General features: G+C 43.8%; 4 protein-coding genes and 1 non-coding gene across 7 annotated transcripts; 4 read left to right on the plus strand and 1 right to left on the minus strand.

Moving 5' to 3' along the window:
• Positions 1-20193: 20193 nt before the first annotated feature.
• LOC111590592 (uncharacterized) lies at positions 20194-21312 on the plus strand. The gene is made up of 4 exons (XM_035963768.1): positions 20194-20578; positions 20667-20740; positions 20817-20875; positions 21065-21312. Coding segments are annotated over exons 1-4 (510 nt in total). The 5' UTR covers positions 20194-20203; the 3' UTR covers positions 21067-21312.
• Positions 21313-24576: 3264 nt separating this feature from the next.
• Positions 24577-28183, plus strand: LOC542722 (superoxide dismutase 4). 2 transcript variants are annotated; one of them, XM_008650839.4, is made up of 8 exons: positions 24577-24921; positions 26249-26336; positions 26431-26532; positions 26638-26733; positions 26920-26951; positions 27030-27105; positions 27747-27800; positions 27907-28177. In XM_008650839.4, the coding sequence occupies exons 2-8, from the start codon at positions 26261-26263 to the stop codon at positions 27927-27929; spliced, it is 459 nt and encodes a 152-aa protein (XP_008649061.1). In that variant the 5' UTR covers positions 24577-24921; positions 26249-26260; the 3' UTR covers positions 27930-28177. The 2 variants fall into 2 exon arrangements, with proteins under 2 accessions (XP_008649061.1, NP_001105704.2); NM_001112234.2 differs by having other exon boundaries at positions 24615-24828; positions 27907-28183.
• A 529-nt stretch (positions 28184-28712) lies between these two features.
• On the minus strand, positions 28713-28784 carry TRNAP-UGG (transfer RNA proline (anticodon UGG)). The gene has a single exon. It is a non-coding gene; the product is annotated as a tRNA-Pro (tRNA).
• A 3997-nt stretch (positions 28785-32781) lies between these two features.
• LOC103634922 (endoribonuclease Dicer homolog 1) lies at positions 32782-34073 on the plus strand. The gene has a single exon (XM_008657496.4). The coding sequence runs from the start codon at positions 33210-33212 to the stop codon at positions 33729-33731; it is 522 nt and encodes a 173-aa protein (XP_008655718.1). The 5' UTR covers positions 32782-33209; the 3' UTR covers positions 33732-34073.
• An 8506-nt stretch (positions 34074-42579) lies between these two features.
• Positions 42580-44891, plus strand: LOC100282564 (nascent polypeptide-associated complex alpha subunit-like protein). Of its 2 annotated transcripts, none has more exons than XM_008678267.4 (4): positions 42580-42882; positions 43240-43321; positions 44087-44211; positions 44290-44891. In XM_008678267.4, the coding sequence occupies exons 1-4, from the start codon at positions 42811-42813 to the stop codon at positions 44626-44628; spliced, it is 618 nt and encodes a 205-aa protein (XP_008676489.1). In that variant the 5' UTR covers positions 42580-42810; the 3' UTR covers positions 44629-44891. The 2 variants fall into 2 exon arrangements, with proteins under 2 accessions (XP_008676489.1, NP_001148944.1); NM_001155472.2 differs by having other exon boundaries at positions 42708-42882; positions 44090-44211.
• Positions 44892-71250: the final 26359 nt, after the last annotated feature.

The raw sequence follows: 71250 nt of genomic DNA on the forward strand, positions 1-71250 counted from the left end.
CATTGGCTTCCAAAAGGGAGACAATGTCAAACTTAATGCCCCTCCTAAAAAATTGTCTAACTTTGTTAAGGGCAAGGCTCCCATGGCTCAGGATAACGAGGGTTACATTTTGTACCCTGCCGATTATCCCGAGCACAAGATTAGGAGAATTCACTATATGAAGTTTCACTCTGGCTCTAACCATGCTTTTATGTATAAGAGTGAGACATCTAGTTCTAGGCAATCAACCCGTGCTAAATTGCCTAAGAAGAAAACTCCTATTGCATCAAATGAAACTAGTATTTCATTTAAAACATTTGATGCATCTTATGTTTTAACTAACAAATCCGGCAAGATAGTTGCCAAATATATTGGGGGCAAACACAAGGGATCAAAGACTTGTGTTTGGGTACCCAAAGTTCTTGTATCTAATGTCAAAGGACCCAAAACCATTTGGGTACCTAAAATCAAGAACTAAATTTGTTTTGTAGGTTTATGCATCCGGGGGCTCAAGTTGGATCATCGACAGCGGGTGCACAAACCATATGACAGGGGAGAAGAAGATGTTCTCCTCCTACGAGAAAAACCAAGATCCCCAACGAGCTATCACATTCGGGGATGGAAATCAAGATTTGGTCAAAGGATTGGGTAAAATTGTTATATCTCCTGACCATTCCATTTCCAATGTTTTTCTTGTAGATTTTTTAGACTACAACTTCCTTTCAGTTTCGCAATTATGTAAAATGGGTTACAACTGTCTTTTTACGGATATAGGTGTTAATGTCTTTAGAAGAAGTGATGATTCAGTTGCATTTAAGGGAGTGTTAGAGGGTCAGCTATACTTAGTAGATTTTGATAGAGCTGAACTCGACACTTGCTTAATTGCTACGACTAACATGGGCTGGCTCTGGCATCGCCGACTAGCACATGTTGGAATGAAGAATCTTCACAAGCTTCTAAAGGGAGAACACATTTTGGGACTAACAAATGTTCATTTTGAGAAAGACATGATTTGTAGCGCATGTCAGGCAGGGAAGCAAGTTGGTGTTCATCATCCGCACAAAAACATCATGACGACTGACAGGCCACTCGAGCTCCTACACATGGACCTATTCGGCCCGATAGCTTACATAAGCATCGACGAGAGTAAGTACTGTCTAGTTATTGTGGATGATTATTCTCGCTTCACTTGGGTATTCTTTTTGCAGGAAAAATCTCACACCCAAGAAACTTTGAAAGGATTCTTGAGACGGGCTCAAAATGAGTTCGGCTTGAGGATCAAGAAGATAAGAAGCGACAACGGGACAGAGTTCAAGAACTCTCAAATCGAAGGCTTCCTTGAGGAGGAGGGCATCAAGCATGAGTTCTCTTCTCCCTACACCCCACAACAAAATGGTGTAGTGGAGAGGAAGAATAGAACTCTATTGGACATGGCAAGGACCATGCTTGATGAGTACAAGACTTCAGATCGGTTTTGGGCCGAGGCGGTCAACACCGCTTGCTACGCCATCAACCGGTTGTATCTACACCGAATCCTCAAGAAGACATCGTATGAACTCCTAACCGGTAAAAAGCCAAATATTTCATATTTTAGAGTCTTTGGTAGCAAATGCTTTATTCTGGTTAAAAGAGGTAGAAAATCCAAATTTGCTCCTAAGGCTGTAAAAGGCTTTTTACTAGGTTATGATTCAAACACAAGGGCATATAGAGTCTTTAACAAGTCCTCTGGACTAGTTGAAGTTTCTTGTGACATTGTGTTTGATGAGACTAACGGCTCTCAAGTAGAGCAAGTTGATCTTGATGAGCTAGATAATGAAGAGGCTCCGTGCGTCGCGCTAAGGAACATGTCCATTGGGGATGTGTGTCCTAAGGAATCTGAAGAGCCTCCAAATACAAAAGATCAACAATCTTCCTCCATGCAAGCATCTCCACCAACTCAAGATGAGGATGAGGTTCAAGATGATGAAGGAGAAGATCAAGAAGATGAGCCACCTCAAGAGGAGAGCAATGATCAAGGGGGAGATGCCCATGATCAAGATGAGGAAGATGAACAAGTTCCAAAACCGCCACACCCAAGAGTCCACCAAGCAATTCAACGAGATCACCCCGTGAACACCATCCTCGGCGATATTCAAAAGGGGGTAACTACTCGATCTCGTGTTGCTCATTTTTGTGAACATTACTCTTTTGTTTCCTCTATTGAGCCACACAAGGTAGAGGAAGCACTTCAAGGTTCGTATTGGGTGGTGGTGATGCAAGAGGAGCTCAACAACTTCACTAGGAATGAGGTATGGCATTTAGTTCCACGTCCTAATCAAAATGTTGTAGGAACCAAGTGGTTCTTCCGCAACAAGCAAGATGAGCATGGTGTGGTGACAAGGAACAAAGCCCGACTTGTGGCCAAGGGATATTCACAAGTCGAAGGTTTGGATTTCGGTGAAACCTATGCACCCGTAGCTAGGCTAGAATCAATTCGCATTTTACTTGCCTATGCTACTTACCATGGCTTCAAGCTTTACCAAATGGACGTGAAGAGTGCCTTCCTCAATGGACCAATCAAGGAGGAGGTCTATGTTGAGCAACCTCCCGGCTTTGAAGATAGTGAGTATCCTAACCATGTATATAAACTCTCTAAGGCGCTTTATGGGCTCAAGCAAGCCCCAAGAGCATGGTATGAATGCCTAAGAGACTTTCTTATCACTAATGGCTTCAAAGTCGGAAAGACCGATCCTACTCTATTTACTAAAACACTTGCAAATGATTTGTTTGTATGCCAAATTTATGTTGATGATATTATATTTGGGTCTACTAACGAATCTACATGTGAGGAATTTAGTAGGATCATGACACAGAAATTCGAGATGTCTATGATGGGGGAGTTGAAGTACTTCTTAGGATTTCAAGTGAAGCAACTCCAAAAGGGCACCTTTATTAGCCAAACAAAGTATATTCAAGACATTCTAAACAAGTTTGGGATGAAGGATGCCAAGCCCATCAAGACACCCATGGGAACCAATAGGCATCTCGACCTCGACACGGGAGGTAAATCCGTAGATCAAAAGGTATACCGGTCGATGATAGGTTCTTTACTCTACTTATGTGTATCTCGACCGGACATTATGCTTTCCGTATGCATGTGTGCAAGATTCCAAGCCGATCCTAAGGAAGCTCACCTTAGGGCCATAAAACGAATCTTGAGATATTTAGTTTATACTCCTAAGTTTGGCCTTTGGTACCCTAGGGGATCCACATTTGATTTAATTGGTTATTCGGATGCCGATTGGGCAGGGTGTAAAATTAATAGAAAGAGCACATCGGGGACTTGCCAATTCTTGGGAAGGTCTCTGGTGTCTTGGGCTTCAAAGAAGCAAAATTCCGTAGCTCTTTCTACCGCCGAAGCCGAGTATATTGCCGTAGGCCATTGTTGCGTGCAATTGCTTTGGATGAGGCAAACCCTTAGGGACTATGGTTACAAATTAACCAAAGTTCCTCTTCTATGTGATAATGAGAGTGCAATCCGCATGGCGGATAATCCCGTTGAACATAGCCGCACTAAACACATAGCCATTCGGTATCATTTTCTAAGGGATCACCAACAAAAGGGGGATATCGAGATTGCATATATTAACACCAAAGAACAATTAGCCGATATCTTTACCAAGCCACTAGATGAACAAACATTTAACAAACTTAGGCATGAGCTAAATATTCTTGATTCTCGGAATTTCTTTTGATGTTTTGCACACATAGCTCATTAATATACCTTTGATCATATCTCTTTTATATGCTATTACTAATGTGTTTTCAAGTGTATTTCAAACCAAGTCATAGATTGAAAGTAAATTGGAGTCTTCGGTGAAGACAAAGGCTTCCACTCCACTGAATCAAATTACTCACCCTTCGCCGTCGCTCCACGCAACTCTCCAACTTTGGTATAATCTTCACTCTTATGTTATTTACCATAGGGAGAGAAAGTAAAAGGGCTTATATTTCACTCAAGTATCCATTTTTGGCGATTCATGCCAAAGGGGGAGAAAGTATTAGCCCAAAGCAAAAGGACCGCACCACCACCAATTTTCAAAAATTTGAGTTAAGAAAAGATTTTTCAATTGGTGATTTTTCAATCGGTATCTTATTTTTGATAGAATTTCAAATTGGTACGACCCTTTCAAAACTAATATCTAAAACCCTCTTGAACACTAAGAGGAGGATTTGATTGAGGGGGAGTTTTGTTTAGTCAAAGGAAAAGCATTTGAAACAGGGGGAGAAAATTTCAAATCTTGAAAATGCTTCTCAAAATCTTACCCATTTACCTTTGACCATTTGCAAAAGGACTTTGAAAAGAATTTACAAAAGAATTTGCAAAAATAAAACATGTGTGGTGCAAGCGTGGTCCAAAATGTTGAAAAATGAAGAAATCAATCCATGCACATCTTATGACAATATTTATTGGTTCAATTCTAAGTAACATTTGCACTTACATTATGCAAACTAGTTCAATTATGCACTTCTATATTTGCTTTGGTTTGTGTTGGCATCAATCACCAAAAAGGGGGAGATTGAAAGGGAAATAGGCTTACACCTTTTTCCTAATTGATTTTGGTGGTTGAATTGCCCAACACAAATAATTGGACTAACTAGTTTGCTCTAGATTACGAGTTCTACAGGTGCCAAAGGTTCACAACAAACCAATAAAAAGACCGAGAAAGGATTCAAAACAGAGAGCTAAAGTCAGGCGAAGTGTGTACTGGTCTGGCGCACCGGACTGTCCGGTGCACCAGGGACTCCAACTCTGAACTGCTCACCTTCGGGAATTCTGGAGGCCACTCCGCTATAATTCACCGGACTGTCCGGTGTAGCACCGGACAGTGTCCGGTGGCGCACCGAACTGTCCGGTGTGCCAGCGGAGCAACGACTACTTCGTGCCAACGGTCGTCTGTAGAAGGCATTAAATGCGCTACAGTGCGCGCAAGAGTCAGAGCAGAGCCAGATGGCGCACCGGACAGTGAATAGTGCCTATCCGGTGCACCACCGGACTGTCCGGTGGCCCAGAAGACAGAAGTTCCAACGGTCAGAATCCAACGGCTGGGTGACGTGGCAGGCGCACCGGACAGTGTCCGGTGGCGCACCAGACTGTCCGGTGCGCCATGCGACAGCAGCCTTCACCAAACGGCTAGTTTGGTGGTTGGGGCTATAAATACCCCCAACCACCCACCATTCATTGCATCCAAGTTTTCTGACTTCCCACACCATACAAGAGCTATAGCATTCAATACAAGACACACCAAAGAGATCAAATCCTCTCCCAAGTCCATAGATCTTTCCCAATCAAATAGTGACTAGTGAGAGAGTGACTTGTGTTCATTTGAGCTCTTGCGCTTGGATTGCTTCTTTTTCTCATTCTTTCTTGTGATCAACTCAATTGTAATCTAGGCAAGATACACCAACTGTGTGGTGGTCCTTGCGGGGACTTTGTGTCTCGTTTGATTGAGAAGAGAAGCTCACTCGGTCTAAGTGACCGTTTGAGAGAGGGAAAGGGTTGAAAGAGACCCAGTCTTTGTGACCACCTCAACGGGGAGTAGGTTTGCAAGAACCGAACCTCGGTAAAACAAATCATCGTGTCTCACTCTTTATTTGCCCGCGATTTGTTTTTCACCCTCTCTCTCGGACTCGTTCATATTTCTAACGCTAACCCGACTTGTAGTTGTGCTTAAGTTTATAAATTTCAGATTCGCCCTATTCACCCCCCGTCTAGGCGACTTTCACCGACCACCTCAAACGTGAGGGTTTCCCTGTGGAAGTTGGAGGGAGTTCCAAAGCAGACGGGCAAATCAAGTTGCCCAAGGGGCAGGACACGCTTACCGGGGACGATCCCGTGAAAGGGTGCTGCACCGGCCCGGATCATGGACAGATCTATCCACAAGAGCCCTAGGGTCTCGGCGTAGATGATGTTGAGGCTGCTGCCTCCGTCCATGAGGACCTTGGTGAGCCTAGCGTTGTCGATGATGGGGTCGACGACGAGCGGGTACCTTCCTAGGCTCGGTATGCAGTCGGGGTGGTCGCCTTGGTCGAAGGTGATGGGCTTGTCGGACCAGTCTAGGTAGACCGGCGCCGCTACCTTCACCGAGCAGACCTCCCGGCGCTCTTGCTTGCGGTGCCGAGCCGAGGTGTTCGCCACCTGTCCGCCATAGATCATGAAGCAGTCGCGGACCTCCGGGAACTCCTCTTCCTTGTCGCCCCCTTCTTGTTGTTGCCTTGGCCCTTGCCACCTTCTGCCGAGGGTCCCGCCTTGATGAAGTAACACCGGAGCATGTCGCACTCCTCAAGGGTGTGCTTGACGGGACCCCTGTGATAGGGGCACGACTCCTTGAGCATCTTGTCAAACGTGTTGACTCCTCCGGGAGGCTTCCGAGGATTCCTGTGCTTGGCAGCAGCGACGAGATCTGCGTTAATGGCGTCGCGCTTTGCTTGCGCCTTCTTCTTGGCCTTTTTTTTGAGCCACGCTGGATGGACGCCTCGAGGGCGTCTTCCTTCTGTCTTCCCTAAGGCTTCTTGTCCTTCCGGAAGATGGCTTCGGTCGCCTACTGACCAGAGGCAAACTTGGTGGCGATGTCCATTAATTCGCTCGCCTTGGTGGGAGTCTTGCGCCCCAGTTTGCTCACCAGGTCCCGACACGTGGTGCCGGCGAGGAACGCTCCGATGACGTCCGAGTCGGTGATGTTGGGCAGCTCGGTGCGCTGCTTTGAAAACCACCGGATGTACTCTCGCAGGGATTCCCCTGGCTGCTGGCGGCAGCTTCGGAGATCCCATGAGTTCCCAGGGCGCACGTACGTACCTTGGAAGTTTCCCGCGAAGGCCTTGACTAGGTCGTCCCAGTTGGAGATCTGCGTAGGAGGCAGATGCTCCAGCCATGCCCGGGCAGCGTCGGAGAGGAAGAGAGGGAGGTTGTGGATGATGAGGTTGTCATCGTCTGTCCCTCCTAGCTGGCATGCCAGCCGGTAGTCCGCGAGCCACAACTCCGGCCTTGTCTCCCCTGAGTACTTGGTGATGGTAGTCGGGGCTCGGAACCGGGCCGGGAACGGCGCCCATCGTATGGCCCGGCTAAAGGCTCGCGGACCTGGCGGTTCGGGCGAGGGGCTCCGATCCTCCTCACTGTCGTAGCGCCCTCCGCGCCTGGGGTGGTAGCCTCGGCGCACCCTTTCCTCGAGGCGGGCTCGATGGTCGCGACGGTGTTGCTCGTCGCCGAGGCGATCCGGGGCCGCGGGCGTCCCGTCCCGTGTGCGCTCGGTGCGGACCGAGGCCTCTCGTATGCGTCGGGAGGGCGTTGCGCGATGCTTCGAGGGGCAACCCTGCCTTCGGGAGGCAAAGCTCTCGGCTCGCCGGACTGCGGCATCTTCCAGGAGATCCTTGAGTTCGCCCTGGATACACCGCCCCTCGGTGGTGGATGGCTCTGACATTGTTCGGAGTAGCATCACCGCTGCAGCTAGATTCTGGCCGACCCCGCTGAAGGCCGGGGGCAGCCCCGCCCTGGCATCGCCAACGATACGGCGCTGGACGTCTCGGGCCCGATGATGCGCTTCTCCGGCAAGTGCTCGGCCTGCCCACTCCTGCTCGATGTTTTGTCGGAGCTGCACAAGCCGCCCTGCTTCTTCGTCGAGCTTGGCCTGCATCTCGCGGAATTGCTCGAGCTGTGTGTCCTGACCCCCTGCAGGGACTGGGACCACAGCTAGCTCCCGCGGGATGTCAACGCGAGACGCAGGCACAGGGGCGTTGTCATCTTCTGGCATGCCGAGGTGGTTGCCTTCGCCATGATCCCCCTGATCGACGTGGAAACACTCGCGACTTGGGTCATAACCCTCGTCGTCAAAGCCGTGATCATCGTCAGAGCAGCCGGAGAGGCAGTAGTCACATGCGGACATGAAGTCTCGCATGGCACTGGGATCACAGAGTCCGGAGAAATCCCAACCGAAGTCGGAGTCATTGTCTTCCTCAGAACTTGCGGGTCCGGAGGTTGAGACGGCCGTCAGTCGGTCCCAAGATGACCACATATGGTACCCTGGAAGGTTAGGGTATGCCTTTGCGAAAGCGCTTACCGAAGCGGGGTCGCTTGGTGGATCGAAGCTGAATCTAAAGGGACAGGGTGGAAAACGGATGGTACCTCTTGGTCGATGGACGGTGGCGAAGTCGCGTCGGGGACGGACTGCACCGTTATCTCAGGTACGAGGCTAACGCCCAACAAGTCCTTTGCAAGGGTGCTGGCATCATCAGTCCGCTCGGGGTTGGCGCGTTGCGGGGAAGTGACACCCGTCGTTGTCTCAAGTGCAAGGACAACACCCGACATGGCCCCCACAGAGGTGCTGGCGTCGTCGACTCGCTCTGGCCTGACAACCGACAAGGTGTCGCCTCCTGCATGGCCACGATTGCCCCGTCTCCTCCTTCGGCGAGGAGGGTGGCGGGGCAAACCTGGGTGTTCCTCTTCTGTCACGGTGGGAAGTCGTCGGCGAGTTCGCCGCCGCCGGGCGAGTCGACGACCGTCGTTGCTGTCACGCTGCGAGGGGAGAAGTACCATGTCGTAGCTGCCGTCGTGGGACATGAACTCGAGACTCCCAAAGCGGAGCACCGTCCCGGGCTGAAGAGGCTGCTGAAGGCTACCCATCTGGAACTCGACGGGAAAGTATTCGTTAACACGCAGCGAGCCCCTACCTGGCACGCCAACTGTCGACGTTTCTGACCCGCGAGGTTCGTCAACTGACCAGTGAATTTGTTGCTGCGTGCCCCTGCCCAGATGGGTTGATGCAAGATGGAACACAAGCGGGGGAATGAGGCTTATATTATCTTGCACCGGGGTGCTCGTAGTAGGGGTTACAAGCATCGCGAGGGAGCGATGGCGAGAGCGAAAGAGAGAGAGAGTCTCTACGTGCGTCCGTCTCTGTCTCAACATCAACGTATTGTGTCAACGTGTCTCCCCGTCTGTCCTCGTGTGAACCCTCCCTTAGGAAGGCCCTGGACATCTCCTTTTATAGATACAAGGAGATGCCCAGCTGTACAATGGGGGTGTAGCTAAGTGCTAACGTGGCTGGCGGAGAAGCGCCTTGAGCCCTGCACGCGAGCTAACGTGGTCGTCGGAGAAGTGCCTTGAGCCCTGTAGAAGCATAGCTAGCGGTGCGGCATGGACCCTGCTGACGTTTGCTCGCTTCTGTAGGGGGTTTGAGAGCAACTGACGTCATGGGCGCACGCGGGGAACCATCATTACCTGTTACCGGAGTAACCTTAGATGGGACATCGGTCTTGTTCCTTCGTAGCCTGAGGCAGCTAGCTAGGAGTAGCGTAATGATGTATCCCCTGTAGCGTAGTCGGTCCGAGGCCCAGGTCGGGCGAGGCGGAGACTTCTCCTGAGGCCGAGGCTGAGGTCGGGCGAGGTTGTGACTCCTCCCGAGGCCGGGGCTGAGGCCGAGGCCTGGGGTCGGGCGAGGCGGAGACCTTCTCCCGAGGCCGAGGCCGAGGCCAGGGGTCGGGCGAGGCGGAGCTCCCTGTTGCGCCCGAGGCTGAACTCGGGAGAGGTCACGACTTGCTGTTGCTAGTCTTGCCCTGGTGGTTGGCACAGTAGCCGGAGCGGGGTGAATAGCGTTGTTTTCCTGTCAGATCGGTCAGTAAAGGGGCGAAGTGACTGCGGTCACTTCGACCTTGCCGACTGAGGCACGCGTGTCAGGATAAGGTGTCAGGCGATCCCCGCATTAAATGTGCATGCGATACGGTCGGTTGGTAGGGCGATCCGGCCGAGGTCGCTGCACGACAAAGTCTGCCCAAGCTGGGCTTTAGGCGAGCCGAGGGTGCGCTCACTGCCTGAGGAGGCCCTCGGGCGAGGCGTGAATCCGCCCGAGACTATTGTTCCCGCCCGAGGCCGAGGCTGGGCTCGGATGAGGTTGCGTCCCTTGGTAGACGAGGTCCTGACTTGAACCGCGCTTTATCAGCTGTTTATGGTTTGTTCTGAAGACGTTTTCCAGCCGCGTTTAGGAGTATTGTGGGTACCCCTAATTACGGTACCCGACAATAAACAAAAAAATCAAGAGATAAAACAAATACTATTTTAAAACAGATGGAAGTATTCGATAAGTAATTGAGACATTAGTTTAACAATCTAAACGAGTCTTATCGATAGCGCATTGCTCCTTGTGTATTTGTGTCTAGCATATATAGGTTTAACAGAAAAAATACTAGCGTTCAGTGGCTGTGCAACCGCACCCTCCGCACCCCGGTTAGGTACGCCCTGGTTACCGATCTGGCTTGGATATCGGCCTGCCGAACGGGGCAAGCTGCAAGCTACTCCACGCACGCAAATGGCCACACGAGTTTTCCTTTTGGCAATGCGTAGGAAGGACGATCCAAGAACAGAGTCATTTCTTCTTATTAAGCCGATACGGCTTCCTCGCCAATCACTGTGTCCACGTCGTTCAAAAAATCCTCACCGTTCACGTGTCTGGTGTCCACCGCTGCTTCAAATCTTGGGCGTACGTGTGTCGGGTGCCCGCTACTTCTTTGACTTTACCATGACCTGCCGCTTCAGCTTCCCAATAAAAGATAAAGAAAATGTGACGACGCTACCGAGGCCACAAATCGACTAATCTAGAAGCGGCCAACCAGGGAGGCGACGCTGCCGCCGATAGCAGCAGCGACGTTGCAGCTTCGCCCTCCACATCCTCTCGCGACCGCCGACGACAACGACGCCGCAGCTTCCTCCGCATCCTCTCGCGACCGCCACTTTTCCAGGTGAGAAGGGTTTTCTATACTTCTCTTAGCTTTCCGCCGTACGTTTCTTACTGTAGCTTCCTCATTCTTTTACGTTCCTTACTGTAGCTTCCTCATCCGTTTCGAATCAGTCCCACACTTTCCTTCGTTTTCCCTTTTCGTTACTCACTGCACCTTCACCATCTGTGCGCGATTAATTCATCTTTTTCTAATTTTTACTTTGCAAAAAAAAGGGAATTAGTACATCTAAAAATATCTGGTTCATAATGGACTCTTCATCTACAACAATAAACATGCATGTCTTTTCTCTCTTTTTCCAAAATTTCTTCGAAACCGTATGCGCTTTCCCCTAAAACCTAATAAACTCTAAACCCTAAACCCTATACCCAGTATGTTGTCCACCTGCCTTAGCCTTTTGCTGCCCCTTCAAACCCTCACCCATTTGTTCCTGCACTTTCAGTGCTATTTCTTCTTATACAGATCATGTTTAGTGGTCCAATGTTATTTTTCGAACCTTCTGCAGGGTATGTTACTTGGGGATGTATTCATGGAATATATTTAAGTTCATGTTATAGCATTGCCTTCGCTAATACATATCATGTTTAGTGGTCCGATGTTATTTTTCAACCCCTCTGCATGATATGTTACTTGGGGATGTATTCATGGAATATATTTAAGTTCATGCTACAACATTGCCTTCTTAAAAATCTCTTTACTCATGTTTCAAGTGATATGAACAAATAACGTTTTTAGGTGTGATGTTAATCGCATATGCTTTCCTTCCTTGGTGGTTTGCAGTTAGGATTCAAGGCGTACATTTGCTGGAATTGGATCTTTGAGTGACCAGAATCATATAGGTAAACATTATGCTTTATGTGACTATACTCTGAATTTTTGTGCTTTGTTTCTTTATGCTAGAAATGTGTATATGTAGCTATTTGTGCTTTGGTACATAGTTGTACGGTCGCAAGAATTGGATCTTTCATCAGCCCAAACATATACGTGAATATTATGCTCGTCATCACTACCTATGTAGATATTGATTTCTTCCTTCTACTATGTTGTTGCTGCCTTTTTTGTTTGCTTAGTGTTTACAATGGTGTGCCACATTCATGTGTCCTCATAATTCTAATAAGGATTGTATTACATGTGGGCCTTATTCGACCTATATCTATATTTGTGTATAATATGCGTGTGTTTATTTAATGTTAAACAGCTCAAAACCCCCATGCATTTGCCTTCATAATTCTAATAAGGATTATGTTATGCATGGCCTTAATAGGGCATGAGAAACATGTGTAATATTGAGGCTATGGCTAGCCAAGGTGAAAGGCGATCAATAGTGCATGACACCTCCAATCATGCTCGCGCCTGTGATTTAGTGCCCATAACTAATCAGGGTCATAGACAGAGAATAATGCACGAGACTTCTACATCCACAATGTCATTCACAATGCCTACCTCTAACCTTGGAGTACCAATACACGATGTGCCGTCACATAGAAATGCTAACTTAGCACGACAGTATCGTAAGCGAGTTCTGAACCAGCACCGATTGATTAGAGGTAATAGTTGCTTACTTGCTTCAATAGTAAACCATATTATCTTAGAAACACTACTTAAATTCATATTATTCTATATCTTCCTTACACAATTAGTTTCCAATACATTTTTTTACTGTTACGAGGAAAATAAAAAACACATAATTTCCCTTCAAAGGAAATACACTAAAACTTTTTATGTATAGGCCCTCCACGTAATATTGGAGTTCCTGTGCAATGTAGATTTTTCTCTGATGAATATGTTGCAGCCTTGAAAGGTACGACCCATAAGGATTTGACTGTTTTGTACCTGATGCAATAATAAAAAGTACACATGAATATTAAGAAAATCTATTAACTCACAGACTTTTTTTCCATGAAAAAATATAGCTTCGTATCCTATGAGGTCAAACCACGGAACTCCAGATTACACTTGCCAAATGTGTGGTGCATTATTTTGGTATGGGGAAAGAACACGTGGCAATGTGAGAAATAGGGCCATCCAATACTACAATTGCTGTAAAGGAGGCAAAGTGTACCTCCCTCCATATGAGGAAAGACCAGAGCCGTTGAAATCACTCGCTAGATTTGATGGTGATGCAAGAACAAAAAAATTTATAGCAAATATAAGGCAATACAATTGTTTGTTTGCTTTCACATCCATGGGTGCTAATATTGATAATGCTGTAAATGATGGTAGTGGTCCACCCCTCTTCAAAATATGTGGCCAGGTGCATCATCGAATTGGCTCCCTCTTACCTCAAGAAGGATCTACTCCTCAATTTCTCCAACTTTACATATATGATACTGTTAATGAAGTTGAAAACAGGTTGAGATGTCTAAATCCTACAAAAGAGACTATCCAAAATATTGATCCTCTAATTGTTCAAGAATTAATTAAAATGCTTGACGAACACAACCCATTCGCAAAGAAATTTCGAATGGCAAGGGACAAATTATCTGATTATGAAGATGAAGACTTCATTATAAGGATTGTAGGAGCACGTGAAGGTGATCCAGTTCAGTACAATCTTCCAACTACTGATGAACTTGCCATGTTAGTATGTGGAGACATATCTCTTGAAACGTTTAAAAGAGACATTATCATTCAAAAACATAACAGAGATCTCAAACGTATTTCTTCTCTACATCCAGCTTATATGGCCCTACAATATCCATTGCTATTTCCTTTTGGTGAGCGTGGATTCCAAATTGGTGTTCCATATGTTGGAATGGAAAATGCAGAAAGAAGTGCAAGGTCTCACATGACTATGCAGGATTTCTTTTCCTATCGTTTCCATTATAAGAAAAATGAACCAAATCCTTTTCTATGCTACGAACTACTATCAAGTCAAGCAAAGGTGGATGCTCGAGCAGCAATAGATGAAAATAGATTGCAGTATATACTCCAAAATCAGAATAATCTGTGGACTGAGAGTATTCAAGGGATATCAGACGCTGTAGGTCGTGGCTGTATTGATGGCGAGGAAATGGGCCTACGAGTAGTACTACCTGCATCTCATATTGGTGGACGACGATATATGTTCCAAAATTATCATGATGGGCTAGCAATTTGTCGAGTCTATGGTCCACCAGATTTTTTCGTAACGTTTGCGTGCAACCCAAACTGGCCAGAAATACTAGAAAGCATGTTTGAGCCTGGCCAAAAAGCTTCAGATAGATCGAACATTATTGTAAGAGTCTTCCATTTAAAACTCAATGACCTTTTAAATGATATTCGATCTGGAGATATCTTTGGTCGGCAAGTGGCAGGTACTATCACATTACTTCAGCCCTTGCAAACTACAATAAGAATTTTTAAAACTATTTCTTAATTCCCAATTCATATATTCATAGAGAGGTGATTACATGGTTGACTAAGCATTTTTTTCTAATTCCTACAGTTCTGTATACTATTGAATTCCAAAAGCGTGGTTTGCCTCATGTTCACATCATCTTTTGGGTATCCACTGATACTTCGCAACCAACACCCACACTTATTGACTCTGTTATAACCGCAGAAATTCCGGATCCACAACAAGATCCTTTAGGCTACACATTGGTCGCTGAGCACATGATCCATGGTCCATGTGGTCCTAACAATATGAATGCTCCATGTATGAAGAATGGAATATGCTCAAAAGGTTATCCAAAAGATTTTCGAGAAGAAACAACAATTGATGCAAATGGCTTCACAATTTATAGAAGAAGAAACAATGGTCGTTTTATTACCAAAGGAGGTGTTAGATTTGATAACAGATCAGTTGTACCAAATAACCTTTTATTGCTAAAAAGATTTCAGGCTCATATAAATGTTGAATGGTGCAATAAAAGCATTTTCATAAAATATCTTTTCAAATATGTCACAAAGGGACTAGATCGTAGCAAAATATTTCTTAGAAGGGTACAAGCTGGTGAAGATGTTCCATATAATGAACAAACAGATGCAAAGGATGAAGTCAAAGAGTATCTTGATAGTAGATACATTTGTGACAAGGATGCTTGCTGGCGAGTGTTTGGTTTTGAAATCCATAGGCATTATCCTGCTATGGAAAGAATGCATGTTCACTTACCTAACCAAAATCACATTACATATAACTCTACATCAAATATGGCACAAATATTGTCAAAACCTTTCCTTCGTCGAACAATGTTGACTGAATGGTTTGCCTGCAACTCAAATAATTCAAATGCTAGGGACCTAACTTATTGTGAGTTTCCATCGAAATGGAGATGGGATGAAAAAACACGGAGTTGGAGGCCAAGACTAGCAAGAGAGAGCAAAATAGGGCGCTTATATTATGTCCATCCATCAGCAGGCGAGAGATATTATCTAAGGATGTTGTTACTTACAGTTAAAGGTGCATGTAGCTACGAATCTCTTCGAACTTTTAACAATACTGTGTATCCAAGTTTTAAAGAGGCATGTCAAGCACGTGGCCTTCTTGGTGATGACAATGAATGGTTACAAGCTTTTGAAGAAGCAGCAACTTGGGCCACAGCTCCGCAGCTACGCCAACTATTTGTTACAATGCTTCTATATTGTCAAATCAGCAACGAGCATTCATTCTTTGAAAAGATTTGGAAGCTAATGGCTGATGATATTGGATATAACATACAAAGAGCACTTAGTTGCCCTAAATTTCAAATGGCAGATAATGAACTTAGAGATGAATTACTAGAGCGATTGACTATTCTCTTTAACAAAAGTGGTGGGAATATACATGAGTTTAACCTACCTCAAAAGGTACATGGAACACAACAGCAAGAATTCAATCGTTTAATTGAAGAGGAAACTTCTTATGATCGTGAAAATCTTCACAATGAATCCCAAAGTCTCTTCTCACAGCTTAATGCTGATCAATTAAGTGCCTTCAATACAATTGTTGAATCTGTCCTTTCTGGTCGACCTGGTTTATACTTTGTTTCTGGATATGGTGGCACTGGAAAAACGTTCTTATGGAATGCAATTGTGTTATACTTACGATCTCAAGGATAAATTGTTTTAACTGTTGCTTCTTCTGGAGTTGCTTCCCTTCTACTTCCTGATGGCCGCACAGCACACTCACGTTTCAAAATTCCATGTGATCTAGATTCTAACAGCACTTGCAATATCAAGAAAGGAACAATGCTTGCTGACTTAATTAAACGTACCTCATTGGTCATTTGGGATGAAGCTTTTATGGCTCATAGGATGACATTTGAAGCGTTGGATAGAAGCTTCAGTGATATATTGTCGTCTGAATCATCTAATAGTGAAAATATGCCTTTTGGTGGTAAAGTAATTGTTTTAGGAGGTGATGCAAGACAAATTCTACCTGTGATTGAAGGCGGCACTAGATCACAGGTTGTTGGTGCAGCTATAACTAATTCATATTTATGGCACTCTATCACCGTGTTATACTTAACACAAAATATGAGATTATCTTCAACTGCCCTTAGCATTGATGCTAAAAAAGAGGTCGAGTCATTCAGTAAATGGATTTTAGCAATTGGTGAAGGAAAAGTACCAGCAAAAGCAAGAGAGAATGAAACAGAAAAATGTTGGATAAAATTACCCCCGGAAATACTTCTTATGCCCATCAAAGACAATCTATCATGCATTGTCCAAACTGCATATCCAAATATAGAAACAATGTATAATAATGTTGAATATCTAAAGGAACGTGCCATATTAGCTCCAACAAATGAAGTTGTCGACGTTGTCAATAACTATATGGTTTCAACCCTACCTGGTGACACAAAGGAATACCTAAGCTGTGATAGCATTGCAAAAGGACCCAATATGCATGCATCCTATGATATGCTATATCCAATAGAGTTTTTAAACTCCATCAACGGTAACAACTTTCCTTCACATAGTCTGATTTTGAAGAAAGGAACACCAATTATGCTGCTACGCAACATTAATCAATCTCAGGGTCTTTGCAATGGTACAAGATTGATTATAACAACTTTGGGAGATTTAGTTATAGAAGCGGAGATTATGACCGGAAAGCATAAAGGAAACAGCGTTGTCATACCTCGAATTAGCTTAACTTTGAAAAATCCAAGAAATATGTTTGTTTTAGAGAGAAGACAATATCCTATAAAAGTATGCTATGCAATGACAATTAATAAGAGTCAAGGGCAATCTCTATCAGAAGTGGTTGTATATTTGAAAAATCCAGTGTTCACACATGGTCAGCTGTATGTTGCATTCTCTCGAGTCACATCCAAAAAAGGCTTGAAAGTGTTAATAGAAGATGAAGATGGTAATCCATCAGATGAAACAAAGAACATTGTCTACAATGAGATATTTTCTCGCTTTATCCAGTGATATCGAAATCAGCTATTTCAGTTCCTATTTGTATATATATACAGATATATTCTATATGGCTACAAATATAAATGATGCATGGAAACTGCGCTTCTACGTTCATGGAATATGTGCAGTTACCAATTAATATTTTCCTACCTAACAATACTACTATTGTTATGATAATATTATACAAACACCTATCAGTGCATCTTGGTCAAATGGAAATGCTTATATTTTAAAATTGTATTATATGTGTACCTCTCAGTACACATTTTGGATGACATCGTATGCAATTTTGGGTGATTGTATCTTACAAAGACTCGCAAATGCACCTTCTGTTAGGTAGTAATGTTCTTTTAGTTTAAATTTACATTAGAACCAAAATTTTTCATTGACCTCACCTTCTAAATTGTAGCTTAGACACATTTCTATTTCTAAGTAACCATCTTACCATATTTTAATTCCCTTTTCTTTTGACAGGATGGTAGTTAAAACACTTACTGAATTGTCTCTTCAAGACAAAGATGTAACCGTTCAGGTTGAAGTCAACAGGAGATGGGAATTTAGAGGAATTGGCGATGATGGTCCTGTTTTACATGTTGACATGATTCTAACAGATGCAACAGTAATATGTTTAATTATAGTTCTATGTTATCCCATTCTTCTTATTGATAAATTTAAACTAATGCCAGTTTTTTAATAGGGAAATGCAATCTATGCTGAAGTACCTGCCAAATTATTGGAACAAAAAGGTTCATTGTTACAGTTGAACAAAGTGTACTACATCCGACGCTTTCGAGTTGCAAATGCAAAGTCACAATACAAAGTTATCGATGCCCCTCTCATGATCTACTTCACTGTTTATTCGATAATTGAAGTTTGTCGTGATCCCCCATCTACATTTCCACTGTACGTGTATAATCTTATTCCATATGAGGCTATTGATGCAAATGGACCAAAGAGTAAAGACTTCCATGGTAAGAATGACATCATTCTATTATACTTTACTTCCATTATTCGTACATACTATGAACTCTCAATCCTAAGAATAGCACAATCAAGGAATACTATGTAAACATATATTTTATACTCTTATTTATCTGCTGCTAGCTTGATGTGTGTTTCTAAATGCTTCTAATCATTGCAAAAAATTACCAGCATTTCCCTTCCCTTCTAATATTTATAACATTTTTTGCTTTCAGTCTCTATTATAAAATTCTATAATACGCCATACTCCCTAACACATACAATATGTTCAACAAACAGATTACTTTTTAAGATTTGTCACACTTATTTAACGTCTATTCGATTTTATCAGATAACTGTATGAAGTACTCATATTCTCTAATCCATTTAGTTTGCATTTACCCTTCCATTGCACTGTTTCTGTACAGTCAAAGTTTATTGCATTATTCAATCAGGAATATTGTGCAATTATTACCATAAAGATAACACAATTCTTACATACTTTGACTTCATATCTTTCTTACTTCTCTTTACCTTCATAAATCACTATGCTATTATTTAACAATAAATCACTGAAGTCTCACAACTACAATTTTGATTTTCTTATTCATACAGTCTTCCGAATTTCAATTATAAAAATACCATGACTGTTGTATACTGTATTCCCATAACTCTTATACTAATTTAATTTCCACCCTTCTAAACCTTGAAGTTTATCATATTTCATAGCTTCTTTTCAGTTCTATTACAGAAATCTAAAACTTCCCATTCTTTCCAATGCGTACAGAGCTTGCAACATTGAACTTCATGTGTTTAGCTTCGTCCCATTTTAATGTGTTGTTCTCCTTTCCCACTTTACATTGCTTATATACAATAATAACTTATTAGCTTCCAAGGTCGTATATCCTTCAAAATTGTTATTGCAAGAACAATATAATAGTTACATACTTTGCCTCCATAGCTTTATTACTTCTCTTTTTTAATCTCTGTAAAACAATACGCTGCAATTCAACAACTGATGATGTAATGAGCCAGACATACTTGGAATGATCAATGAAGTTTCTGAGATAAATCCAATACAACTAAGCGGAAAGTCATCTATCTACCGGAATGTGTTCATCAAGAACCTCAGGTTTGTTGTATGATATTCTCAATATTACATAAAACTACATCTAAAAGATATGACTTTCTGTGTTATAAATAACTACTACGTCATGTTACTCTGTTTTCCAGTAATGACATAATTAAAGTTACTCTTTGGGGAAATCAAGCTCTAAAATTTTCATATGAAGCTATATATGATCAGAAAATACAACATGTTGTTGTTGTTCTATTTGTTGGATGCTTACCGAAGGAATACAAAGGTTTATTTTGCAATTTTAAGCTACATTATTTTAGTTTGATTACTTTCCACACTGCACACAAATACATTTTTTACTCATTAAACTTCCTCCATTCACCATTTGTGAGCAGGATCTGTATATCTAAGTGGTGGTGCAGCTTGCCACTGGTATTTCAATCCATCCATTAACGGAGCTCAACCATACTATCAAAGGTATATTTAACATATAGACGATCAAAACATAAAAGACACCATCCCTGCCTCACTTTTCATATTAACCATTTAAGAGATATTTTCCATGTCTCAAAAAATTACAGGATTCATAATGAAAATGTAACAATCAAGCTCCCTCCACTAACGAACGAACAAGCGGCGTTTGTTAACCCTCCTGAAACACAACACAAAGATTTGAAAGAGCTATTAGAGTCTGAACCATTGACACTACCAGTAAGCATATATGCATTTATACAATATACAAATGATTTTTAAAAAAATCAAGTGAACAAATTCAAATCTATGTTTACTAATGAGTTCCTTTTTTGGAATAGGAGGAAGGTTTTAAATGCACTGTAACCATTACAAGAGTGCTTGATGATCAGCCATGGTGGTACAAAGCATGTAATACATGTCCAAACAAACCATCCATGCGGTCATCAGTGTCATCATGTCCTACATGTGGCTCGACAGATGCTATTCTAAGGTATACATAATTATGCCATTACTAGATATACAAATCAATCTATTATTCACCTTGCTGTTTACATTCCTTCCCAATCAAAGCTTTCACAACTTGAATATATTTATATTTCAAGGTACAAACTCAATTTCATGGCTACTGATGATACTGATGAAATGCGGATGTTTTGTTTCGACAATGTTGCTAAAAGAATCGTTGAAAAAACATGCACTTCTCTCCTAACATCAGTTACAGATACCTCAAATATCCCTCCTGATTTAGCAGCCATTGTGTCTCTCAAATTCACATTTGTAGTTGTTTATAATCTAATGTCTTTTCAAAATCAAGAAAAAGAACTCCTAATCAAGTCAGTCATAGCTTCACATGGAAGAGACCTATCTTTGCCATCAACCAAATTGAGCATTCCAATGCATCCGTCAACTCCAACAAAACTTCCATCGAGAACAAGACAGGCAATTTCACCCTCTACGACATTGTCCAACCTATCTACATCCATTTCTCTAGAGGTAAGTCAGACTCACCGTGTTTAATAATTCATTTTTAACGTATTTAAATTAACATGTTCATGTGCTTACACATTAATTTACATGCCAGCAACATAGCAGTTTTGAAGCTGGAGACAGTCTTGAAGACCAAAATCCACAATCTTTTGAATCGCCACCGAAAAGGTACTAAAATAAAATGCATTAGATGGCTATCTTCTCGGTTCTCATATTTATCGTCTCAACATTATCTTTGAATCAGGACTAAGCACAAATCTTTAAGATTCGATTGCGGTGAGGATGCGACTAACAAGGATAAATGTACGATTATTTCACTCATTTCCTGCACTGTGTAAATAGCCTATTTTCTCGCACTGTGCAACTGCCCTCAGGATACATACAAATTTTGTTCTTCGCTGTTTAAAAAAATACAGGACTGTTGTTCGCATTTTTTTCTCCATCACAACAACATTCATTTTACATGAATTGACCAAGTTTTTTTCCCTGTAGGATCTATTGTCCATGGAAACAAAATGATGGGGCTGGTGTTCCTAATATTAGTCACTATGCGCACCAATTTTTGTCTAACATAGATGTTTATGTCTTATTTGGAAAACAGTATCCAAATATTTTTTGTCTATGCATCGTAGACTTAATGTTGTTGAAGACATACTGTTTGTACGTACGTCGACACATCCTATAATGACCATATTATGTAATGAGCACTACTATCTTTCTATGCTGATCATATTACGTAATAATCACTACTATCTTTCTATGGGACGCTATAATTTCCATGCGCGCTGTCGTGCGCTATTGACTAGTGTGATGATGAGTCGAGTGTTGAAGGACAACAATTCAACAAGCGAATGGCGGACCACTGGGGCAGAGCAGGCAGGCAGGCAGCCAACGCGCGCTGTCTTGTCCGGACTGCGATTGCGGGCGCCGCCGGTGAGGACCATGCGCAGGCACAGCCGCACAGGCAGGACCGCGACCGTCCCGTTGAACAACCCAATCGCTGCCGCACGCCAACTCATGAGCAGGAGGAGGAGGAGGACGACGAATCATCATCTGCCGCAGCATCACTGCTTGCTGAGTGCTGCTGAGTGCTGACTCATACTCACTAAAACGCTTCGACGCAGTGATGAACTGATGATCCACGGAAACGCTTCGACTTCGACGCAGTGATGAACTGATGATCCACGGGCTCCCTGGCAGCGCACAGTCCGTTATCGATACTCACTAAAAAATGAAGAAAAATGGGATGGTTAACCCTGACTCCCAGTCAGTGGTCAGGTTATCGATGGCAGGATCGATGCAACATGTGCCAGTCCATCTAATAATATTTGAACCACAGACTGCCTTCAGCGTCCGCAAGCGCTTGCTTGTCCGATCCGAAGGCTGGTGGCTGGCGCAAGCTATAGCCAAGCCAAGTCGCGTTGGAGTTTGGAGGCCGTGTTGGCCGACCGCCCTTGCAGCACGTCGTTTCAGAGACAACGCATCCACGGCGTGATAATTCACGGGCTCCCTGGCGGCACCCGTGTTCCCCGTCCATAAAAAGAACACGCTAAATGCTACCTCTACCAGAAAAAAGCTAAAATTTAGGATGTCGTACACACTTCACAAGCCTAGAATTCTTTATTATTGATCTCGACGACGTCTAGCTTTACAAGTAGTTTACAGAAACGATCACATGATAATAGCGGCTTTGTTAAATTATCAATTGTCTCCTCAGTGCGGACATGCTCGATATATATACATCTTTTCATCTCTAATGTACTCCCGAATAATCTGAAATCATCTCGATCGCATCTATATGTTTGCTTTGATCAACAATGGAGTTGTGTGTTGCTCGCTTTTTTTAGCTTTACAAGCAATTGCGCTAACTATACAGTATACACCTTGATAGACCGTCATCGCCACTGCAATAAACTTCACTTCACACGACGATAACGCGGCCACCTTTTGCTCTAGAAATGTTAAGTCACATGACATGAGCCAAGGAAGAACAATAATACACCATTGTTGTTCTTCCTTGTATCGACATCGTCGCCCATAGTGGTATTGAAAGTCGCATAAAAGAGGTAAATAGACAAAACCTGAAAATTATAAACTTTGAACACAAACTTCACCCGAAGTTAGTGTTAGAACGAGTATAGTAAGAATCGAAGTGCGGAATAGTAGTTCTTCTTGCTATGTTGTTGAATCAATGCGGATAGCTTTGGGAGCCAACTCAAATCGATCGCAAGCAAAAGAACTAGAGAGGGGAGAGGGAATAAGCAAATCACAAAGATTGTGATCAGCACAGAAACATAGTGATTTGTTCCCCGATGTTCAACTCCAAAGAGTTTACGTCCTCGTTGAGGAGTCCACAAAGGACGAGTCTCTTTCAACCGTTTTCCTCTCTCACACGGTCACAAAGACTGGATGAGTGTTTCTCACTGTCACGAGGACACCAAGTCCCACAAGCACCTCCACACAAAGTATTCGAAGTCTCTCGCCTCGCTTTACAATCAAGAGAATAAGGAAGGGAGCGAGAGTGAAAATCTCGAATCAAGAACACAAGAACTCGCAACTATTTTTTACTCAAGCCGCTAAGTCTCTCAAATGCAATTCGGATCAAACACGACGCAGAATTAGCTCTGGATGATATTAGAGATTGCACTTAACGTGTAGTAGGTTTGAGTGAGTCTTGTATCTTCATTATCCTGGTTGGGATATTTATAGCCCTCAACTACCAAATGAATCATTGGAAAAAAATTGCCCAAAAGTTGTCTGCGCAGTGGTCCACCCGCCTGTGAACAGTGCTTGTCTAGTGCGCCACCGGACCATGAATAATATGACAGGTAGGTTAACGTTGAAGCCTGTCAGCTGATTGTTGGCTGTTGTCGGGTGGTCTGGTGAGCCACTTGTGTGCCGGCTCAAAAGTGCTAGTTTATATGCTCTCTGTGTAGACGGTCTGGTGTGCCAAGCCTCCGAAGCCTAAAAACACCCTTCCTGAGTAAGAGGTCTGGTGCGCCACTAGTACGCCAAAAAAGAGAAAACAAGACCAAACTTGGGTATTTCTTCTTTCATTTGACTTAGCTTTTCTCTTGGACACTTCCATGACTTAGACAAAACATATTTACAACCTATCCAACTAGTCTAAGTCACGAAATTTGAACTGATTTCTCTATCTTATATTCCTGTTTTGGCTCAAAATAACTCTAAAATAGTGTTTTGTTCAAATTGAGCTGACCAACCTCCTTGGATGTATCAATTAGGTCTCTATGAGTGTTTTGAACTTATCCAAAGTGTAGAACTAGGTGTAGTTCATCTTTTCCAAGGTTTATCCCTTTTTTAGTTGGTTTTGGGCTGATTTTGACTTAGAACTAAATTGAATGGACTTATGCGCTTGTGAGTCAAAGACTAGGCAAACTGATGATCCGAATTGGGAGCTAGTATATTATATTTTGCTCACATCTCTATTGTTGATGGAAGAGTTTAGGATTCGAATATGAGATGTGCAACAAACCTATCATTTCTATCTTTTTAGGACGGCAAAACTCTAAAGACATTTAGATATAATATCATTTGCAATGCACAAAAATATGTATACTGAACACTGTCGTTGTGTGTTACTCTTTCGCTTCTATTCATCTCTCTGTACTTCCCATATTTAAATGTTAAAAACTAAAATTATACTGAAATGAAAATTTGCAACGTGGTTGTTGATTCCAAAACCACGATCTTATCCACTCTCTAACAAGATACATATTTCTTTGTGTTTATACTATATGCTCTAGCATAAGAGCATAAATAAAAACAGTAGCGACGTACCGAAACATAACTAACAAAAAAATAAAATGAACAACATGAATGCATCGAATATATATCGTCCATGAGTGATTTATTTCAGTTTAGTAAAAAAAATATTTCTCACACTAAATATTCATGAGAGCCAGCAGCAACCGGATAAATTCAAAACTATAATATAAGAAAACTGTTGAAATAACTTTTACTTCGTATTCAACCAGTATTTCTGGGGATTGTGATAATGGTGTAATAGAGAGAACCTGCTGGTCGTCGAGGAAGCAACGCAACTTGACTGCTCTGTCCGGCTGCGCCTACAAATCCAGCACACAGGCGCGCACGGCGCATCCCGCTCCTCCACCTCGTCGCAGCCCCCAAGGCCCCAACTACCCCCAGTCTCGGAAGAGAACTATCCAGAAGCGCAAGACTCCAAAGCCGTCGCCTTCCTATCCATCCCTTCCTCGCCGCGGGGGTCGCCTGAGGTATGCTACCTACCAAAACCCTCACGGATCCCTGGCATTTCGATCGCCTCACTCTGTACCCCGGACGAGTTGCAGTTGGATCTCAGATCGGTGGTGCGGTTCCACTTCTAATTTGTTTCCCCCCTTTCCGCTTCCGTTAGCTTCCGATTGATCGTTGAGTCAGATCTTACATCCTATATATGAGCCCATCTGGGCGTCACAAGTAGTGGGACTCGATTTGCTTCGTTCCATCGGATTAAGCACTTTGAGAGCGCTAGATACGTGTCATGTTAGTTCCTTTGTTTAGTCTTGTTGCTTGTTCTGGGATGAATGGTCGTGTGTATATCTTTGTGCTACTCGTGGTGGACTGGTAGTGTCTCCTGTTGCTACGTAGACTGTTGTGGAAGTGTCAGCTATATTATTTTTTCGGTTTTCTGTTGTTTTTAGCTTTGATGAACCGGATCACCATTAAACCTTCAGCTTCACCCTGACCAAGAATACCTGATGAAAGAATGATATTTCAAAGGCCGTACCGTACTGGTATCGCTATTTGTGCCAAGAAAAAGCGTGACTGAATCATGCGGTTTAACTTCTAGAAGTTCAGATGTCATAGAATCATGATTTCTTCCTGTTGAGATTAGCTATTTGGAGCACGTTTGATCAGCTAAGTTTAGGTATCCATATCATGTTATGGTTTGTCAGGGGATGTGTAGGATGACTACTAGCAAGGTGGCCAGTAGAAATCACTTCTACCTTCATGATTAAAATTTTGAAGTTCTGTTTCGAGAATCTAAGTTGTGTGTATTATGTGTTCCCAATTGTGTGGTGTGATTCTCCTAGACTCAATTCTTCATGTGTGAAAGGTCATACAGTTTTTGGTTATCTTGAATGAGTGTACATGCCTGGTCTCTATTACGTGGAGAACCAGAAACAGTCACTTGCAACATAGTGAGTGTCATATTTCCTCTTGATTCACTTTTGATATCTTGACGATGTCACAAATGAAGGCATAGCTCATGTATTTTGCTCAAAATGTTCCATCTTCCACTTACGATGAGATTATGTAGATGCTATATATCTAGGGGTTAACATCTACTCCCTTCATTCCAAATTATAACACATTCCAACTTTCTTGGAGAGTCAAGGCATATCAAGCTTGATTAAAATTATAGAGTATTACAAAGATTTGTGACATTAAATAGGTATACTATGAAAATATACTTCATGAATAATCTAATGATACTTATTTGGTCACATAAATGTTATTTTTTATTATAAAAATTTGGTCAAACTTGAGATGCTTTGACTCTCCAATAAAGTTGGAATGACTTATAATTTGAGGAGGTACTAAAATGTACTGACATATCTTACTGCTCGCTTTTAGTTTGTGCTACTTTTACCCATACTGAAATGGCCCTGTTACTTGTGGACTTGTTTGCAGATCACATAAACAATGGTGAAGGCTGTTGCTGTGCTTGGTAGCAGCGATGGTGTCAAGGGCACCATCTTCTTCACCCAAGAGGGAGATGGTAAGACATTTCATATTCTATGATCTAGTATTTTATATTCGATTGAATTGTCGTCTTCGCATTCTTGACTCTGGTTGGTTGGATCTATTGTTAGGCCCTACCACTGTCACCGGAAGTGTCTCTGGCCTCAAGCCTGGCCTCCATGGGTTCCATGTGCATGCACTTGGTGACACCACCAATGGCTGCATGTCAACTGGTATTTACGCTTCTTTTAGTTTGGCTTGCTTATGTGATCAGGATGTGTGCTAAGTTATCGACCATTGAACTTTCTACTTGTTGGTGAATTTGTCTGGTAATTAAGGACCACACTACAATCCTGCGAGCAAGGAACATGGAGCACCAGAAGATGAGAACCGCCATGCCGGTGATCTTGGAAATGTGACAGCTGGAGCAGATGGTAAAGATCTCTGCCCTTCTTTTTCTGATCTGTTCTACATGCCCATGTAGTAACTGGTTGCTAGTACTTGGGCTAAGGAAGCTGTGTTACTTCTGTGATCCTTTAACCACAGTCCGTAATTCCATTCACATGCTGTGCATATGATAACATACTATCTTGTCACTGAGTTTGTTTCTCTGCTGCCAGGTGTTGCAAACATTAATGTTACCGACAGCCAGGTAATCAGACATTTAGACCCTCATGATTCCTATGTCGCCCTAGCCTTCTCCCTAACACGGCTATTGATTTTTCTTCAGATCCCACTGACTGGGCCAAACTCAATCATTGGCAGAGCTGTTGTTGTTCACGCTGATCCCGATGATCTTGGAAAGGGTAATGATATTATTTGTGTCCGCTTTTGTGTTTTTGTGTGTGTTGAATGTGGCGGCGCTTTTCCTCTGTTTTGAGCTATGTTTTTCACATTGGTTCTGAGTTCAGATAGTCTTATAATCACTATATATAGGAGTGTAATTTTATCTGATTATTCAATGGCGGAGAGAGAAAAAATTTGGTAAGGCTATGCTTGTACTGTCCTATAATTCCCTTGAAAAACTCCAGTTTTTACTGTTTTCGTCATTTTTAAGTCAGGGTAAAGGATACTTAAACTCCAAATGAGTTTTACAATTGAGATCCATTTGGCTATCCTTTGGTCTGCTGATCTGAATCTTCTGTAAAGAACTTTGGCTTTCCACAATGCCATCTTTAATCTTGTTTGGGCTTATGGTGCATATTATTCTTGTAAAAGGTTGTCTATGTTATGGTGCATGTCACTGATCATTCCACATTTGCTTGTGTATTTAAACACCTTGTTTGTGTACATTGCCAGATTTTGTTGCCTTATCCTAAGTTTTCAGACCGAATCCTGTACTGTTGGGTTTGATTCAAAGACATTCTCCTAAATGGCTAAATGGCCCATCTCAGATAGTTATAGCTTAACATCTGTTGATTTTTTTTCTTTCTGTTTGTACATTCAGGTGGACACGAGCTCAGGAAGAGCACCGGAAACGCTGGCGGCCGTGTTGCTTGTGGTACGACCACCCATTTCCCAGCCCCATTCTCTTACGCCAGACCAGCTTCCTGTTCTTCTTCCACACACCTCGTGGATTCTTTATCGCATTATATTTGCCACCACAGGGATCATCGGACTCCAGGGCTGAACTGAAACAAATGGTCGTTGGACTTCGGGGGCGCCTGGGAGTGCCGTCACCAGCAGGCTAGAATAACATCCCGAAGACATCGTGAAATAATAATAATAAGAGCGCCTGATATGTGATCAGTGGTGTACTCGCCATTAAGCACCTGTGGCAACCGATGAGCTGAACTGTGTTGGACTGTTGGCTAAAATGCTGGTTCGCCTGAGCATGTGTCACATGTCTGTCGGTTTTGATGGCATTCCGACCGTTTCGTTGTGCTTTGCGCTTACGTGCGTGTTGCTGCAACCAATGGTGGTGACTCGGTTTTGATACGCAGTCGGCGCACTCGGCAGCAAGCCGCTCGTGATTGTTGCTGGCTTGCTTGTTAAAAATACACTGGCCGCATCAGCTGTGCCTACGGTTGCTTCCACTGACGGCTAAAGACGCACGACGGTTGCAGCGGCGGCGTAGCAGAGCTATTGCTGTGGTGACCGGTGGTGGCGATCTCTGAATGCTGACGGCGCCTCGTCTTTGGATACGCTCGTGCTGCACTTTGCACAGTAGATCTGCTGATACGGGCGTGGATCGTGGTGGCACGGAGGCAAATAGAAATTGCACCGCCGATAGGTGAGCCAGGTGCATATTAGAGAACAAGCTGTTGCTATTGCCATGGTGACCGGTGGTGGCGATCTCTGAAATGAATGCTGACGGTGCGGTCCTCGTGCGGATACGCTTAAAAATTTAAACGGATAGGTGAGCCAGGTGCGTTAGGAACGAGGGAGAAAAAAAGATTTTTTTTAAAAAAAGGGGGCATTCCGAGAATCGAACTCGGGACCTCTCGCACCCAAAGCGAGAATCATACCACTAGACCAAATGCCCAGTTGATGAAGGGATTTGGGCTATTATACTTATACCTTTTGGATAACGTGTCCTGATCGCCAGGTTAGGTCTGGATCGTGCCAAAAAACAAATAATTGTTTGAGATTACACGGAATCATAGACCATCATGGTTAAAGGCTGATGCAACGAACTGGCAGGTCATGAGTCGCTATGATTAGACGCACCTCCAACCTCGGCATCCGCTGTTCTCCCGCACCGTGGGAGGAGTAGAGTACCAGACAGCGCAGTGAAGAGCCAACAAACTTGCGGCCATTAACCAATCACCGTCTCTCGGTCGGCCGTGCACCCGTGCCGCAAAACCACACCGGATCCAGCACCTACGTACGGCAGCCGCAATGAACCAAGACCAAGAGCAGGACAGGCAGACGCAGCACACCGAGGGCACCTGATGACCTGATCAGCGTGTCCCTTTGCTGTCCTTCTAGAAGGCATCAAGCAATTTTGACCTGGAGCAGGGCACCACACCGCGTCCGCGTGCCGGGGCTGCCCGTCAGCGTCACCTCACCGGCGTACAGAGGCGTTCGCGGAAGGTGATAGAAACACCAGTCCAGCACTCCGGCTCCAGATCCAGCAGCACATCGAAGCCCACGAGAACAGTAAACCGCCGCAAGAAGCACGCCAATACACGCAACCAAACAAATCATATAGCCTACACAAAGGGAACAAACGCATTAGTACCCACTTAAAAACTGATCTTAATTAGATCGATTCTAAGACTAGTTGATTTTTAATAGTAATCCACCATGACGTTTGCTCCTACGTTCATTCCCGAACCGAGGTGGTGGAGTACATAAACAAACAGACCCAGTGTCCCTTCGTTTGGTCTCCTTCTGGCTTCTAGAAGCCAGCCAGCCCATCGTGCAAAATGCCAAACGCTGGAGCGCTTCTAGAAGGTGGGGGTGCGCCTGCGCCTGCGCCGCGCCGCGCCGGACCGGCCGCTGCTGCCACGGCGTGGCGCCGTCAGCGTCAGCCACGCTGTCTCTCCTGCGCCGTACGTAATGCCTTTGCATTGCCTAAACGATGCCAACTTGCCAAGTGACACCTACTGGCTAATACCACCTGCACCCACCGATTAGTTAGTGCTACTGCTCTCAGCCCATTCGGGTACGTACCTTATCCGGCCCCGCCTGTGGGACCGAGCCTGTAACGGAACGGTGCTGTCTGTGCATGTGGCACAGTAGCAGATCATATACGTACGCCTCAACGTCAGCGGTGAAGACGGTGAAATCGACTGTAGTATCGGTTTTTCTTTTTTTTTTCCTTCTCCTCCTTCCGTGGATGCATCCGCACCCCCAGGCATCAATGTAGCTTTGCCACTCCATACCTAAGTCTCCTTTTGTATTTTGTGAGCTAGCTGCTTCATTTTTTTATCCAAACAAAACGCGTCCTATGTATTCATATAATGTAAACATTTGTAGCCACACGTGGAGACGGTGGCGAAGCTAGAGTGAATTTGAGAAGATGTGATTACCTTATGAGTGTATAGCCATCAGTAGGTGATGAAGATGTATATAATGTAAAATTTTACTCATTCTAAGTAGTTTTGTGTGTTTTTATGTGGTGCAGATACGCCACTAAATTGAATATACTTTCGCCTCATCTACACGTTGTTTACAGTAGAGGCGAAGCTGAGCTATTGGAGGAAGGTGAGCAAGCGACAGCTGACATCGCAGTTGAACGTGAAGCACTACGTGAGAGTTGTAGCTGACTCTCCCTTTGTTCTTTGGAATGAAGGAATATTGAGCTCATTTCCAAAAAAAGAAAACTATGTTCGTGCAAAACAAAAGAAAAACACCCACTCCAACCTAATGAAAAGAACAAGGCTGTTCCTGACTTTTTGGGGCCTAGGACGAAATCTTATACGAGGGCCCTATCATGTATATTTATATATGTATGTATATATATATATATATATATTATTTTATATGTATACGAAATTATACACATATTATTAAATATTCAATACAAAAATCTATTCAATGCTTCAAAGTTTATAAAATGACAAATGTAAAATATAGCCATAAACACTTGACTTGATATCACACAAAAAAACGTCTAATATTTTATGATACAAAGTCGTCGATTGTACATTAAGATAAATCCCATCCAACAACTTCTAGATGCATAGAATTGCCAAATTATTTAACTTCTCTTGAGTTATTGTTGTCCTCAAGTAGTTCCTCAATAATTTCAATTTTGAAAAGCTTCTCTCAAATCTCAACAGATAAAATCGTCACGAATATAGTAAATAATATTCAATAAGAAATTGAGACATTAGGATAATAATCTAAACCTCTAACATGCTAACATCCAATGGCTAGGGCGGAGGCCCTCTATTTTTTATAGCCCGGTACGGCCGCACCCTTACACCCCATCAGAAACGGCCCTCGGAAAGAACATTTGCTCCCCCCTCTATTAGCTATGCTCGCTCATATTCCTGACCTTTCCCTCATCATAAATTATTCTAATTAGCCACTACCATCTGGTTAATGTTTTCTAATATTTATAAAAAACAGTTAATGTTCAGGCATTTATAGAAAGGGTAGATGTTACTCCACCCGTCCCAAATGATCTAATTCTTGAAAAATGTTGAGTCGAATTTGTAGGAAAAAATGGCACACTACACATTTTCATATCTACCATGATCAACCAAGATAATATGCGAGTAGATGATCATATATCGTCACCACTATACGCAACAACATACCAGAACAAATAGTGTAATGATGTAATGGAAGTAGTTGTATGCCCTCGTGTACCAACGACACCAACACGTTCACCCACGCTCCTCACATTCGTTGCTGATTAACACTGCATCAATAACAACATCGTCTCCGTGGTATCCACATGTGCAGGGATGAAACGCTGCAACATTAGTGTGCTAGCACCGCACATGCATCGAGAGGAAATGCATCAACGTCTTATGCGAGTAGATGATCATATATCAGTACTACTATACACGACAACATATCAGAAGAAGATTGTGGTGATGCAATGGAAATAGCCGTACGCCCTAGTGTACCAGTGGCACCAACATGTTCACCCATGCTCCTCACGATCGTTGCTGATTAACACCTCATCAATAACAACATCGTCTCCATGGTTTCCACATGTGCGGGAATGAAACACTACAACATTAGTGTGCTAGCACCACACATGCACTAAGAGAAAAGACATCAGCGTCCTGAACGCCTACTACCCTAGGAGGCTATCAGATCTTCTATCAGTTGAGGAGTCATCCTACTTGGCCACCTCCATGCCCTGCCACTTAGGGCGTGTTTGCGACCTTGTACCTGGTCGGCTCGGTCCGTTCGACTGGTCCAGGCTGTGGCTAGCATGTCCTAGGTGCTGCAACTCACCTTGTTTGCGTACTTGAACCAGATAGGCCTGGTCTAGACGAGCTGGTGTTTGCTAGCCAGAGCCGGGCTAAGAGGTCAAAACTACCTTAAATTGTTCATTCTTGCGCCACGAGCAGCCTGTCCCCCTAGGAAACTGACCTTGAGCTCGTTTTTGTGGAGCCAGGTTGAGAAGTCAGTTTTGCACGCTTAGAGTCAGGCTCATGAGTTGGTCAGACAACGAAACCCAGGAGTTGCAACCCGACAACGTAGCCCGACCACTGAGCCATGTCCGCAAACACGCCCTTAAAATCGAGCTACTGTTTAAACTGGGACGAGGGAGGTCCTTGAACTCGAGGCTATAGGTGTGATGATATCGGCACAATGGGCCTCGAAGTCAGCCGAACCCTTAAGGGGTGTTTGTGATCTAGTTTTAGTGTGTAGCTATAGTTTATAATATAAATTTGTATAATTAAAAATATTTTAAATATAAATAATAAATAGGATAACTTATCTAAATGTCTTCTAAAAGTTTACAACTTTAGATCCACGGGTTTTTTAGAGAGCGTAATTGGCAATGCTTTATCATCTCTATAAAAAATTTTGGTAGCTGGGTAGGCCTGGTGTTTTGGTTGTGTTGCAAACCAAACACAGCCGCCGGCCGCCGCCCTTGACGGCCCATGGAAAGAAAAGGCTAGGCAGCTAGTACAGTAAACGGATTGCGTGTTTGCTTGCTGCTTTAAAATAAAAAAAACGACATCATTTACGCTCGTGTGTCCCTCCTCCTAAGTCCCAACACAACACGTCGGCATTCCCATCCGTCGACGGCAGCTCACTCCCGTCCTCCCTTTGAATCTCCAATTGATGATCGCCTCCTTCCCCGCCACGCCAGTAGATACAAATATCGCTCTTGAAAGTTGAAACGCACCAAGCCGACGAAAGCCCCAAACCCAAACCGAAACAGAAGCGAGCTGGAAAGTCAAATCATCTCCCCGCTCTCGAGTCTCGACTCTAGCTCGCCCACTCTTATAATTCTTGTCTGAAGCGGCGAAGCTTGTTCGATTGATCGATGGCCGCCGTGCAGCCGCGCGTAGCCCCACGCCGGCACCCGCCGCCGCCTCCGCCGCTTCGGCCGCTCCCAGCAGCGCCGCCGGCTGCCCGGCCGCAGCTTCCGTGCAAGAGGAGCCGCGCCGACGCCGCCGTCGCCCACTGCAGGAAGGAGAGGGTGGCCGAGTCGTGCTGCCTGTCGCGGCCGGACCAGGTGGAGCTGGTGCTGGTCGACGACGACAGCGGCGAGGAGGACGACGGCTGCGGCAGCTGCGTCGACGGTGCCGGCGGCGGACAGGCCGAGGAGGAGGATGAGGAGGAGGAGGGGAGCGGCGGTGTCGCCGCCGCCTGGTGGAGCGAGGAGAGCGGCGGCCGCTGTTCCCTCTGGGCGAGCGGGAGGAGAAGAGCAGATGAAGAAGGCGGCCGCCAATTACGCGCCGACGACAGCGAGAGCGACGACGAGGACCCCGCGGCGGCGGCGGCGAGGCGGCAGGAGGAGGACCGCAAGTTCTGGGAGGCGTGCCTGGCGTCGGGCTACCCCTGAGCCTGCAGGAGCAGCAGGACAGGACGCGCAGATCGATGGATCGATCGATCAGTGGCCAGGCCATGCATGCATGCGCGCGCTCGTGTTTCTTGATTAGGACTATGTACAGTGGTTTTTGTTTTGTTTTGTTTGATTTATTTGCTTGTGCTTTGGACAGCGTTTACAAGTTTGTGCATATATGGCGTGTAAAATGCGACCATGCATGAAACAGAGATGCAAGGCCAAACAAACAGGAACTAACCTACTGGTGGTTACATACACGTACGTACAGTTGATGGTCCGGGCGTGGAACCCGAACACACGTGTCATCCATTCATTGCGTGCGAGTGCAATCTTCGGCAATGTTGATCCGCTTCTTCTGTTCTTGGTAATCTGGGTTGCTTTTCTCCCGGGTTGCTTGTGCCCTTGAAATTAAAAAGGGATTAAGGAGCTGCTTCGCTCTCATAGGCAGTGAGAAGGGGCCCAATCAAATCGCTTTTTAAGCGATGTGTTGGGGACTTGTTCTCAAATGCTAAGAATTAAGAACAAGGCAACATAGAAAATGTTAAGTGTAAAAGTCCTTCGTCCTCCATAACATTATATCCCTTTGGAATATAAAGCATCTCGGACGAAGGTTACGAAGGACGTACCTTCGTAAGCATGACAACGAGGAACGAAGCATTCATATAAATCATGAGATATGAAAATATTTAAATGTTATCATAAAATCATCTCCATTTCTATTATTATAAACGAATGTAAATGACTTCAAATTACAAATGTACCTTCGGTCTTGAAGAATACAAGTGTGATGCGAAGGCAAATGACAGGTTCGCGTGAACAGTACGGGGGTACTGTTCATCTATTTATAGACACAGGACGCAGCCTGTGACGAATTACAATTATGCCCTTTACAAAAGTTTACAACATTATCTTAGACCTCTATGGATAAAAAGGTCATTCTATCTTTATGTCGGTTTGTAACGCCGAAGCTCTATAAAAAGGAACCTTCGGCCATTTCCTGGGGACGATTTCAGCCGAAGCTGCTTCTTCGCGCAAGACCTTCGGCGCAACGAAGCATGGCCCCAACAGTAGCCCCTGTCGCGGCGCTAGATCGTTTTTCGTAACGAGCTTGAACCGTGAAAAAATCCTCTCAAGCTTCGGGAAGCCGAAGGTCCAAAAAACACCTTCCCTGAGCTCGTTGCCGAGAAACGATTCATTTCCCGAGATCGTGTCGGTCCCACCTTGCAGAGTCACTGTTTGGTCTTTGCGGTCCACTGCGCAGCGAGTACAAGTTACTGCCCACCTGGTGTAAAAACCCTGCCGCTTCGCCTTCTTACCTGCAGCACTATATAAACAGACGAGTAGGTGTGAAGTTACCACAGCATTTACTGCTATTTGCACTGTTTTGCTGCCAAAATTTTTAACCATCACCGAAGCTTGCTTGTCAGGCTTGAACGAAGCTCCATCTTGAAGCCTGCTTCGGAGAAAAAAGTATTAAAGTTTCACAAGTTCATAATCAAATGGCCAGAGTTCGCTCTACAGCTAGGGTTGAGCGTGAGGGGGACGAAACTGAAGCTTCGGAGACTGTGCCCATCTCCGAAGCGATGCAACGCTCCGGACTGGTGACTACGGAAGAAATGCCTGCTGCCGAAGCAAACCCGACAGCTGCCGAAGGAGAAAGGAACATTGAAGAAACCGACTCCGAAGATGACTACCGTATTGCCATGCCCAGCAAACCCAGCCACCTAGACTTCGGAAAATCGACTGTTTCAAAGGTTGATCTCGCCAAGATGGTGAAAGCAGGTTTTTTCAGTGAAGATCAGAAGAAGCTACTTCGCTTCGGGGGAGAAGAGACCACCCCGAAGCCAGAGAAGGACGAGGTTGTCATCTTCAAAAGCTTTTTAAAGGCTGGGTTAAGATTCCCTGTTCACGAGATTGTTGCGGAGATATTGAAGAGGTTTGGCATCTACCTTCACCAGTTAACTCCTAACGCTATTGTTAGGCTTAGCGTTTATATTTGGGCCCTCCGAAGCCAAGCAGTGGAGCCTTTTGCTGACAGTTTCTGTCGAGTTCATGAATTGCATTATCAAACAAAGGCCAGAAAAGATGGGCTTCATGAAAACTTCGGTTGCTACAATTTTGCCTACCGGAAAACCGCAAAATTTCCTGTAATTAGCTACCGAAGCAAATGGCCGGCAGGCTGGAAATCAGAATGGTTCTATGTCAAGGTTGATGAGGACAAGGAGAAGCTTGTGCAAAGTCCACTCGAGCTAACTTTTGGAGAAACCCGACCCCACTGCAACATGACACCAGAGGGTCAAACTCAACGGGCAATGGATGAATTCAGAATCATTGCAGAGCATATTGGTACCAGGGATCTGGTTCAAGAATTCTTAGCATTCAAAGTCTTCCCTACTCTGAAAAAATGGGAAATGCCAAAGTTAAAGGAGGAGAAGAAGGAAGGGGATCTTGTCCGGCTTCCTTACCACTTCAAATTCAAGAAATATTTTAAGAAGCCCTGCCAAGAGTGGCTGGACACAGTTGAGGTGATGTGTAATGAAATCCTTGGAAATTATTCGAAAAAAGAAGATCAACTGATGACAGCAGCCTTCGGTACCCGTCCGAAGCGAAGGCTGAACCGAGTGCTTGATGCACTGGGCTTCGAATATCCTGACTATGCGCAGCTGAACAAGGATGCTGAGGGCCAGAGAATAAAAAGAGCGGTCGAAGCTTTAAACAAGGATGAAGAACAACCACCAAAAAAGAAGAAAATTGTCAAGAGAAAAATATCAACTCCAAAGCGAAAACTATCCGAAGGAGAGGGGACCCCCACACCACCTTCTACCAGCGACGTGGAGGAAATTCTAAAGGTAATGACTGAACCCATGCCCACGAAGCTAAGTCCATTAGGGCCTCGACTGACGAAGCTTTTTCAAAAGGTGGCGGAGCCGGAAAAAACGAAGATAACCAAAGCAAAAAGGCAAAGAATTATTGCCGTAACAGAAGTTATTGACAAGACGCCACCGAGAGCATCAATTCTGAAAACAGCAGCTACTGAAAACACAACAAACGTCGAAGTCGCACCTTCGGAGGTCGCGGCTACCGAAGCCGCTACAGCCGAAGATGTGAACTTAGAGACTACCATTGAGAATATCGACAAAATTTTAGAAGTCATGGCTGCAGAAGAAGCTGCCGCTGCTGCTAAAAAAGTCATGGCCGCAGTGCCTGAGAAGGGGAAAGAAATAGCCGAAGTCGCTTCGGACGACGAAGCCTACACATTTCAAAGTTTAATTGGGCAAAAACTCTCGGAGGACGAAATAGAAGAGCTAAAAGACTATGCCAAATCTTGCGGATACAGGCCAGGAGCTCTTCTATTCGGAGGTGTGGACGATGAAAAATTAGGCTGCATTCGAGACCAAACCGGAGCTAAGGTCATCGGTACTCTGTCAAAGAGTATCGGTTTTCCGAAGCTAGAGACAGATATCAGCCGCTACCGACGACAACATATCGTCGGCAGCTTATTTTATTCCAATTTCAAGGTAAACAATCTTTTCTCTGTTCCTTATTGCTTTGGATAATGAAAGTGTTACTAACGAAAACTGTTTTTGTGCAGAGCATGCTACTGAGCAAAGCTCTGAAGATGCAGCAGGATTTGGAGGACAAAAAACACGAAGCTATAATTGGAAATTTAGAGAGCAAAATAAAAGAACAATCAGCCATTATCGAAAAGAAAGACTTCGAACTTCAATCAACCGAAGGCTTGCTGGCAGAGACCGAAGCTAAAATATCAGAATTGAATTCGAAGCTTATCGGTCAATCAAAACAGTTTGAACAGGAAAAGCTAGAGCTTAATTCTAAACTTGAAGCCGAAGTCCAAGCCAACTCAAATTTGAAGAAATCATTAACAAGCCTTCAGGATAAATGTTTGAATTTTAGCAACAATTGTATCCAACAACTAAAGAAGATCTTTTACTCAGTTGGAGCCAGCAGCGGGAAATTTACCCCTTCGGATGAAGATTTACCAAAAGCCTTCGATCATATCGAAGCTGAAATTGAAGAACTTGACGAAGTTATAGCTGGGCACGGTGACTTCTGTGCCTGGGTAGCTTCTCGGGGTACTGCTGCAGCATTCCTGAAGGCTGGCTGCGAGCATGGAAAGATCGTCAACAGGCCCAACTTCACCCTGTCTCCATCAATCCTGGACGATATACCTGACCTCGCCCGAAGTATCTCAAATAGATTTATAAAAATGATATGGACAAAAGGCGGGCGGGAGAAGGCTGGAGACGAAGCTCGAAGTCATCTTGAACCAGTAAGAAATCCTACTTTGTACTTACCTTCTCCTTCATACTTGATTTTTACTCTGGATACCTGATTCATGTAGGATGACGAAGCTGAAGGTGATTAAAGAATATGCTGCCGAAGCGGAAGCCTGAAGAAGATTAGTAGTAGTAGGCTAGAAAATTTGTAACAACTTGTTGTAGATACAATTAAACCGTTCTCAAGGAACTTTGTACATACCTTGTAATATATCCTTACCCTTTTATTAAGACGCTTTGATGTGGACGAAATCAATATTTTGAGCCGAAGGCGAAAAAAAACACCTTCCCTTCTTTTCGTACACAACGAAGCATTAAAGACTGCTTCTTCTTTCTGCGGAAGCTTTGCTTTTTTGTACAAAACATAAAAGACTACTTCTTCTTTCTGCCGAAGCTTTTCTTTTTTTGTACAAAACATAAAAGACTACTTCTTCTTTTCTGCCGAAGCTTTTCTTTTTTGTACAAAACATAAAAGACTACTTCTTCTTTCTGCCGAAGCTTTTCTTTTTTTGTACAAAACATAAAAGACTACTTCTTCTTTTCTGCCGAAGCTTTTCTTTTTTGTACAAAACATAAAAGACTACTTCTTCTTTCTGCCGAAGCTTTTCTTTTTTGTACAAAACATAAAAGACTACTTCTTCTTTCTGCCGAAGCTTTTCTTTTTTGTGCACTCCAAAACATAAAAGAATACTTCTCCTTTTTGCCGAAGCAACCACTTAGTAACACAGATGCCATGAATGAATGCTTATGAATGCAAATGCTATGATGTAATGTGTTGTGCGAATGAATGTCCAAAACATATAACCGAAGCCACACTCAACCATTATTTCCTTGGAATCAATCACACATCAGCTCTGCATTCCCTTAGGAACGACTTTGGAGCTTCCTCGTCTTTTACTTAGACGGTATAAACTCTGCATTCCCTTAGGAACGTCTTTGGAGTTTCTTCGCCTTTTACTTAGGCGGTATAAGCTCTGCATTCCCTTAGGAACGTCTTTGGAGCTTCTTCGTCTTTTACTTAGACGGTACCAGCGTTGACTTTTCGCTGAGAGCTCTGCATCCCCTTAGGGACGTCTTTGGAGCTTCTTCTCTTTTTTCTTTTTCAGTTTCTGCACTCGATGGTGCGTTCTCAGCTGTTACATTTACATTTTTTGGGGGATTTTGCTCTTATAAGACTAAAAAAGGAAATTACACATGATGGCCCCATTAAAAACCTTTCTCCCCCTTCGGAAAGGAAAAGGGTGCCATGAAAAAGAAAAGAAAAAACATAAAAAATTACATCATGTTATACATAGTATCGCCGAAGCTCATCCGCATTCCAAGACCTTGGAACTTCGTTGCCATCCATGTCCTTCAATCTGTACGATCCAGGCCTTGACGAAGATACTACTAAGAATGGTCCTTTTTATTGTCACAAACCTGTGAAGAAAACATATTTTTCTTGTAGGAATCAACGAAACTAATTACATGAAAACAATGTCCCTTATTACAGAGAATAAAACTGAATGAAAAAGATTGCTATTAAGGTAGGATATTTGTCAATAGATGTGCTTCGACTCTGGCACGGTGCTGTTGACCGTGCGAGCTTCGGACTGTTCTCTGAAGTCCCTTTGATGTGGAGCATATTGGCTCCCTTCTGGCTGCTGGCCTTGTTGCAACGGAGGTGGAGGCGGAGGCTGTTGCCGGGAAGCTGAAGGCTGACTTGCCGAAGCAGCAGAGACTGCAGGATGGTTGCCCTCATATTCTGGGATGTAGGGCGAATGATACGAAGCTGTATGCATGACCTGCTTCGGCTGGGCTTGTTGTGCTGCTGCTTCAGCTATTTCCTTTTGCTTCTGTATAGTAACATGGCACATCCTGGTAGTATGGCCTTTGTTCTCACCGCAGAATAAGCAAAAGATTCTTCTCGGTTGATCGCCAAATCTTCCTCCGAAGCCCCTGGCGCCTCTGCCTCTTGGAGCTGGTGGCCGGAGAGAGCTTTGCTGTTACCCCTGGTGCTGAAGCCTTCTTCGGCGGCATGACGAAGCTGATGCTTGCCGAAGGTGTCGAAAAGCTCAAGAAGTGGAAGTGAGTTCACCGGAGGTGGGCGCCAATGTTGGGGACTTGTTCTCAAATGCTAAGAATTAAGAACAAGGCAACATAGAAAATGTTAAGTGTAAAAGTCCTTCGTCCTCCATAACATTATATCCCTTTGGAATATAAAGCATCTCGGACGAAGGTTACGAAGGACGTACCTTCGTAAGCATGACAACGAGGAACGAAGCATTCATATAAATCATGAGATATGAAAATATTTAAATGTTATCATAAAATCATCTCCATTTCTATTATTATAAACGAATGTAAATGACTTCAAATTACAAATGTACCTTCGGTCTTGAAGAATACAAGTGTGATGCGAAGGCAAATGACAGGTTCGCGTGAACAGTACGGGGGTACTGTTCATCTATTTATAGACACAGGACGCAGCCTGTGACGAATTACAATTATGCCCTTTACAAAAGTTTACAACATTATCTTAGACCTCTATGGATAAAAAGGTCATTCTATCTTTATGTCGGTTTGTAACGCCGAAGCTCTATAAAAAGGAACCTTCGGCCATTTCCTGGGGACGATTTCAGCCGAAGCTGCTTCTTCGCGCAAGACCTTCGGCGCAACGAAGCATGGCCCCAACACGATGTTCATGCACCAGCTCCTGCCTGCTGGATCCATCCACTGACCACTGCCTTTCATGTCGGTCACCGGCTGCGCGGATGGGTCGGCAGCGTCGCTTTCGGCTGGTCTGGTCTGGTGTAAGTGGAAACACCGTCCAATTCACCGCGTCCCCTAACAGCACCAGCTGCTTGGATGATGATATCAGCAGGCAATTAGAGGATTTATTAATATAATTCTGTGGTCCGATCCAGCGGCAAGGTCAGTCCTACTAGTCAAAGGAGGAGCAGTGCCCCCCACCAACAAATGAGCATCGCACAAGACACTCACACTACCGCGGATCAAACCCCCCCAAAGTATATCGTATCATCATCACGCTGACATGATAAATGGAGTCATATCATACTCTAATTTTTCTTTATAATGGCCCAAGAAAAATGGGTGGAAGATAAGAAGCGGTCCGATGGCTAGAACATTAAAGGCACGGAAAAGAGAAGCACAGTTACTTCCAGAAGGTGGTAACTGCAAATGGATCACTGACACATAGACTCGATCTGGATTTAGACCGACATTTCAACGATGAGAAGTAGCTGCATGTGTCTACTAAACAGAGGGACCATATGCATCAGGCGTATTTATAATCAGCAAATGTTACTGTAGCATCACATGGACGAATAATAAGTCAATTAAGCTTAATAAATTTGTCTTTAATCTATGTAATTAGTTTTATAACTAGACTATATTTAGCACTCGCAATTTACATTCAAATATCCAAATGTCACACACACACCAAACTCTAGTCAGAGTAACCAAACACCCCTCGCTCTAAAACTCAAAACACTAACAAGAACTAGTAATCAATAGAATCAGATTACTAAAAACTTTTATATATGGATACAAAAAGGACTGAGAGAAAAAAAAACCTTATACTTTCGTATGGTATGGTAGTATTGCCTACAACATTATTCCATTTCTCCCTCGATGTGAACATGTGCACGAACATTGATCAATATATAACAAACTAGATTGAAGCAATCTAACTATACTAAAAAAATCTGGAAGACAACTCATGAAAATGAAATAAAAAAAGTTACATCTGAAAATTAAAACAAAAATTACCAAAGCAAAAGAGTAATGAGGACAAAAATGACCACATCGACTACAAAAATTAGGTCCAAATATGTCTGGCTTATATATGGACTACATTAGATCTCGTGCAGAGAATGAGATTATGGTCGAGCATCACAATATATATGGTATTTTCATTAATCAACAAGCATAAGAGCCGAATTACATGTTCAATGGACAAGCCATAGAGCTTCTAACAATATACACTTCTTTGGATCCTAAGGATTTATTTAGTTTACTGAAAATTGACGTTGTTTGCACTCTAACTGTAAAGTTATACACTATTGGTTTTAGGGCAAGAAAGAAACACCATGAGGCTCCAATTGTAATATTATGCACTTCATGTGCCTACAAATTCTATTTTTTTCAGAATTTGACAACATTGGTGATCATTGTTGTCGACTAGCAAAAACTAGAAAATCCGATGAACAATGGTTATTTGGTTCCATTTATATTTTATTACTGGCTCAGCCACTGGATCCAATGTATATGGAGAAGAGAAAGGAGTACCAAGCTCAAACAATGTGGTTTTATGAAACCGTGGAGAAATCCAATTTTCTTATCACCAAACCAGCCCATAGAGGGAGAAAAATTTCGGCGTTCAAAACATGGTGGTAATGATATTTTCATGTTGCACTTATAACCTCAAATTATACACTTGTTGAGTCAGTCTTATACTTGAAAAATACATGTGCTTATTATTCATAAACACTATAGGTCATGTTTGGTAGCCTGTTATATCCTTTATCCAGCCCTCCATGATGCACCTCTTAGTTGTTTGGTTGCCTACGTGTGGGTATAAGGCGGTGACCGAGGGACATGTAAATTCTAAACTAATGGAGGTGTTTATTGTGATTCAACCTTGAATAAATAATGCGGCAGAGCAAAGAACCCCCTTTCCCTTCCCCTTCCGCTCGAGTCTGCTCTAGGGTTTTTGCCAAGCCGCCGTCGCCGTCGCTCTGCCCTCGTATCCCCTCCCACGACACCGAGACACCAAGATGACGGCGCAGACCGCGGAGGAGCTCGCCACCCAGATCGAGCAGCAGAAGCTCGAGGAGCAGAAGACCGAGGTGAGATTTCGCACACACTCCTCCCGAACGGTCCGAATCAGACGGGGAATCGGTGTCGCATATGTTATGGATACTGTCTGTGATCCAAGAGGGACTTGATGTTTTATTGCTAGCTGCAGATCCACGAACCTGAAGTATATTAATTGATTGATTGTTGTTGTTGTTATGGACGGTGGAAATGGTTGGTTCTGATGGTTTTGGTCTTTTGTGGATTGTTATTGTTATTTTACGAGGGGCGGCGCCATCCTTTTCAATCTCGCATGCCGTATCGCAATATGTTTTCGCTTTTAATGTTGTCCATCAACTATTCTTATATGTGTGACACCGGCATACTTATCTGTTGAATGCCATGGACAGGCAGAGGAAGTTGTGGTGGAGGATGAGGAGGAGGAAGATGAGGACGATGACGATGATGACAAGGATGATGATGAACTCGATGGTGAGTTATTATGATCTGAGAATGTCTCTCTAGTGTTATTCAGGTTGATAATATGTGAAATAGGGACAAAAGAAATGTCTTGATATCTTGGAGCTTGTAGTGTTTATATCGTGTTGTCACCTTTCACCTGTCTGTCTCATTTCTGTGAAATGATTTGGCACTTCTAGTGGTTATGGATGCTTAATCGTGAAGTGCTGTACACAATAGACCAAGGCGCATGTATGATTTTGTTTCATGCACTTTAAATTGATATCTGAATGTGATTTGGAGTGTGAAGTCAAGTTTATTACGAGCAGGATTTCCCCATATCTGATGTAATCTTATTTCTGTGTATTTTTTAGCTTGTTATTGACTTTTGTATCAGTGTATGAAGGTCCAGAGTGGATTTTTGTTAAGTTTGGGGTTATGCTTAGCTTGTGAATGCTTGTAGGTAGTTGATGATTTTTCTGTTACTGGTTAACATGTCTGCCCTATTGCACTGCATATATCATTTTATCTATATCAGCTACATGTCAGCCACATCCTTGGAACAAATCATACGACAACTATGCATAGTCGCATACCATACATAGACAAGTAAACTGAATTGCTTAATTAGGCAGTCTCATTTGTTGGTGATCAGTGCAGAAGCCTGTGTGGCCAGACAAGTGATATTCCATTTGTTTTCCTGTGCGCTTTGAATTTGCTGTCTGTTTTTATCTCTGGTATGTGAAACAATTACAACACCTGACAAGTATTTGTCTCATTTTCATCTTTCGCGACAAGAAGGGGATGCCAGTGGCAAGTCAAAGCAAAGCAGGAGTGAGAAGAAGAGCCGCAAGGCCATGCTGAAGCTTGGCATGAAGCCCATCACTGGTGTCAGCCGCGTCACTGTAAAGAAAAGCAAGAATGTAATTCACCATTTACTCAGATCACACAAACTGGCTTATCTTTATTGTTGCCTGGCTAACATGATATGCTATTTCCAGATACTCTTTGTCATCTCCAAACCAGATGTGTTCAAGAGCCCGAATTCCGACACGTATGTCATATTCGGCGAGGCTAAGATCGAGGACCTCAGCTCCCAGCTGCAGACCCAGGCAGCAGAGCAGTTCAAGGCTCCTGACTTGAGCCAGATGATCTTGAATCCAGAGACGTCTGGCCCGGGACAGGAGGACAATGATGAGGAGGTCGACGAAACTGGTGTTGAGGCCAAGGACATTGAGCTGGTGATGACCCAGGCATCTGTTTCAAGGCCCAAGGCTGTCAAGGCCCTCAAGGCTTCTAATGGGGACATTGTCACTGCCATCATGGATCTGACAACCTAGGGTGATATTTCTGTCCGTGCCACTTTTGTTTTGGAGTGCTATTGCAACTTGAGTGTTATATGTGGACCTATGCTTCGATGATGTTACATGATTGCTTCTTGGGTCAAGGTCATTCAAACAAGGTTTCATCTTTGCTGGCTTGAAACCTGGCAGTAGTTTATAGCCCAGAATGTTTGTCTGTGGTTCTGGTGTTTCAGTAATGTCACAGTTATCAATGGCTCTTAAGTTTCTGCAATATCACAGTTTTCTTACATTTTTCTTTACCGATATTTATTCCCTATGATCGCTATCACCTCATTTTAACTGTCGGAACCTCTCATCAGTCATGTGTTAATTCCTTGAAGTCCAGCTCGCTCTTTAGTATCTCAGCCCCAGGCCGGTCTATTTAATCTACTACCTGGGGCTTGTATCCACCAATGCTCTGTGCCATAAAGAAAAAATCCAGAGATTTGAACCTTTTTTTTAAAAAAAGAAGTGTTTAGAGATTTATCTACTTATTATAGACATTATCAGTTGCACACTAAGTATATTTTTAACAAATATTTACCATAATCCATCTTAAAATATTTGTATCACCGTCTATGCGGTGACCTTACGGTTATCTTTCGATTTGGGTGTTTTATGAATAATATGACTATTTCGACTAACGTTGATTGTAGGATATAAGATATAGTTTAAACAGATATGAGATGGACTTGGGTTTAAACAAAGTAATGGTCCGAATGATTATATCATGATTGAAGCCATCGAAAGACACAAAAAGATGGATAAATTAAAATTATATCATGATTTTGAATTTGTTTAAATTGACATGACTTCAGATCCAAGCTATACAATTTTTCATTGGCTTTCAAAAAAGCCTAAGTGTAGGTTCGGTGAGGTGATTAGAGGGATAGCCACTAAAAATTCTCATCTTGCGAGTATGTGACTTTAATCCCAAAGATCAACCTGAAAGACCCTCTAGGGACTCAATCCAGTGTCGTTTGTATGCACCAAAAGCCCTAAGAACTTCAAACCTAACTTTCTGGAAATTATCAGAGTCAAAATCACCAGAAAGACAGAGCGATAACGACGACCTTAGGTTCGACAGTGCCGCGTGCACGGACGACAGTGTCGGGCAAGCAAAAATATCCAGAATGATCTCAAATTTGATAGACAGATTGCGCAGGGTGTAAGAAGTTCTCTGGTGAAATAAGAACCCGAACAAACGAGAGATCAAATCGCATATCAGAAATCCCGAGATGGGTGAGGTTTTGGTGGGGGTTTCTCAAAACGAACTCAAAGAGAACTCAACTCGGATCACGACCAAGAACTGCACTATGAGGGTGTATGCAGTGATCCAAAGAGTCTATCTCTCCACAAATCAATCCCTAAGAGCATCCATACCAAAAGAACTCAAAGGTGCTCCACAAAACCACAAGAGAAGGGAAAGAGAGACACCAAGAACACAAAACTTCAGAAATTCCAGCAAGGGTATAGACTGAGATTTGAAGCCAAAGAGTTGTGTGGGCAGGACCGGTGACCCTTCCTCTGATTAAACATTAAGATCAAGAACACAATCGAAGTACAAAATCGTTGTGGATTCCTCGACTCAACTAATGTCTACATAGAGAGAAAACTAGGAGCTATAGAATGAGTACTATAAACAAATGGCAGCCAAGAGATACTGAACTAACCGGCCCTCCCATCTATTTATAGAGGGTTATTCTCACTTTCTAAACTACTCCTATTTACATAAAGCCTATCCACTCCATCGGGGGCGAAATGGACCAACACCTAGGTTTTCGATCTGAAGGCAACGTCCTTCACACAGAGTTACTTCGCATCGACACACCCTCTGTGATCACGCCACGTGCCGCCACAGGTTCCCTCCGAAACCGCCGCCGCCGAGTTTTGAGGCCCAAACCGAGCAAAACCCGTCATCCGTAGCGCCGGGTGGTTTTGAGGCCCAAACCACCAAACCTGCCGTGAGTACCGCACTGCGTCCTCCATGACCAGACGCGTGCCTCGACAATCCTCGATTACACTGGCAACACGGCCCACTCCACCATGTCCTCGCGCGAGTGTGTGTCCCAGGTGTTAGCCACCGCGGCTGGTAACTCGACTGCTCTGATCCGTCAGTCAAGACCCAACACTCGCCCTTCACCGCTCTCGGTTCATCAGCACGAGCCTGCTTGACCTTCACCTCAATCATCGACCACCGCCCTGTGCTCCACACCTGCACACCATAAACTGAAAGTCGCCTAGAGGGGGGGTGAATAGGGCGAATCTAAAATTTACAAACTTAATCACAACTACAAGCCAGGTTAGCGTTAGAAATATAGACGAGTCCGAGAGAGAGGGTGTAAAACAAATCGCAAGCGAACAAAGAGTGTGACACGCGGATTTGTTTTACCGAGGTTCGGTTCTCGCAAACCTACTCCCCGTTGAGGTGGTCACAAAGACCGGGTCTCTTTCAACCCTTTCCCTCTCTCAAACGGTCCCTCGGACCGAGTGAGCTTTTCTTCTCAATCAATTGGAACACAAAGTTCCCGCAAGGACCACCACACGATTGGTGTCTCTTGCCTCAATTACAAGTGAGTTTGATCTCAAGAAAGAATGAGAAAGAAAACAATCCAAGTGCAAGAGCTCAAAAGAACACAACAAATCTCTCTCACTAATCACTAATGCTTTGTGTGGAATTGGGAGAGGATTTGATCACTTGGGTGTGTCTAGAATTGAATGCTAGAGCTCTTGTAAGTAGCTGGAAGGTGGAAAACTTGGATGACTTGAATGTGGGGTGGTTGGGGGTATTTATAACCCCAACCACCAAACTAGCCGTTTGGTGGAGGCTGCTGTCGCATGGCGCACCAGACAGTCCAGTGCGCCACCGGACACTGTCCGGTGCGCCAGCCACGTCACCAGGCCGTTGGGTTCCGACCGTTGGAGTTCTGACTTGTGGGCCCGCCTGGCTGTCCGGTGGTGCACCGGACAAGTCCTGTAGACTGTCCGGTGTGCCACCCGTGCGTGCTCTGCTCCTCTGCGCGCGCTGGCGCGCATTTAATGCGTTGCAGTCGACCGTTGGCGCGAAGTAGCCGTTGCTCCGCTGGCTCACCGGACAGTCCGGTGTGCACCGGACATGTCCGGTGAATTATAGTGGAGCGGAAATCCGAAGCTGGCGAGTTCAGAGCCGCTCTCCTCTGGAGCACCGGACACTATCCGGTGGTAAACCGGACAGTCCGGTGAATTATAGTGAAGCGTCTCTGATAATTCCCGAAGGTGCGAAGTTTGACTTGAAGTCCCTTGGTGCACCGGACACTGTCCTGTGGCACACCGGACAGTCCGGTGCGCCAGACCAAGGCAGCCTTCGGTTATCCCTTGCTCTCTTTGTTGAACCCATTTCTTGGTCTTTTTATTGGCTAAGTGTGAACCTTTGGCACCTGTATAACTTATACACTAGAGCAAACTAGTTAGTCCAATTATTTGTGTTGGGCAATTCAACCACCAAAATCATTTAGGAAATAGGTGTAAGCCTAATTCCCTTTCAATCTCCCCCTTTTTGGTGATTGATGCCAACACAAACCAAAGCAAATGTGGAAGTGCATAATTGAACTAGTTTGCATAATGTAAGTGCAAAGGTTACTTAGAATTGAGCCAATATATATACTTATAAGATATGCATGGATTGTTTCTTTATTTTTAACATTTTGGACCACGCTTGCACCACATGTTTTGTTTTTGCAAATTCTTTTGTAAATCCTTTTTAAAGTCCTTTTGCAAATAGTCAAAGGTAAATGAATAAGATTTTGTAAAGCATTTTCAAGATTTGAAATTTTCTCCCCCTGTTTCAAATGCTTTTCCTTTGACTAAACAAAACTCCCCCTTAATGAAATTTCCTCTTAGTGTTCAAGTGGATTTTAAGATATCGATTTTGAAAATACTACTTTCTCCCCCTTTTGAACACAATAAGATACCAATTTGAAATGCAATTGAAAATCATTAGTTTTTAAAATTAGGTGGTGGTGCGGTCCTTTTGCTTTGGGCTAATATTTTCTCCCCCTTTGGCATGAATCGCCAAAAACGGATACTTTAAGTGAAATATAAGCCCTTTTTACTACTTTCTCCCCTTTGGTAAATAAAATATGAGTGAAGATTATACCAAAGATGGAGAGATGCTCGGAGCGACGGCGAAGGATGAGTTATGGAGTGGAGTGGAAGCCTTTGTTTTCGCCGAAAACTCCAATTCCCTTTGAATACACCTATGACTTGGTTTGAAATTCACTTGAAAACACATTAGTCATATCATATATAAAAGAGACATGATCAAAGGTATACTTATGAGCTATATGTGCAAGACATCAAAAGAAATTCCTAGAATCAAGAATATTTAGCTCATGCCTAAGTTTGTTAAAAGTTTGTTCATCAAGTGGCTTGGTAAAGATATCGGCTAATTGATCTTTAGTGTTGATATATGAAATCTCGATATCTCCCTTTTGTTGGTGATCCCTTAGAAAATGATACCGAATGGCTATGTGTTTGGTGCGGCTATGCTCAACGGGATTATCCGCCATGCGGATTGCACTCTCATTATCACATAGAAGAGGAACTTTGGTTAATTTGTAACCGTAGTCCCTAAGGGTTTGCCTCATCCAAAGCAATTGCGCGCAATAATGGCCTGCGGCAATATACTCGGCTTCGGCGGTTGAAAGAGCTACGGAATTTTGCTTCTTTGAAGCCCAAGACACCAAGGATCTTCCCAAGAACTGGCAAGTCCCCGATGTGCTCTTTCTATTAATCTTACACCCTGCCCAATCGGCATCCGAATAACCAATCAAATCAAAAGTGGATCCCCTAGGATACCAAAGCCCAAACTTAGGAGTATAAACTAAATATCTCAAGATTCGTTTTACGGCCGTAAGGTGAGCTTCCTTAGGGTCGGCTTGGAGTCTTGCACACATGCATACAGAAAGCATAATATCCGGTCGAGATGCACATAAATAGAGTAAAGAGCCTATCATCGATCGGTATACCTTTTGATCTACGGACTTACCTTCCGTGTCGAGGTCGAGATGCCCATTGGTTCCCATGGGTGTCTTGATGGGTTTGGCATCCTTCATCCCAAACTTGCTTAGAATATCTTGAGTATACTTCGTTTGGCTTAGGAAGGTGCCCTCTTGGAGTTGCTTCACTTGAAATCCTAAGAAATACTTCAACTCCCCCATCATGGATATCTCGAATTTTTGTGTCATGATCCTACTAAACTCTTCACATGTAGATTCGTTAGTAGACCCAAATATAATATCATCAACATAAATTTGGCATACAAACAAATCATTTTCAAGAGTTTTAGTGAATAAAGTAGGATCGGCCTTTCCAACTTTGAAGCCATTAGTGATAAGGAAATCTCTAAGGCATTCATAGCATGCTCTTGGGGCTTGCTTGAGCCCATAAAGCGCCTTAGAGAGTTTATACACATGGTTAGGGTACTCACTATCTTCAAAGTCGGGAGGTTGCTCAACATAGACCTCTTCCTTGATTGGTCCATTGAGGAAAGCACTCTTCACGTCCATTTGGTAAAGCTTGAAGCCATGGTAAGTAGCATAGGCCAATAATATACGAATTGACTCAAGCCTAGCTACGGGTGCATAGGTTTCACCGAAATCCAAACCTTCGACTTGGGAGTATCCTTTGGCCACAAGTCGGGTTTTGTTCCTTGTCACCACACCATGCTCGTCTTGCTTGTTGCGGAAAACCCACTTGGTCCCTACAACATTTTGATTAGGACGTGGAACCAAATGCCATACCTCGTTTCTAGTGAAGTTGTTGAGCTCCTCTTGCATTGCCACCACCCAATCCGAATCTTGTAGTGCTTCCTCTACCCTGTGTGGCTCAATAGAGGAAACAAAAGAATAATGCTCACAAAAATGTGCAACACGAGATCTAGTGGTTACCCCCTTATGAATGTCGCCGAGGATGGTGTCGACGGGGTGATCTTGTTGGATTGCTTGGTGGACTCTTGGTGTGGCGGCCTTGGTTCTTCATCCTCTTTGTCTTGATCCTTTGCATCTCCCCCTTGATCGTTGCGTTATCTTGAGGTGGCTCATCTTGTTGATCTTCTCCTTCATCAACTTGAGCCTCATCCTCATTTTGAGTTGGTGGAGATGCTTGCGTGGAGGAGGATGGTTGATCTTGTGCATTTGGAGGCTCTTCGGTTTCCTTAGGACACACATCCCCAATGAACATGTTCCTTAGAGCGATGCATGGAGCCTCTTCATCACCTATCTCATCAAGATCAACTTGCTCTACTTGAGAGTCGTTAGTCTCATCAAACACAACATCACAAGAAACTTCAACTTGTCCAGAGGACTTGTTAAAGACTCTATATGCCCTTGTGTTTGAATCATATCCTAGTGAAAAGCCTTCTATAGTCTTAGGAGCAAATTTAGATTTTCTACCTCTTTTGACAAGAATAAAGCATTTGCTACCAAAGACTCTAAAATATGAAATATTGGGCTTTTTACCGGTTAGGAGTTTGTATGATATCTTCTTGAGGATTCGGTGTAGATATAATCGGTTGATGGCGTAGCAGGCGGTGTTGACCGCCTCGGCCCAAAACCGATCCGAAGTCTTGTACTCATCAAGCATGGTTCTTTCCATGTCCAATAGAGTTCTATTCTTCCTCTCCACTACACCATTTTGTTGTGGCGTGTAGGGAGAAGAGAACTCATGCTTGATGCCCTCCTCCTCAAGGAAGCCTTCAATTTGAGAGTTCTTGAATGTCGTCCCGTTGTCGCTTCTAATTTTCTTGATCCTTAAGCTGAACTCATTTTGAGCCCGTCTCAAGAATCCCTTTAAAGTCTCTTGGGTATGAGATTTTTCTTGCAAAAAGAATACCCAAGTGAAGCGAGAATAATCATCCACAATAACTAGACAGTACTTACTCCCGCTGATGCTTATGTAAGCAATCGGGCCGAATAGATCCATGTGTAGGAGCTCGAGCGGTCTGTCAGTCTTCATGATGTTCTTGTGCGGATGATGAGCACCAACTTGCTTCCCTGCTTGGCATGCGCTACAAATCCTGACTTTCTCAAAATGAACATTTGTTAATCCTAAAATGTGCTCTCCCTTTAGAAGCTTATGAAGATTCTTCATCCCAACATGGGCTAGTCGGCGGTGCCAGAGCCAACCCATATTAGTCTTAGCAATTAAGCAAGTGTCGAGTTCAGCTCTATCAAAATCTACCAAGTATAGCTGACCCTCTAACACTCCCTTAAATGCTATTGAATCGTCACTTCTTCTAAAGACAGTGACACCTACATCAGTAAAAAGACAGTTGTAGCCCATTTGACATAATTGCGAAACGGAAAGCAAATTGTAATCTAAAGAATCTACAAGAAAAACATTGGAAATTGAATGGTCAGAAGATATAGTAATTTTACCCAATCCTTTAACCAAACCTTGGTTTCCATCCCCGAATGTGATAGCTCGTTGGGGATCTTGGTTTTTCTCATAGGAGGAGAACATCTTCTTCTCCCCTGTCATGTGGTTTGTGCACCCGCTATCGATGATCCAACTTGAGCCCCCGGATGCATAAACCTACAAAACAATTTTAGTTCTTGACTTTAGGTACCCAAATGGTTTTGGGTCCTTTGGCATTAGACACAAGAACTTTGGGTACCCAAACACAAGTCTTTGATCCCTTGTGTTTGCCCCCAACATACTTGGCAACTACCTTGCCGGATTTGTTAGTTAAAACATAAGATGCATCAAAAGTTTTAAATGAAATGTCATGATCATTTGATGCACTAGGAGTTTTCTTCTTAGGCAACTTAGCACGGGTTGGTTGCCTAGAACAAGATGTCTCACCCTTATATATAAAAGCATGGTTAGGGCCAGAGTGAGACTTCCTAGAATGAATTCTCCTAATTTTGCTCTCAGGATAACTGGCAGGGTACAAAATGTAACCCTCGTTATCCTGAGGCATGGGAGCCTTGCCCTTAACAAAGTTGGACAATTTCTTAGGAGGGGCATTAAGTTTGTCATTGCCTCCCTGTTGGAAGCCAATGCCATCCTTAATGCCAGGGCGTCTCCCTCTATAGAGCATACTACGAGCAAACTTAAATTTTTCATTTTCTAGTTCATGCTCGGCAATTTTAGCATCTAATTTAGCTATATGATCATTTTGTTGTTTAATTAAAGCCATGTGATCATGAATAGCATTTGAAAGTCGCCTAGAGGGGGGGTGAATAGGGCGAAACTGAAATTCTCAAAAACAATCACAACTACAAGCCGGGTTAGCGTTAGAAATATAATCGAGTCCGCGAGAGAGGGTGAAAAACAAATCGCAAGCAAATAAGAAGTGTGACACGCGGATTTGTTTTACCGAGGTTTGGTTCTCACAAACCTACTCCCCGTTGAGAAGGCCACAAAGGCCGGGTCTTTTTCAACCCCTTCCCTCTCTCAAACGGTGCCTCGGACCGAGTGAGCTTTCTCTTCTCAAATCAACCGGGAACAAAACTTCCCCGCAAGGATCACCACACAATTGGTGTCTCTTGCCTTGGTTACAATTGAGTATTGATCACAAGAAAGAATGAGAAAGAACAAAGCGATCCAAGCGCAAGAGCTCAAAATAACACAACAAATCACTCTCACTAGCCACTAAAGCTTTTTGTGGAAATGGGAGAGGATTTGATCACTTGGGTGTGTCTTGTATTGAAAGCCTAGCTCTTGTAAGTGGTTGGAAGTGTGAAAACTTGGATGTCTTGAATGTGGGGTGGTTGGGGGTATTTATAGCCCCAACCACCAAACTAGCCGTTTGGTGGAGGCTAACTGTCGTATGGTGCACCGGACAGTCCGGTGCACACCGGACATGTCCGGTGCGCCACGTCACCAGGCCGTTGGGATTCGACCGTTGGTGCTTCTGACTTCTGGGCCCGCCTGGCTGTCCGGTGTACACCGGACACGTACTGTAGATTGTCCGGTGCACCGTCTCGCGCGTGCCTGACTTCTGCGCGCTTCTGGCGCGCATTAAATGCGCCTGCAGGTGACCGTTGACGCGAAGTAGTCGTTGCTCTTCTGGTTCACCGGACAGTCCGGTGTACACCGGACATGTCCGGTGAATTATAGCGGAGCAAATTCCCGAAGCTGGCGAGTTCCTGTGGCGCTCTTCCTTGGAGCACCGGACACTGTCCGGTGTAGACCGGACAGTCCGGTGAATTATAGCGGAGCGCCTCTGGATTTTCCCGAAGGTGAAGAGTTCAGCGTGAAGTCCCCTGGTGCACCGGACACTGTCCGGTGGCACACCGGACAGTCCGGTGCACCAGACCAGGGCACACTTCGGTTATCCCTTTGCTCCTTTGTCGAACCCAATTCTTGGTCTTTTTATTGGCTAAGTTGTGAACCTTTGGCACCTGTATAACTTATACACTGGAGCAAACTAGTTAGTCCGATTATTTGTGTTGGGCAATTCAACCACCAAAATCAATTAGGAAAATAGGTGTAAGCCTAATTCCCTTTCGATCTCCCGCTTTTTGGTGATTGATGCCAATACAAACCAAAGCAAGTATAGAAGTGCATAATTGATCTAGTTTGCATAATGTAAGTGCAAAGGTTGCTTGGAATTGAGCCAATATAAATACTTATAAGATATGCATGGATTGTTTTTTCAATTTTTGACATTTTGGACCACGCTTGCACCACATGTTTTGTTTTTGCAAATTCTTTTGTAAATCTTCTTTAAAGTTCTTTTGCAAATAGTCAAAGGTAAATGAATAAGATTTTTGCGAAGCATTTTCAAAATTTGAAATTTTCTCCCCCTGTTTCAAATGCTTTTCCTTTGACTAAACAAAACTCCCCCTAAATAAAATTCTCCTCTTAGTGTTCAAGAGGGTTTTGATATATCAATTTTGAAATGCTACGTTCTCCCTCTTTTGAACATAATAAGATACCAATTTTAAATTTATCAATTGAGCATCATACCATTTGAAAAACTCTTTTTAAAATTAGGTGGTGGTGCGGTCCTTTTGCTTTGGGCTAATACTTTCTCCCCCTTTGGCATGAATCGCCAAAAATGGAGTCATTAGAGCCCTTGGAATTACTCTCTCCCCCTTTGGTCATAAATAAATGAGTGAAGAACATACCAAAGTAGAAGAGTGATTTCTCTTCCAAAGATGGAGAGTTGCTCGGAGTGACGGCGAAGGATGAGTTACGGAGTGGAAGCCTTTGTCTTCGCCGAAGACTCCAATTTCCCTTTCAATACACCTATGACTTGGTTTGAAATAGACTTGAAAACACATTAGTCATAGCATATAAAAGAGATATGATCAAAGTTATACTTATGAGCTATGTGTGCAATTTTAACAAAAGAAGTTCCTAGAATCAAGTATATTTAGCTCATGCCTAAGCTTGTTAAAAGTTTGTTCATCAAGAGGCTTGGTAAAGATATCGGCTAATTGATCTTTAGTATTAATATATGAAATCTCGATATCTCCCTTTTGTTGGTGATCCCTTAAAAAGTGATACCGAATGGCTATGTGTTTAGTGCGGCTATGTTCAACAGGATTATCCGCCATGCGGATTGCACTCTCATTATCACATAGAAGAGGGACTTTGGTTAGTTTGTAACCGTAGTCCCTAAGGGTTTGCCTCATCCAAAGCAATTGCGCGCAACAATGCCCTACGGCAATGTACTCGGCTTCGGCGGTAGAAAAAGCGACCGAATTTTGCTTCTTTGAAGCCCAAGACACCAAGGATCTTCCCAAGAACTGGCAAGTCCCCGATGTGCTCTTTCTATTGATTTTACACCCTGCCCAATCGGCATATGAATAACCAATCAAATCAAATGTGGATCCCCTAGGATACCAAAGCCCAAACTTAGGAGTATAAACCAAATATCTCAAGATTCGTTTTATGGCCTTAAGGTGAGCTTCCTTAGGGTCGGCTTGGAATCTTGCACACATGCATACGGAAAGCATAATATCCGGTCGAGATGCACATAAATAGAGTAAAGAGCCTATCATCGACCGGTATACCTTTTGTTCCACGGACTTACCTTCCGTGTCGAGGTCGAGATGCCCATTGGTTCCCATGGGTGTCTTGATGGGTTTGGCATCCTTCATCCCAAACTTGTTTAGAATATCTTGAGTATACTTCGTTTGGCTTAAGAAGGTGCCCTCTTGGAGTTGCTTCACTTGAAATCCTAAGAAATACTTCAACTCCCCCATCATAGACATCTCGAATTTTTGTGTCATGATCCTACTAAACTCTTCACATGTAGACTCGTTAGTAGACCCAAATATAATATCATCAACATAAACTTGGCATACAAACAAGTCATTTCTAAGGGTTTTAGTGAATAAAGTAGGATCGGCCTTGCCGACATTGAATCCATTAGTGATAAGGAGATCCCTAAGGCATTCATACCATGCTCTTGGGGCTTGCTTAAGCCCATAAAGCGCCTTAGAGAGTTTATACACATGGTTAGGGTACTCACTATCTTCAAAGCCGGGAGGTTGCTCAACATAGACCTCCTCCTTGATTGGTCCATTGAGGAAGGCACTTTTCACGTCCATTTGGTAAAGCTTAAAGCCATGGTAAGTAGCATAGGCCAATAATATACGAATTGACTCAAGCCTAGCTACGGGTACATAGGTTTCACCGAAATCCAAACCTTCGACTTGGGAGTATCCCTTGGCCACAAGTCGGGCCTTGTTCCTTGTCACCACACCATGCTCGTCTTGCTTATTGCGGAAGACCCATTTGGTTCCTACAACATTTTGATTAGGACGTGGAACCAAATGCCATACCTCATTCCTAGTGAAGTTGTTGAGCTCCTCTTGCATTGCCACCACCCAATCCGAATCTTGAAGTGCTTCCTCTACCCTGTGTGGCTCGATAGAGGAAACAAAAGAATAATGCTCACAAAAATGTGCAACACGAGATCTAGTGGTTACCCCCTTATGAATGTCGCCGAGGATGGTGTCGACGGGGTGATCTCGTTGGATTGCTTGGTGGACTCTTGGGTGTGGTGGTCTTTGTTCTTCATCCTCCTTGTCTTGATCATTTGCATCTCCCCCTTGATCATTGTCGTCATCTTGAGGTGGCTCATTTGCTTGATCTTCTCCTTCATCAACTTGAGCCTCATCCTCATTTTGAGTTGGTGGAGATGCTTGCGTGGAGGAGAATGGTTGATCTTGTGCAATTGGAGGCTCTTCGGATTCCTTAGGACACACATCCCGAATGGACATGTTCCTTAGCGCAATGCACAGAGCCTCTTCATCACCTATCTCATCAAGATCAACTTGCTCTACTTGAGAGCCGTTAGTCTCATCAAACACAACGTCACAAGAAACTTCAACTTGTCCAGAGGACTTGTTAAAGACTCTATATGCCCTTGTGTTTGAATCATATCCTAGTAAAAAGCCTTCTACAGTCTTAGGGGCAAATTTAGATTTTCTACCTCTTTTAACAAGAATAAAGCATTTGCTACCAAAGACTCTAAAATATGAAATATTTAGCTTTTTACCGGTTAGGAGTTCGTATGATGTCTTCTTGAGGATTCGATGTAGATATAACCGGTTGATGGCGTAGCAGGCGGTGTTGACCGCCTCGGCCCAAAACCGATCCGAAGTCTTGTACTCATCAAGCATGGTTCTTGCCATGTTCAATAGAGTTCTATTCTTCCTCTCCACTACACCATTTTGTTGTGGGGTGTAGGGAGAAGAGAACTCATGCTTGATGCCCTCCTCCTCAAGGAAGCCTTCAATTTGAGAGTTCTTGAACTCCGTCCCGTTGTCGCTTCTAATTTTCTTGATCTTTAAGCTGAACTCGTTTTGAGCTCGTCTTAAGAATCCCTTTAAAGTATCTTGGGTATGAGATTTTTCCTGCAAAAAGAATACCCAAGTGAAGCGAGAATAATCATCCACAATAACTAGCTCCCGCCGATGCTTATGTAAGCAATCGAGCCGAATAGGTCCATGTGTAGGAGCTCCAGTGGCCTGTCGGTCGTCATGATGTTCTTGTGTGGATGGTGAACACCAACTTGCTTCCCTGCCTGGCATGCGCTACAAATCCTGTCTTTCTCAAAATGAACATTTGTTAATCCTAAAATGTGCTCTCCCTTTAGAAGCTTGTGAAGATTCTTCATTCCAACATGTGCTAGTCGGCGATGCCAGAGCCAGCCCATGTTAGTCTTAGCAATTAAGCAGGTGTCGAGTTCAGCTCTATCAAAGTTTACTAAGTATAGCTGACCCTCTAACACTCCCTTAAATGCTATTGAATCATCACTTCTTCTAAAGACAGTGACACCTACATCAGTGAATAAACAGTTGTAGCCCATTTTGCATAATTGAGATACAGAAAGCAAATTGTAATCTAAAGAATCTACAAGAAAAACATTGGAAATAGAATGGTCAGGAGATATAGCTATTTTACCCAATCCTTTGACCAAACCTTGATTTCCATCCCCGAATGTGATAGCTCGTTGGGGATCTTGGTTTTTCTCGTAGGAGGAGAACATCTTCTTCTCCCCTGTCATGTGGTTTGTGCACCTGCTGTCGATTACCCAACTTGAGCCCCCGGATGCATAAACCTACAAAACAAGTTTAGTTCTTGACTTTAGGTACCCAAACGGTTTTGGGTCCTTTGACATTAGAAACAAGAACTTTTGGTACCCAAACACAAGTCTTGGAGCTCTTGTGTTTGCCCCCAACATACTTGGCAACTACCTTGCCGGATTTGTTAGTCAAAGCATAAGATGCATCAAAAGTTTTAAATGAAATGTCATGATTATTTGATGCACTAGGAGTTTTCTTCTTAGGCAACTTAGCACGGGTTGGTTGCCTAGAACTAGATGTCTCACCCTTATACATAAAAGCATGGTTAGGGCTAGGGTGAGACTTCCTAGAATGAATTCTCCTAATTTTGCTCTCAGGGTAGCCGGCAGGGTACAAAATGTAACCCTCGTTATCCTGAGGCATGGGAGCCTTGCCCTTAACAAAATTAGATAACTTCTTAGGAGGGGCATTAATTTTGACATTGCCTCCCTGTTGGAAGCCAATGTCATCCTTAATGCCAGGGCGTCTCCCTCTATAGAGCATGCTTCTAGCAAATTTAAATTTTTCATTTTCTAAGTCATGCTCGGCAATTTTAGCATTTAATTTTGCTATATGATCATTTTGTTGTTTAATTAAAGCCATGTGATCATGAATAGCATTAATATCAACATCTCTACATCTAGTACAAATAGAAGTGTGCTCAACGGTAGATGTAGAGGGTTTGCAAGATTTTAATTCTACAACCTTAGCATGTAATATATCATTTCTACTTCTAAGGTCGGAAATAGTAGCATTGCAAACATCAAAATCTTTAGCCTTAGCAATCAATTTTTCATTTTCATTTCTAAGTCTAGCAAGAGACATATTCAATTCTTCAATCTTAGCAAGCAAATCATTATCATTCCTGTAAGGAAAATAGACCCCGGGCCATTTGACTAAGTAAGTTTTGGTGTTTGATGATTAACACAATCTGTGGACTAACAAGTTCCTAGTGTTTGATGCAAGAAGTACTTGGACTAAGGAATTGAGGAAAGCAACACCTCAAAAGAAGACATTAAGAAGATATAAAAGAAGTCCAAGAAATGGAGGCGTGCTGCCTGCGGATTGTCTGTGCGTGGAGCACCGGACTGTCCAGTGGCACACTGGACTGTCCGGTGCACCTGGAAACTGCAGCCCAACGGCTAGTTCGAGGTGGCACCCGGAGAGAAGACCATCGGACTGTCCGGTGTGGAAAGCCTGCGGCGCCAACGGTCACCTGCTCTGATAGGAGTCAGACAGGGCAACGGCTAGGCGCACCGGACAGGCTACAGTGCGCTGTCCGGTGCACCACAGGACTGTCCGGTGTGCCGCAGAGAGCAGCAGCTTTTCTCCAACGGCTACAATTGTGTTGGGGGCTATAAATACACCCCAACCGGCCATTCTCAAGTGTGGGAGCCCAAGCAACATACCAAGCAATATTGTAGACATTCCCAAGTGCTCTTACACCCAAGTGCTTAATAGAATCACTCGGTGATTAGCGTAGGTGCTTTGCGAAGTGCTTAAGTTAGTTAGACCGCTCTAGCGCTTGCTCTAGGTGAACCCTAGTTAGTTGAGTGAGTTTAGACAAACCACACAACCCCTCGGCTCTTGCGTGAGTCGTTGTAATTGTACCGAGTGGGGCGAGAGTCTTGCGAGACCGTGACAATCGTGTTTGTGTCACGGCCGCCACCGTGTACGGAGGGAACGAGGCCCGCGGCGTTTCGGCCGGAAGCTCGATAGTGGAGACGGCGGGGAGCGTTCGAGAGGAGCCGGAAGCGGAGCACCACTTGCGTGTGGAGAAGGCCCGCGGCTCTCTACGGAGTTACTCGACCGAAGGTGCTTGGCCCTCGCGTGGGCTTCCCTTTGCGTAGGGGCACCAACGAGGATTAGTCGGAACCTTGCGTGGTTCCGGATACCTCGGTAAAAATACCGGCGGCGTCCACGAGAGTTTGCATCTCTACTTTGCTCTTTAAGTTTCCGCATTTATATTAAGCATTTAAGTTTCAATCTTGTATTCATACTTATATAGTGTAGATTGGAACTTAGCCTTTGCGGTAGAGATAGCAACACTTAGACAAAACCTAGTTTGCACATTCTAGTTTGTTTATTTGCATAGGTTTTGCTCTAGGGATTTAATTGTGGCCTAGTTTAGTGAAAGTTTTAGAAGTCCTAATTCACCCCCCCTCTTAGGCGTCACCCGTTTCCTACAAGTGGTATCAGAGCCTGGTTTGGCTCATTTGAAACGCTTTAGCTTCACCGCTAAAAGAGCCGACGCTTTTTAGAGGAAGGGATGGATACCCATAGGCCACCACATTTCGACGGCACTAACTTTCCCTATTATAGTGCTAGAATGGCTTGTTACCTAGAGGCCGTTGATTTAGGTGTTTGGAGAGTCACTCGTGACGGGATGAAACCCCTCAAGAATCCCGAGAAACCCACCACGAGTGAGGAAAAAGAAATTCATTTAAATGCTAGAGCCAAAAATTGCTTATATGAATCTCTTAGCATGGATATTTTTAATCAAGTGTTTACCTTGAAAACTGCTAATGAGATTTGGCTAAAATTGCATGAGCTCCATGACGGCACAACTAATGTCCGTGAGCAAAAACATTGCCTAGTCTTAAATGAGTACAATTCTTTTGTTATGAAAGATGATGAGCTTGTTAGAGATATGTATTCTCGTTTGAATCTAATTATAAATGAGCTCAACTCTATTGGCATTAATAAGCTAGGTGATGCGGACATTGTGAGGAAGATTATCTCCCTGCTACCTCAACGAAGATATGGGAGCATCATCACCATCCTTCACAACATGGAGGACTTGAGCAACATGACCCCGACCATTGTGATTGGGAAAATCGCGGCTTTTGAAATGTCGCGAAAAATGTGCCGGGGAGAGGAGCCAACTTCCTCAAAGCCATATGCTTTTGCATGTGATGAGAGGAAGGGTAAAAAGAAGGCTTCCACACCAAGTTCCTCAAGTGAAGAAGAGGAAGAAGAAGAGAGTGATGATGATGAAGATAATCAACCATGCACATCATCCTCCGAGGACGAAGAAACAATCCGACGCGTCGGAAAGGTAATGGGGATGATCCGCAAGATTAATCTAATGGGTGTACCCCTGCAGGTCGAAGATATTCTCTTTAACATTGACAGGAAAAAGCAAATAAAAAGAGGATGCTTCGCATGTGGGGAAAAGGGCCACTTCAGGGATAGCTGTCCAACTTTGGCCAAACCCAAAAAGGAGAGGAGCAAAGGCAAGGCGCTAACAAGTGTTAGAACTTGGGATGACTCTTCAAGTGAAGATGAACCTCCAAGGACGCGCAGCCACCGATCCTCATCACGATCATCACGATCATCACACAAATGCCTTATGGCAAGAGGTAACAAAAGCATTCCATCCTCTAGTGATGAAAATAGTAGTGATGATGAAGGTGAGGGAAAGCCCTCCGTAGATGAGCTTGCGGAAGCCGTTGAATTTTTCCAGGATGTTTGCACTAAGCAAAAAGCTCAACTTAAAACCTTGAAAAATAAGTTGGTTAGCTCTCAAAATGATTACAAAGGTTTGCTAGAAAATTTTGAAACTTTTGCAAACTTAAATAGTGAGCTGTCAACTAAAATTGAGCTATTAGAGTCTAGTGCTCCATCCACTGCTACCGATGATGGTCTTTTTAAAAAGAATGAAAAACTTAAGGCTAAGTTAGCTAGCTCCCAAAATACCATTGAAAGTTTGCTAGAGAAAATGGAAATTCTTAGCATACACAATGATGAGCTAACTACTAAGCTAGAAAATATTGGTAGCACCCCAGTAGCATCTCTAGTTAAAATTCCTAAAATTATTAAAAAGGATGCTTCTACTTCTTGCTTTGATTTAATTAATGATACTAACCCCTGCAACCAAGTTCTTGTTGAGAATATTGTTATAGAAACATGTTCGGATGAGGTTGCAAAGGAAAATGAGCAATTAAGGCAAGAAGTGGCTCGTCTTGGCAAGGCTTTGTATGAAAAGAAAGGCAAAGCCAAACAAATCCAACCTCCACAGGATAACACCACTGCGGGAGTGAACAAGCCTATGGAGGGAGAAACCGTGATTTGTAGGTTATGCCACAAGGAAGGCCACAAGTCTTTCCAATGCAAGACGATGACCGGGGATAAGCAAAGGCAAAAGCTCAAGCAAAAGCCATCAAGCAAAATCTCCAACACCTACATCAAAAAGGTGGACAAAAAGGCTGCTACACCATATTTGATCAAGAAGAAAAAGAACGGAAATGTGATAGCAATCAAGGCCAACAAGCAAGCCAACAAAGGAAAGGGGGCCAAACGCATCTGGGTGCCAAAGGAAATTATTTCAACCATGAGAAGCACCAAGAAGGTTTGGATCCCGAAAGGAAAATGAGTGGACCAAAGGTCATCGGGAAATTTGGAGACTTGGCAAAGATAAGATGTATATCATGGGATACATCATAATGGATAGAGTTTATTGCCAAGTGGATTAGTAAAGACTTTGGACCCAAATTTCCCCACCCATGACTAAGGTAACTAGATTTATTGTATTTATTATTCTTAGATATGGGTATCTATTTTCTTGTATCTAGTTCTACCTTTCATGCCTAGTATTACATTTGATGTTTACTTTTATGTATGCATACTAGGTAAATCACATGGTAGGATTGCTTGCTTTCAATTTATATCCTAAAGCAAACCTACATGGCTTAAAACATTTATTTAAGCACGACACATAGTTTCTACATCACTCCATAGTAAATGATACATCATTTGATAACTATGAATTCTAGTAGTGGTAAAACACTCATATCCTACATTTGGTATCATTTAACTTATATGTGCCAAAGCTCGGATTATGGATAACCTGCCCCTCTTGATATCAAATCAAAGTGCATGTCTCCTACAAGTATTCAAAAACTTGTATGCACATCTTTAGGGGGAGATTACTCTATAATCTAAGACTTTGAGACTAACACTTCTTTCAAGTCTATTTTCTTGTGATAGTCTCATTGTAAGGAAAATGAAGTCCCCGGAGAAAGACAACAATCTTCCACTGCATATCTCCAAGAATTGTCATCATACATCATTTACACGTCTTCTCCGACGTTTGGGTAGACTACCATTTCATATCTTATACTTCCTTGTTGCTATAAATGCATAAGTGGTTCAATCATTTTGTTACCTATGTATAAGGGAAGTTAGTCTATTCAAATCTTGACTTGCTCCTCTAATTTTCACATGCTTTTTCCTAAGTAGATGATCTCTGTCAGGGGGGAGTATTTCTTCGTCTCTAAAAAGGGGGAGAAATTTCTTTCTAAAAGAGAACACTCATTTAGGGGGAGTTTTCATATGTCTTTTCTACAAGCGTTTCAATTACTTATGAGGGCAAGTTTTATTTTCTTCCTACATGCTTTTAATGTCTTCCTTTTCGGTGGTTGATGCCAAAGGGGGAGAATTTTAGGGACCAAAGCAATGAAAAATGTATCAAACACCAAACACCACCAATTTAAAATTTTAAAATTCTGCAAGTGCCTTGTCAAGTGGTTTTGGTTATTTGGTCCAAAATAGGAAGTAAGTGAATTATGGAGTTAGGGGGAGGCTTAAAGTCCATAATATCACATTAAGGGGACAATCATGCATCCTAGCAAGTAGATTGCATATTTACATTCAAATACTTGTATTATTTGCTTGCTTTGGTTGTGTTGTCATCAATCACCAAAAAGGGGGAGATTGTAAGGAAAATAGACCCCGGGCCATTTGGCTAAGTAAGTTTTGGTGTTTGATGATTAACACAATCTGTGGACTAACAAGTTCCTAGTGTTTATGTTTATAGTTCACAGGATGCAAGAAGTACTTGGACTAAGGAATTGAGGAAAGCAACACCTCAAAAGAAGACATTAAGAAGATATAAAAGAAGTCCAAGAAATGGAGGCGTGCTGCCTGTGGACTGTCTGTGCGTGGAGCACCGGACTGTCCAGTGGCACACCGGACTGTCCGGTGCACCTGGAAACTGCAGCCCAACGGCTAGTTCCAGGTGGCACCCGGAGAGAAGACCACCGGACTGTCCGGTGGCACACTGGACTGTCCGGTGTGGAAAGCCTGCGGCGCCAACGGTCACCTACTCTGACAGGAGTCAGACAGGGCAACGACTAGGCGCACCGAACAGGCTACAGTGCGCTGTCCGGTGCACCACCGGACTGTCCGGTGTGCCACAGAGAGCAGCAACTTTTCTCCAACGGCTACAATTGTGTTGGGGGCTATAAATACACCCCAACCGGCCATTCTCAAGTGTGGGAGCCCAAGCAACATACCAAGCAATATTGTAGACATTCCCAAGTGCTCTTACACCCAAGTGCTTAATAGAATCACTCGGTGATTAGCGTAGGTGCTTTGCGAAGTGCTTAAGTTAGTTAGACCGCTCTAGCGCTTGCTCTAGGTGAACCCTAGTTAGTTGAGTGAGTTTAGACAAACCACACAACCCCTCGGCTCTTGCGTGAGTCGTTGTAATTGTACCGAGTGGGGCGAGAGTCTTGCGAGACCGTGACAACCGTGTTTGTGTCACGGCCGCCACCGTGTACGGAGGGAACGAGGCCTGCGGCGTTTCGGCCGGAAGCTCGATAGTGGAGACGGCGGGGAGCGATCGAGAGGAGCCGGAAGCGGAGCACCACTTGCGTGTGGAGAAGGCCCGTGGCTCTCTACGGAGTTACTCGACCGAAGGTGCTTGGCCCTCGCGTGGGCTTCCCTTTGCGTAGGGGCACCAACGAGGATTAGTCGGAACCTTGCGTGGTTCCGGATACCTTGGTAAAAATACCGGCGGCGTCCACGAGAGTTTGCATCTCTACTTTGCTCTTTAAGTTTCCGCATTTATATTAAGCATTTAAGTTTCAATCTTGTATTCATACTTATATAGTGTAGATTGGAACTTAGCCTTTGCGGTAGAGATAGCAACACTTAGACAAAACCTAGTTTGCACATTCTAGTTTGTTTATTTGCATAGATTTTGCTCTAGGGATTTAATTGTGGCCTAGTTTAGTGAAAGTTTTAGAAGTCCTAATTCACCCCCCCTCTTAGGCGTCACCCGTTTCCTACAATTTCTAAGATTGGGAATTGAAACATCACAAACATTTGAATCAACCTTAGCTAATAAATTAGCATTTTCATTTCTAAGGTTGTCGATTGTCTCATAGCAAGTGCTTAGCTCACTAGATGATTTTTCACATTTTTCAACTTCTAGAGCATAAGCATTTTTCACTTTAACATGTTTTTGTTTTCCTTGATTAGGAAGTCCTCTTGGGAGTCCAAGAGATCATCCTTCTCATGGATGGCACTAATTAATTCATTTAGTTTATCCTTTTGTTGCATGTTTAAGTTGGCAAAAAGAGTGCACAAGTTATCTTCCTCATCACTAGCATTTTCATCACTAGAGGATTCATATCTAGTGGAGGATTTAGATTTAACCTTCTTCTTTTTGTCGTCCTTTGCCATGAGGCACTTGTGGCCGACGTTGGGGAAGAGAAGTCCCTTGGTGACGGTGATGTTGGCGGCGTCCTCGTCGTCGGAGGAGTCGCTAGAGCTTTCGTCGGAGTCCCACTCGCGACAAACATGGGCATCGCCGCCCTTCTTCTTGTAGTACCTCTTCTTCTCCTTTCTTCTCCCCTTCTTGTCGTCGCCCCTGTCACTGTCACTAGATATAGGACATTTTGCAATAAAGTGACCAGGCTTACCACACTTGTAGTAAACCTTCTTCGAGCGGGGCTTGTAATCTTTCCCCCTCCTTTGCTTGATGATTTGGCGAAAGCTTTTGATGACAAGCGCCATCTCCTCGTTGTCGAGCTTGGAGGCGTCGATGGGTGTTCTACTTGGTGTAGACTCCTTCTTCTCTTCCATCGCTTTGAATGCGACCGGTTGAGCTTCGGACGTAGAAGGACCGTCAAGCTCGTTGATCTTCCGTGAGCCCTTGATCATAAATTCAAAGCTCACAAAATTCCCGATTACTTCCTCGAGAGTCATTAGTGTATATCTTGGATTACCATGAATTAATTGTACTTGAGTAGGGTTAAGGAAAATAAGAGATCTTAGAATAACCTTAACCACCTCGTGGTCATCCCACTTTTTGCTCTCGATGTTGCGCACTTGATTCACCAAGGTCTTGAGCCGGTTGTACATATCTTGTGGCTCCTCCCCTTGGCGAAGACGGAAGCGACCGAGCTCCCCCTCGATCGTTTCCCGCTTGGTGATCTTGGTGAGTTCATCACCCTCGTGCGTCGTTTTGAGCACGTCCCAAACTTCCTTAGCGCTTTTTAGTCCTTGCACCTTGTTGTACTCCTCCCTACTTAGAGAGGCGAGGAGTATGGTTGTGGCTTGGGAGTTGAAGTGCTCGATTTGGGCCACCTCGTCCTCATCATAATCCTCATCCCCTACGGATGGTACCTGTGCTCCAAACTCAACAACATTCCATATACTTTTGTGGAGTGAGGTTAGATGAAATTTCATTAAATCACTTCACCTAGCATAATCTTCACCGTCAAAGGTTGGCGGTTTGCCTAATGGAACAGAAAGTAATGGAGTATGTCTAGAAGTACGAGGATAATGTAAGGGGATCTTACTAAACTTCTTGCGCTCATGGCGCTTAGAAGTTATGGAGGGCGCGTCGGATCTAGAGGTAGAAGGTGATGAAGTGTCGGTCTCGTAGTAGACCACCTTCCTCATCTTCTTTATTTTGTCGCCACTCCGATGCGACTTGTGAGAAGAAGTCTTCTTCTCCTTCTTCTTTTCCTTCTTCTTCTCCTTGTTGCGGGACTCTCCCGATAGAGCTTTCTTGTTGCTTGTAGTGGGCTTTTCGCCGGTCTCCATCTCCCTCTTGGCGAGTTCTCCCGACATCACTTCGAGCGGTTAGGCTCTAATGAAGTACCGAGCTCTGATACCAATTGAAAGTCGCCTAGAGGGGGGTGAATAGGGCGAAACTGAAATTCTCAAAAACAATCACAACTACAAGCTGAGTTAGCGTTAGAAATATAATCGAGTCCGCGAGAGAGGGTGAAAAACAAATTGCAAGCAAATAAGAAGTGTGACACGTGGATTTGTTTTACCAAGGTTCGGTTCTCGCAAACCTACTCCCCGTTGAGGAGGCCACAAAGGCCGGGTCTTTTTCAACCCCTTCCCTCTCTCAAATGGTCCCTCGGACCGAGTGAGCTTTCTCTTCTCAAATCAACCGGGAACAAAACTTCCCCGCAAGGATCACCACACAATTGGTGTCTCTTGCCTTGGTTACAATTGAGTATTGATCACAAGAAAGAATGAGAAAGAACAAAGCGATCCAAGCGCAAGAGCTCAAAATAACACAACAAATCACTCTCACTAGTCACTAAAGCTTTTTGTGGAAATGGGAGAGGATTTGATCACTTGGGTGTGTCTTGTATTGAATGCCTAGCTCTTGTAAGTGGTTGGAAGTGTGAAAACTTGGATGTCTTGAATGTGGGGTGGTTGGGGTATTGAGAGCACCTAGAGGGGGGTGAATAGGTGATCCTGTGATATTTAAAACTTAAGCCACAAAACTTGGTTAAGTGTTAGCACAATAATCACCAAGTGGCTAGAGAGGAGTCTCAACAAAACACAATAACCACAAAGATATCAATCACAGAGATGGCACGGTGGTTATCCCGTGGTTCGGCCAAGACCAACGCTTGCCTACTCCACGTTGTGGTGTCCCAACGGACGAGGATTGCAATCAACCCCTCTCAAGCGGTCCAAAGACCCACTTGAATACCACGGTGTTTTGCTTTGCTTTTCTTAATCCCGTTTGCGAGGAATCTCCACAACTTGGAGCCTCTCGCCCTTACACTTGAAGTTCACAAAGAAGCACAGAGCAAGGGAGGGATTAGCAACTCACACAAGACACAAAGATCATAGCAAATACGCACACACAAGACCCAGACTTAAGCTCGAAAGACTAGCACACTAGAACGGAGCTCAAATCACTAGAATGTCGAACAAGTGCGCAAGAATGAAGTATGAGTGATCAAGAGTGCTCAAGGAATGCTTGGTTATTTCCTCCATGCGCCTAGGGGTCCCTTTTATAGCCCCAAGGCAGCTAGGAGCCGTTGAGAGCAATCTGGGAAGGCAATTCTTGCCTTCTGTCGTGTGGCGCACCGGACAGTCCGGTGCACACCGGACACTGTCCGGTGCCCGATTTCTTTCCTTTTATGGCGAAACCGACCGTTGGCAGCCTTGGAGCCGTTGGCGCACCGGACATGTCCGGTGCACACCGGACAGTCTGGTGCCCCCTTCTAGCCGTTGGCTCGGCCACGTGTCCAGCGCAGATCGCGCGGCCGACCGTTGGCCCGGCCGACCGTTGGCTCACCGGACAGTCCGGTGAATTATAGCCGTACGTCGCCGGTGAATTCCCGAGAGCGGCCAGTTCGCTCGAGCTAGCATGGCGCACCGGACACTGTCCGGTGCACCACCGGACAGTCCGGTGCTCCCAGACTGAGCAGACTTTGGCTGAACAAAGCCATCTCATTTCCAATTCGATTTTTCCTGTTTCCAGCACTTAGACACAATACATTAGTCCATAAAATAATATACTAAGTCTAGAAACATACCTTTTGACATGGTTTGCACTTTGTCCACCACTTTGCATATATTAATACTTAAGCACTTGTGTTGGACACTAAATCACCAAAACACTTAGAAATGGCCCAAGGGCACATTTCCCTTTCAATCTCCCCCTTTTTGGTGATTTATGCCAACACAACATAAAGCAACTAGAGCAAGTGCAATATCACTGCAAATGAAAACTCAAATTTGTTTTGAATCAAATTTGGCATATATGGATCATTCTTTGCCACCACTTGGTTTGTTTTTGCAAATCGAACTCAAATTTCTATCTCAAAGTTAAACACACTTGTTAAGACATGAAGAGAGTCGTTCCAAGAGAAATTGATTCAAGATTTCAAAAACTCCCCCTTTTTCCCATAATCAGCACTTCTCCCCACAAGGGGCCGACTTTTGACAAGAGAGACAATAAAAGAGTTTTGACAAACCAAAAGCTCTATTCTACTATTTTCAAAATTCTCAAGCGGTAGCTGATCCATTTATTGCTTTGGCCTTTATTTTCTCCCCCTTTGGCATCAAGCACCAAAACGGGATCAATCTTGGCCCTTAAACCCCATTGCCTCACCAAAATCTTCAAATAAGAGAGTAAAGGCAATAAGGTCATAAAGATGAACTTGGAATAAGTTACCCTCTTATCGGAGTGCAGTGGAAGTCTTGCATGGTCCAAGTCCACCTTTTCCCTTTCAATCCTCCTTTGAGACTAAATCAAGCAAACTCAAGCACATGGTCAGTCTCAAAGGGTCAAGTTGTAACACATCTCCCCCTAAACATGTGCATTACTTTGCACCGGACTTGTGAGGTCCAGGGAGTGTTTGTACAACTTGAGCACCATTATTAAGCAACAAAATGCATAAGGAACATGATCAAAGGCATAAACACATGTATGCTACAAATCAATCCAAGTTCCGCGAATCTAGGACATTTAGCTCACTACGCAACCTGCAAAAGGTCTTCTCATCTAGAGGCTTGGTAAAGATATCGGCTAGCTGGTTCTCGGTGCTAACATGAAACACTTCGATATCTCCCTTTTGCTGGTGGTCTCTCAAAAAGTGATGCCGGATGTCTATGTGCTTTGTGCGGTTGTGTTCAACAGGATTTTCCGCCATGCAGATAGCACTCTCATTGTCACATAGGAGTGGGACTTTGCTCAGATTGTAGCCAAAGTCCCTGAGGGTTTAGCTCATCCAAAGTAGTTGCGCGCAACACTGTCCTGCGGCAACATACTCGGTCTCAGCGGTGGATAGGGCAACAGAGGTTTGTTTCTTAGAATTCCATGACACCAGGGACCTTCCTAAGAATTGGCACGTCCCCGATGTACTCTTCCTATCGACCTTACATCCAGCATAGTCGGAGTCTGAATATCCAATCAGGTCAAAGGTAGACCCCTTTGGATACCAGATCCCGAAGCAAGGCGTAGCAACTAAATATCTAAGGATTCGCTTTACTGCCACTAAGTGACACTCCTTAGGATCGGATTGAAATCTAGCACACATGCATACGCTAAGCATAATATCCGGTCTACTAGCACATAAGTAAAGTAACGACCCTATCATTGACCGGTATGCCTTTTGATCAACGGACTTACCTCCTTTGTTGAGGTCGGTGTGTCCGTCGGTCCCCATCGGAGTCTTTGCGGGCTTGGCATCCTTCATCCCAAACCGCTTCAGCAAGTCTTGCGTGTACTTCGTTTGAGAGATGAAGGTGTCGTCCTTGAGTTGCTTCACTTGGAACCCAAGGAAGTAGTTCAACTCGCCCATCATTGACATCTCGAATTTCTGTGTCATAACCCTGCTAAACTCTTCACAAGACTTTTTATTAGTAGAACCAAATATTATGTCATCGACATAAATTTGGCACACAAAAAGATCACCGTCACACGTCTTAGTGAAAAGAGTTGGATCGGCTTTCCCAACCTTGAAAGCATTAGCAATTAAGAAATCTCTAAGGCATTCATACCATGCTCTTGGGGCTTGCTTAAGTCCATAGAGCGCCTTAGAGAGCTTACACACGTGGTCGGGGTACCGTTCATCCTCGAAGCCAGGGGGTTGCTCCACGTACACCTCCTCCTTGATTGGACCGTTGAGGAAAGCGCTCTTCACATCCATTTGGAACAACCTGAAAGAATGGTGAGCGGCATATGCTAGCAAGATACGAATGGACTCTAGCCTAGCCACAGGAGCAAAAGTCTCCTCAAAGTGCAAACCTGCGACTTGGGCATAAGCTTTTGCCACAAGTCGAGCCTTGTTCCTTGTCACCACCCCGTGCTCGTCTTGTTTGTTGCGGAACACCCACTTGGTTCCCACAACATTTTGCTTAGGACGAGGCACCAGCGTCCAAACTTCATTCCTCTTGAAGTTGTTGAGCTCCTCTTGCATGGCCAACACCCAGTCCGGATCTAGCAAGGCCTCTTCTACCCTGAAAGGCTCAATAGAAGAGACAAAGGAGTAATGCT

This window comes from Zea mays, chromosome 1, assembly GCF_902167145.1.
Source record: "Zea mays cultivar B73 chromosome 1, Zm-B73-REFERENCE-NAM-5.0, whole genome shotgun sequence".
Classification (NCBI taxonomy): Eukaryota; Viridiplantae; Streptophyta; class Magnoliopsida; order Poales; family Poaceae; genus Zea; species Zea mays.

Coding starts and splice junctions, on each gene's coding strand:
- LOC111590592 (XM_035963768.1), top strand. CDS start 20,204: ATGGCTACTGATGATACTGATGAAATGCGGATGTTTTGTTTCGACAAT. Junction 20,579..20,666: donor CTACATCCATTTCTCTAGAG/GTAAGTCAGACT, acceptor TTTACATGCCAG/CAACATAGCAGTTTTGAAGC. Junction 20,741..20,816: donor TTTGAATCGCCACCGAAAAG/GTACTAAAATAA, acceptor TCTTTGAATCAG/GACTAAGCACAAATCTTTAA.
- LOC542722 (XM_008650839.4), top strand. CDS start 26,261: ATGGTGAAGGCTGTTGCTGTGCTTGGTAGCAGCGATGGTGTCAAGGGC. Junction 26,952..27,029: donor TTAATGTTACCGACAGCCAG/GTAATCAGACAT, acceptor ATTTTTCTTCAG/ATCCCACTGACTGGGCCAAA. Junction 27,106..27,746: donor TCCCGATGATCTTGGAAAGG/GTAATGATATTA, acceptor TTGTACATTCAG/GTGGACACGAGCTCAGGAAG.
- LOC103634922 (XM_008657496.4), top strand. CDS start 33,210: ATGGCCGCCGTGCAGCCGCGCGTAGCCCCACGCCGGCACCCGCCGCCG.
- LOC100282564 (XM_008678267.4), top strand. CDS start 42,811: ATGACGGCGCAGACCGCGGAGGAGCTCGCCACCCAGATCGAGCAGCAG. Junction 42,883..43,239: donor TCGAGGAGCAGAAGACCGAG/GTGAGATTTCGC, acceptor TGCCATGGACAG/GCAGAGGAAGTTGTGGTGGA. Junction 43,322..44,086: donor GGATGATGATGAACTCGATG/GTGAGTTATTAT, acceptor TTTCGCGACAAG/AAGGGGATGCCAGTGGCAAG.